This window comes from Phoenix dactylifera, unplaced genomic scaffold (genome assembly GCF_009389715.1).
Source record: "Phoenix dactylifera cultivar Barhee BC4 unplaced genomic scaffold, palm_55x_up_171113_PBpolish2nd_filt_p 000182F, whole genome shotgun sequence".
NCBI classification, from domain to species: Eukaryota; Viridiplantae; Streptophyta; class Magnoliopsida; order Arecales; family Arecaceae; genus Phoenix; species Phoenix dactylifera.
The window spans coordinates 604,062-676,150 of NW_024067712.1; the positions used below are offsets into that span (position 1 = coordinate 604,062).

General features: G+C 37.1%; 1 protein-coding gene, 1 long non-coding RNA gene and 1 other non-coding gene across 3 annotated transcripts; 1 reads left to right on the top strand and 2 right to left on the bottom strand.

Annotated features, from left to right (window-relative positions):
- Positions 1-6,272: 6,272 nt before the first annotated feature.
- On the bottom strand, positions 6,273-6,378 carry LOC120105038. The gene has a single exon (XR_005507419.1). It is a non-coding gene; the product is annotated as a small nucleolar RNA R71 (small nucleolar RNA).
- A 10,956-nt stretch (positions 6,379-17,334) lies between these two features.
- LOC103695799 (ribosomal RNA small subunit methyltransferase I) lies at positions 17,335-43,942 on the top strand. The gene is made up of 10 exons (XM_008777211.3): positions 17,335-17,686; positions 18,479-18,546; positions 25,645-25,741; positions 25,867-25,995; positions 28,202-28,310; positions 28,387-28,531; positions 34,896-34,938; positions 37,925-38,098; positions 40,612-40,719; positions 43,568-43,942. Exons 1-9 carry the CDS (start codon positions 17,429-17,431, stop codon positions 40,717-40,719), a joined length of 1,131 nt encoding a protein of 376 aa, XP_008775433.2. The 5' UTR covers positions 17,335-17,428; the 3' UTR covers positions 43,568-43,942.
- Positions 29,836-43,194, bottom strand: LOC120105036. The gene is made up of 2 exons (XR_005507417.1): positions 42,110-43,194; positions 29,836-30,010 (listed from the first exon to the last, which is right to left on the bottom strand). It is a non-coding gene; the product is annotated as an uncharacterized LOC120105036 (long non-coding RNA).
- Positions 43,943-72,089: the final 28,147 nt, after the last annotated feature.

Sequence of the window (72,089 nt, forward strand, 5' to 3'; positions counted from 1 at the left end):
CCGAGTTATGATTAATTGGATTTTGACTAAGTTAAGTGAAAGAGTAATAGTCATGGAATATTATCGTGCAATGTAAGTATTTTGGAAGTTCAAAAGTGATATCGGATAATGTGATGTTACTTCTAGCTTGAAGTTAATTAATTCGGTGACAAGTTAAGGTTCCCATATGAAATGTTGTTTAAGGTTTGGGCTAAAAATATATTTGATGATATTCATTAAAATATTCTTCGAGGATTGAAAATTGTATGTGGATCATGTATGAAACCCCTGTTTAGATGGAGAAAATATTTGGGATGAAATTTTAGAATTATTCTTTGGCTTTACCGAGAATTTGAAATTTTAGATCTTTTCAAATTACAATGTAGATTGGGATTTTGATTGGAAGTGATTTAGTAAATTATGAAAAGATTGGTTGTTTAAATTATTTTAAGATGGTCAACGATATTAACTCTATGATTGAGAAATATTTTCTGATAGATTTCCTTGTTAAGGAGAATTTCGTTGTCAATGAAAAGAATAGTGTTTTTGATTTTGACTGATATGGATATTATCGTATTATTAGTAGGTTCTTTTGTTTGCTATGGAAAAGAGAGAGAGAGAGAGAGAAATATGGCATCCCAAGTCTAGGATTAATGGTTTCTGTATTTGGAATGTTTTAGCATAGATCTCTTTTCTCTTAAACTTGTCGCTTATGCTTTTGAAAGAATTAAGGAATAATTATCAATCTTGAAGAAATAATTTTATTGGAGATTATAAAGTATTCATCTCGGTGGAATTATTAATAATTGAAATTATCGTCTTCGGATCCAAATAATAGATCTTGTTCATGTCTATCAGAGACTATGTGATGTATATAAAACTTTAATTCAAAGTTTCGATTTAAGACGATCTAGGGTCTTTTGTCAATATTGTTGCGGCTGCTGATAAAATCTAGATTTGTATAAAGAATTTGAATTTTAGAGGCTTACATAGTTATGATGAAGAATTTTTGATAAATGCTAAAGATCTCGATAAAGAAAACTTTAGGAGAGATGGTTGAGTTGGTTTTACTCATTTGTATTGATTTAACGCCTTCTAATTTGGAAGAGCATTGAGAAAATTCTTCTGGTTGATTTTACTTGGAGTTTGACTTAGAATCCTCTAGTCGAACTGATAAGAGAATTAAGATTCAATCAATTTTGAATCATAGTAACTAGCCATATGATGGTTTGAATGCATCAATTGACTCGAGGGTGAAACTAGACGGATGTGCTCGAGGTAAATTTGGGGACGAGAATCAAAGATTTCTTTTTAGGCTTTACGTGGAAATTGAAATTTTGGATCTCTTTAGTTCATAATACAAGGTAGTATTTTGATAAAAAATTATTAGTGAATCCAAAGAATTTTGATGGTTTGAATTAGAGTGTGCAGCAAAAGTGTAGTGGTCTGAATTATTTTTTTTGAAGCTGGTCAGAAGTATTATCTTTTTGATTCGGCAAGTTTAAAAAACAAAAGAAGTGATCTATTTTCTTGTGTAGTAAGATTTTTTTTGATAAACGAAAAGCAAATATTCTGATTCTTGGATATCGCTGCACTATCCTAGGTTCTCCAATTTGATGTCGTGCTAAGAAAATACTTAGCATCTTAAGACTGGAATTAATAGATCATCGATTTTAATCTTGGATCATGTCTTCTCCTAAATCTAAAGCTTGTACCTCTTCAATTAATATCAACCCTCTGTCTGATTGAAAGAAATTGAGATTATCAATCCATTTTGATGAATATTCTACCAAGGGTGGATTAGAATTGTTTATAATCTAATCTTGTCATAGATCGGTTAATCAAGAGCAATTAATCTATTGGAGAAAAGATTTATGGCATTTTAATCCAAGGTTGGAAGGTTAGTCTTATTTTGAAAGAGAAGCAACCCGAAAATTGGAAGATGAGATGAAGCAGAAATACCCTCAATTTTTCGAAACTGTAGATACATAAATTTCGGGGATGAAATTTTTTTTAGGAGGGGGGAATGTGAGACCCTGGAACTGGGCTCGGTCCATTTGACCGTCCTAGTCCCAACTTTCGGCCTCACGTGCGGCGCATGTGAGGCAGCGGGATGGAGGGAATCCATCCTGAAGAAGAAGGATCCCCTATTTTGGGGCTTCTTCTCCTTCTCCTTTGAAGCCACCAAGATAGAGCCGCCACACCTAAGGAAGAGAGGGGGGGTTCTTCTTCATGTTGCTGCTGAAAGAGAGAGAGAGAGAGAGAGGGCCGTTGGGTGGCCTTCTTCTTCCTTTGCCGCTAGAAAGAAGCCGCCGAATCTTCATCAGGGCTGAGGTAAGGATTTCTACCCTTCACTTCTTTGTTATACCATCTGAAAAAAAAAGAGAAGAAGAGAGGGAAGAAGGAGAAGGCCGACTGCCGCGGGCTTTTCTTCTTCTCCCGTGCGCATGCCTCCTTCGCGGGAAGAAGGAGAGGGCCGGCCGCCACAGGCGCCGCCGGCCTCGACTTGGCCTCTCCCGAGCTCGCCGACCTCCCTTCGCGGGAGAAGAAAGAAGAAGAAAGAAAGGTGGGGAAGGAGAGGAAGTCGAGTGAAGAGAAGAGGAGGAGAAAGAAAAAGAAAGAAGAAAGAAAGGGAAGAAGGAAGAGAAGAGTCGGGAGAAGAAGAGAAGAAAAGAAATGAAAAAGAAAGGAAAAGGAAAGAAAAGAAAAGAAAAGAAAAAGAAAAGGAAAGGAAAGAAAAGAAAAAGAAAAGAAAAAAAAAAGAAAAAGATATATATATATATATATATATATATATATAAAGGGAGGGAGGTGATAAGTGCTGAATAATTTATAATTTAGTTATCTTTTCGTAGCACTTATCAATGTTCTTAAACTGATAAATATATACTTTACCATGAAATTGAATAATCATTGAAATAAATTTAAATTATGATAAGAAGTAAATAATTCTTTTCTCAAAACAGACTCTAAATTTGTTCCTCTTCTGGTTGTAATCTTTCATGAAAACATATAAGGAGGAGATTGTGTTGACCCGGTTTAGTAACCTGATGGAGTTGTAATCAAGCTAAGGCTATGATTAAATAGGTTTTGATCCTGATTGGATAATTATTCTTGTATGAGGAAAAATGTTTGATTGACCCTTTTTATTAAGTCACGGTTCTTCTTTTAGCCTTATTGAGTCCGATCTGAAGTAGTTTAGCAAAAATTAAATTTAAACGACATTGGGCTCGAGAGTAAGTTCAAGCAAATCAACGATCATGACCCACCTCAAATCCAAAGTCAATTCCCAACCAATTCCTTACCTGCCTTCATATAAAATTTATAAATTTAAAAACACAAAAAAAAGAAAATAATGAATATAATAAAATAAATAAAAATAATTTCGGGGGATTCACTGTTCATATGAACAGTGTCCCGTGAAAACACTGTTCATATGAACAGTGTTACAAAAAAAAAATAAACAAAACATAAGCCACTGTTCATCTTCTTCCCTGCAGTGCATCACGGCCGAGATTCGCGTCCTCCCTCCCGTTCCAGCCACGAGTCCCACGCGGTGCAGATCCTCCGCCTCTTCTTCCGTCCGTGACACGATCAGAATCCAGCTCCTTCCATCGCGCCTAATTGCAGCACCCTCTTCCGGAAACTCCCACACCCGGACTACAAGCTTGATCCAAGCCATCCGTGATCAAGGCAACGCAGCCATCTTCCTTCCTGCCTCTGCAACCACGGATCCATGTTCTCCACTCTTCCGGATCTCCAGCTCCTTTCAACGTCCCCGTGATCCCAGCGATCCTGCTTCCAAGTTTTAGCACCAGTCCAAGTTCCCAGCGTCCGTCTGCAGTGGTCCTCCAGCACCATTTCTTCCGCCGGTGATGCATCCCACGCTTCAAGCCTCCGCGTCTGCAAGCACTGTGATCCAAGGACCCAGCAGCTCTTCCGTGATTTCCTCCCGTCGATCAAGCTCCCATTTCTTCCGCCCGTTTCAAATGCAGCTGGTGATCCCACGGATTGACGCCCTCCTTCCGTTTCCAAATCCCAGCCCCCAAGCAATCGGATCCCCAGCAATCACGCATCCTCCCCCTCTCGATGCTTCAACGATTGATCTATAAAAGGGGGAGAGGGAAGAAACCAGAGGGGAGCTCGGTTCGAAAGAAAACAGGGGAGAGGCTCTGTTTCGGTGAAGAAGAAGAAGAAGAAAGCCGAGAGAAAGAAATAAAAAAAGAAGAGAGAGGGGAGGAGAGAGAATAGTTTGTGATATATTGGGAATAATGGGAGGTGAAGGCTTTCATTTGAAGATGGAAGGACATCCGGCCACCATGCACGGCTGAACACCTAGTCTAGGGCTGGATGAAGCCCTAGCAATGTATCAGGGCATTGTAGTTCTTACTCTTTTAATTTTTTTTGGAGCTTGTTTAAATTCTTATTATCAATGAAAAATCCTTTTACTATGTTTAAACTTTGAGCATGCTATTTATTATTCATGTTTGCTAAAGTAGTCTAAGATGATCCATGCCTAGGAAGATGAGGTGTACTGCACCCTAGATTAGCATACTTAGGTAGACACTTCATGCTACATCGAAGATGGATCTTCCTAACACTCTTTATATTTTTATTTTAAAAGGCTTGTAGCCAAAATTGCATGCCTCTCCAAAAGACAAAAATTAAGAACACAATCCTTGATGCAATGCTATGTGGTGGATTCCAAACCCTAGATCTATTTACTCTGATAAATTCCAATCCGTACTCATAGTTTAATTTAGTTAAATCAAGTTAGCAAATCCTTCTTCTTGATTTATTTTTAAAAGAAAAATAACTTATTCTCCAATCCCTGTGGACCGACACCCGTAATCACTATCCTACAGGATACGTGCTATTGCGTGGTTTATTTTTGAAATTGAAAAGAACCGATCAATTTTTGGCGTCGTTGCCGGGGATTGCTAGCATAGTTATTTTTCCTATCATTAAAAAAAAATTAATTAATTAAAAAAAAACTTTCAAAAAAATATATATAAATAAAAAAAAATTATTTTCTATTATTGTTACTTTTCTTATCTCTTTTTTTCTCTTCTACTATTTTTTTTAAAAAATTTTCTTTTGATCTTATTTGATCAGGAATCGAAGGAAAAATCTGGGATGATCAAAAAGAGAACTGCTGGAAAAGGAATGCTGTAGAGGTTTGCCTAAAAAAAAAATTAAATTGCTGGGGAAATTCCCTTTGGTAACCTCTAAACCTTTCTTATTTAAATTAAGTATTAGCTTGAAATTTTGTGGTGATTGTTTGATTTTAATTTCAGCAAAAGTGTGAATGCATGCCTGATACACATACACCAATTCATTTGCACTTAGTAAGGGCAATCACCCCAACAAGATAAGAGCCGGATTTCATCACCGGACTCTTGCCCAATTTAGGTGAACTCAATCTCACATAGTGTCACTTTAATTAAAATCAATTAGACATTGGCCCCTAGGGACATTCGAGCTCAATAGGACGAAGATCACCGAAAGTTGCACCAATTTCGCTCTGTGGCTTAGTTGATGTCTAGGCAAGCTTTGTCCCTATAAGGGAGACAGTTCATCTGTTCGAGGCAAGTGGGTTTTAAGTGGGACCTTTGCGAACGCATCGTGACCCCTCCACTTACCTGGGAGCTTACCTGGTCAACTTGGTTCATTAGACCGGATTGGAGGCTTAGGTGCCCTCTTCAAACCAGTTAGGAGCTGTCTAGTGATTTTAGGACAAAAACTAGGATTGATATGCTTTTCTCTTTTATTGCATGCTTGATTGATCGAGTACTAGTGTATGCACGGTAGTCGTTTTAGAGTACGAAACCTATTACCTTTTGACCCTGAAATAGAACGAACCCTTAGGAACATTCGAGCTAAGATCAAAATATTAGGATCATCCCCACCTCTTAAGATGGCTGAAGAACAACCCAAACTCCTGAGGGAGTACTTTACTCCCACTATTTACACTTTCCTATCTTGCATTCGATTACCTGAGGTAGCAGCTGTACAATATGAAATAAAGTCTAGTGTGATCCAAATGCTCCCATCTTTTTATGGGCTCACCAACGAAGACCCATACAAACATTTAGATGAATTTCTTGAGATTTGCACCACTGTCAAGATTCAGAACTTCACTGATGATGCCCTGAAACTTAGGTTATTCCCCTTCTCCCTTAAAGATAGAGCCAAACAATGGCTGAATTCTTTAGAAGCTAACTCGATTCGTTCTTGGGATCAAATGCAACAAGAATTCCTTACAAAATACTTTCCTATAGGAAGAACGAACCAGTTTAGACGTGCCATTACAAGCTTCTCCCAAACCGAGGGAGAAGAATTTCATGAAACTTGGGAGAGATTTCGGGACCTAATCCGTAAATGCCCTCATCATCAAATACCTAAGTGGCAGCTAGTGCAATGTTTTTATGACGGTTTGACTGAACGAAACCGTCAGATGATCGATGCTGCATGCGGGGGGACTTTCATGCTTCGAAATGAGCATGAAGCATGGCAACTATTTGAAAATCTTAATGAAAACTCTCTCCACCATGCTTCATGTTCTCGTCAAGCACCCCCGAATTTTCAAAGAAAAGGGGCCATTTGTGAAATAAGTCATTCTATGGACCTGTCTAGCAAGGTAGATGCATTGTCCCATAAGATTGACCAACTAATGATAGGAGGACATGTCATTAGCTCTTCCCAAGCACAAGTATGTGCTATCTGTTCTAGCCCATCGCATCCTATTCATGAGTGCCCCTCAGCACCCCAATTCTTCGAACTCGTGCAAGAACACATCAATGCTGCCCAAACACAGCCCAGACCGGGTAATGACCCATTTTTCAATACATATAACCCGGGTTGGCGGAATCATCCAAATTTTTCTTGGAGGCAGCAAGCTTCGAATACTACCCAACCCTACTCCCAAAATTTTCAAAACCCTCAGAATTTTCATCTCTACCGTCCCTCAAATCAATTTCAACACCCTCCTCCTCCAACCCAAAGAAATACAGCCTTTGAGGAGAAGGTGTTGACTGCCCTTCAAGGTTTGGAGGCAAACACACAACTATTGCACTCTCACACGCAATCAATTGCTAAGCTAGAATCCCAAATGGGTCAACTAGCTAATGCATTAAACAAGCGAGAGGAAGGTAAGCTTCCAAGTCAACCAATGAGTAATCCTAGGGGACAATACGTGGCTCAAGAAACTCAACTAAATCATGAGCAAGCCAATGCTTTGACTACCCTAAGGAGTGGACGTATAATAGATAATAAGGTTGGGGAGGGTAACAATAAGGAAGGAGAAGAAGAGGAGAGGAATGTATCACATGAAAACCCAAAACCTTCTTCAGTTAGTCCACCATCTGCCACAACCCACATTCCAAAGGCCCCATTCCCTGAAGCACTTAATGCACCCACTCCCTTTGGCAAGAAGGGAACTTCACTAGAAGAGATGATGGAGGTTTTCAAACAAGTTAAAATCAACCTCCCACTCCTTGATGCCATCAAACAAGTTTCCTCCTATGCCAAATTTCTCAAAGACCTTTGCACCCAAAAGCGGAAATCTAGGACACATGTGCCTAAAAAGGTCCTCCTAACTGAGCAGGTGAGTTCCATTCTCCAACACAACACCCCTCCAAAGTTCAAAGATCCTGGTGCCCCCACTATTTCCTGTGTCATAGGAAATAACTCCATCGATCGAGCACTCTTAGATCTAGGGGCAAGTGTGAATCTTCTACCCTATTCAGTCTATGAAAAATTTGGGTTGGGTGAATTGAAATCTACCTCGGTATCTTTACAATTGGCTGATCGATCGGTGAAGATGCCAAGGGGGATGATTGAAGATGTTCTTGTCAAGGTAGACAAATTCTATTTTTCAGTAGACTTTATCGTCCTTGACATGGAACATGTGCCCAACCTTAAAAAACAAATCCCTGTCATTCTTGGTCGTCCCTTTTTAGCGACAGCCAATGCATGTATTAACTGTAGAACTGGGGCAATGGATATATCATTTGGGAACATGAAAATTAAGTTGAATGTGTTTCATGCCGCTGACCAACATGTGAGGGAAGACGAGTGTTGCCTAATTGACGAAATGGATGATCTTGTAGAGAACGCCCTTCCCTATATCTTAGCAAATGATCCCTTAGAGGCATGTTTGGCCCATTTTGACATTGACAACTTTGATATAGATAAGGCCGTAGAAGAAGTTAACATCTTACTCGATAATCAATCCCCTATGAGTTCCCTTCCTTGGAAGATCCAACCTGAACCTCTCCCCCCCATTGCTAGCACACCACTCTGTCCTTCCATTGATTCTCCACCTAAACTTGAGTTGAAGCCACTTCCGACAAATCTTAAGTATGCCTTTCTAGGACCAGAAGATAGCCTCCCTGTAATCATCGCAGCCAACTTATCTACTGAACAGGAGGGTAAACTTTTAAGGGTGCTAGAAGAGAATAAACATGCCATAGGATGGTCTATAGCCGATTTGAAAGGGGTTGACCCCTCTGTTTGCATGCATCGAATTCATCTCGAAGATGATGCAAAGCCCACCCGAGAAATGCAAAGAAGACTCAATCCTAACATGAAGGAGGTAGTCAAGAAAGAAGTGGTGAAGTTATTAGATGCCGGAATCATTTATCCAATTTCTGATAGTAAGTGGGTGAGTCCGACACAAGTGGTACCCAAGAAATCAGGTATCACTGTGGTTGAAAATACGGAAGGAGAATTAATACAAACACGCACAACCACGGGTTGGCGCGTGTGCATTGACTATAGAAAACTTAATTCAATGACTAGGAAGGACCACTTCCCTATACCTTTCATAGATCAAATTTTGGAACAGTTGGCTGGTCAAGGTTTCTACTGCTTCTTAGATGGTTATTCTGGATATAACCAAGTACCTGTCTACCCGGACGACCAAGAGAAAACCACCTTTACTTGCCCATTTGGGACATTTGCATATAGGAGGATGCCTTTTGGGCTATGCAATGCACCCGCAACTTTTCAACGATGCATGATGGCCATTTTTTCAGATATGGTGGAAAACTTTCTAGAAGTATTCATTGATGATTTCTCAGTTTTTGGCCTATCTTTTGACGATTGTCTGGACAATTTGACCTTAGTTTTGAAAAGATGTAAGGAGACCAACCTAGTATTAAGTTGGGAAAAGAGCCATTTCATGGTTCAAGAAGGCATAGTTTTAGGACACGTCGTGTCCAAGAGGGGCATTGAAGTAGATAAAGCCAAAGTCGATCTTATTTCCAATCTCCCCCCACCCAAAACTGTGAAACAAATCCGATCATTCCTTGGCCGTGCTGGTTTCTACCGTCGCTTCATTCAGGATTTCAGTAAGATTTCCAAACCCTTGTGCAATCTTCTGGCCAAGGACACTCCCTTTGTCTTTGATAAAGCATGCGAGGAGGCATTTGAAAATCTTCGCTCGAAATTGACCACTGCACCTATCATACGGCCCCCTAATTGGACCCTTCCATTTGAATTAATGTGTGACGCATCCGACTATGCCATTGGGGCAGTTTTAGGGCAACGGCTAGATAAGGTACCTCATGTCATCTACTACGCTAGTAAAGCACTCTCAGATGCACAATTGAACTACACCACCACTGAGAAAGAATTGCTAGCTGTAGTATTCACGCTAGACAAGTTTCGATCTTACCTATTAGGATCCAAGGTTACCGTATTCACTGATCATGCTGCCCTTCGATACCTTCTTGCAAAGAAGGACACCAAACTCCGTCTGATTCGATGGATTCTTTTACTACAAGAATTTGATCTAGAAATTCGTGACAAGAAAGGAACTGCAAATGTCGTAGCAGACCACTTATCTAGGATTCTTCTTGAGCCCTCTAAGAATACCTCACCCTTACATGATGCTTTCCCAGATGAACAATTATTTGGGGTACAAGGAATGAAAACGCCATGGTTTGCAAATATAGTAAATTACCTTGCCATAGGACGAATTCCTGATGATTGGTCAACTCAAGACAAGAACCGATTCTTCTCACAAGTAAAGTTCTATTATTGGGATGATCCCGATCTATTCAAGTATTGTCCCGATCAAGTAATCCGTCGATGTGTCCCCGAATGCGAATTTTAAAGTATTCTTTCATTCTGCCATTCACAAGCTTGTGGGGGACATTTTGGGGGTAGAAAAACTGCAGCAAAAGTTTTACAGAGTGAATTTTATTGGCCCACTCTTTTCAAAGATGTCCATAACTTTTGCCAAACTTGTGAACGGTGCCAACAGATGGGTACCATCTCCCGTAGAGATATGATGCCTCTCAATCCTATTTTAATTGTAGAAATATTTGATGTCTGGGGTATTGACTTTATGGGCCCTTTCCCACCATCCTTTGGTGTCGAATATATTCTTGTAGGGGTTGATTATGTTTCAAAATGGGTAGAAGCTGTCGCCACCAAAACTAATGACCACAAGGTTGTGATTAAATTTTTACATGAAAACATCTTTTGTCGTTTTGGCACACCCCGAGCCATCATCAGTGATGGGGGATCTCATTTTTGCAACCGGTCTTTCGAGGCTTTGGTTCGCAAATATAACATCACCCACAAAGTTGCTACCCCATACCATCCCCAAACAAGTGGACAAGTCGAGGTGTCCAATAGGGAGTTAAAACACATCTTAGAAAAAACGGTACGTCCCGATAGAAAAGATTGGTCTCAAAGGATAAATGATGCACTCTGGGCCTATTGTACTGCCTACAAAACTCCTATTGGCATGTCTCCCTACCGATTAGTTTTTGGAAAAGCTTGTCACTTACCGGTAGAACTTGAACATAGAGCTTTCTGGGCTATCAAAAAGTTTAACTTAGATATGGCAGTAGCTGGTCCTCACCGAAAACTCCAACTAAGTGAACTTGAAGAATTGCGCAATGAGGCTTATGAAAATGCTAAAATTTATAAAGCAAGGACTAAGGCTTTTCATGATAAAAATATTAACCGTAAGTCCTTCGAACCTGGTCAAAAGGTTTGGCTGTTCAATTCAAAGTTGCGACTCTTCCCGGATAAACTTCGCTCTAGGTGGGATGGACCATTCGTAGTGAAAAAGGTTTTTCCTTATGGTGCAGTAGAGATCCAACACCTCAATGGTGGACATATTTTAAAAGTCAATGGTCAAAGGTTAAAACCTTATGTGGACTGTGTTACCGATGGGCAATTGATCGAATCCCTTAATTTGACGAACCCTATTTATCAAAATAATTAAGGATGCACCATGTCTGGCTGAAGACAATAAACTTAGCGCTTGTTGGGAGGCAACTCAATTCTCTTAGATTTCTTTAAACATTGAGGACAATGTTAGGTTTAGGTTTGGGGGTATTTTTAAGTATTTTTAATCATTTTTTGTTTTGTTTGCATCTCTTGCATTCGTTTTCACTTCATAATACCAGGTTTATCAAAATAAATAAAAAATAAAAAAAAATATCTTTTAAAAAAAATGTGTTCATTTTCATTTTTTATAAAATAATAATAATAATAATAAAAATTTTAAAAAAATTTTTTGTTTTTAAAAAACCTCATTTCTATACATTAATGCGAGAATGCTAAACACACAAGGTATATAAAATCTAAAAAGCCCAATGACTAGTCGGAAGTAATACAAATTTAAGTTCTTTTCATTAAGTCTCTCTTAGGGAGTTGTAAGCTAATTAATACTTCGGAATTTCACTACACACTGGCCGACACTTCTAAGGTCTAGGCTCGACATTATATTGATAGTATAGTAGCAACCTTGGACCCTGATGAATCATACTTATCTAATCCAAAAAAAAAAATCATCAATAATAATGGATTTAGTCAGGAACATCGAAAAGGGCTACCTATTGTCAAAGGTCAGGTGGGCTTGTGATGAGGACTCTGAGCATAAGTCCGTAGGGGAGTCTTGATGCCCGACACCTTATACCAACTGGTGTGAGAGTTGTCGACTGATTGCTCGTTACACGGAGAAATCACAAGAGTAAAAGTGCACAATATATATATAAAAAGAAAAAAAAACTCTGTATTGACCTTGAAAAAGACAATAGTGTGAAAGCCATCGTTGTAAAAATTCGAGTAAACTGGAATATTACAGATAAAGCCTGTGAGGTACTAAAGTAAATATCCACAACTCTTGAAATCCTGCAGATAAAATGATTTTGAATCAGTGAACAGGTCCTTTCGACCAATCCTTGGAAACTACTAGTCTTTGCAATATTTTGTTGATCCGAACCCTTAGCTTGTGTACGGTCCAGATTTCACCAAGCACTCTAGTATAAATAAGTCTTACAACTCCCTAACGGAAACTTAATGACTTCAACTTGAATTGCATCTTGACCTAGGATTTGGGCTGACTTAGTAAATAAAACCATGTGTGCTTTGAAATTCTTATCATTTATGTATCTTAAATTTGATTAAAAAAAAAAAATTAATAATAACAATAATGATAAATGATTTATTGAAGTTTGTGGGTATCTTCACTGAAAATCCTCACGAGACTACAACTCGTCCACTAGGGTAACCTAGGGGTTTAAAGCCTTGTTACATATGGTAAATGTAACCGCGATGCCTGCGAAAGTGAGTTAAAATTCTTCTTTTCTAGTTTTATTTTGCTCGAGGACTAGCAAAACATAGGTTTGGGGGTGTGATAAGTGCTGAATAATTTATAATTTAGTTATCTTTTCATAGCACTTATCAATGTTCTTAAACTGATAAATATATACTTTACCATGAAATTAAATAATCATTGAAATAAATTTAAATTATGATAAGAAGTAAATAATTCTTTTCTCAAAACAGACTCTAAATTTGTTCCTCTTCTGGTTGTAATCTTTCATGAAAACATATAAGGAGGAGATTGTGTTGACCCGGTTTAGTAACCTGATGGAGTTGTAATCAAGCTAAGGCTATGATTAAATAGGTTTTGATCCTGATTGGATAATTATTCTTGTATGAGGAAAAATGTTTGATTGACCCTTTTTATTAAGTCACGGTTCTGCTTTTACCCTTATTGAGTCCGGTCTGAAGTAGTTTAGCAAAAATTAAATTTAAACGACATTGGGCTCGAGAGTAAGTTCAAGCAAATCAACGATCATGACCCACCTCAAATCCAAAGTTAATTCCCAACCAATTCCTTACCTGCCTTCATATAAAATTTATAAATTTAAAAACACAAAAAAAAAGAAAATAATGAATATAATAAAATAAATAAAAATAATTTCGGGGGATTCACTGTTCATATGAACAGTGTCCCGTGAAAACACTGTTCATATGAACAGTGTTACAAAAAAAAAATAAACAAAACATAAGCCACTGTTCATCTTCTTCCCCGCAGTGCATCACGGCCGAGATTCGCGTCCTCCCTCCCGTTCCAGCCACGAGTCCCACGCGGTGCAGATCCTCCGCCTCTTCTTCCGTCCGTGACACGATCAGAATCCAGCTCCTTCCATGGCGCCTAATTGCAGCACCCTCTTCCGGAAACTCCCACACCCGGACTACAAGCTTGATCCAAGCCATCCGTGATCAAGGCAACGCAGCCATCTTCCTTCCTGCCTCTGCAACCACGGATCCATGTTCTCCACTCTTCCGGATCTCCAGCTCCTTTCAACGTCCCCGTGATCCCAGCGATCCTGCTTCCAAGTTTTAGCACCAGTCCAAGTTCCCAGCGTCCGTCTGCAGTGGTCCTCCAGCACCATTTCTTCCGCCGGTGATGCATCCCACGCTTCAAGCCTCCGCGTCTACAAGCACTGTGATCCAAGGACCCAACAGCTCTTCCGTGATTTCCTCCCGTCGATCAAGCTCCCATTTCTTCCGCCCGTTTCAAATGCAGCTGGTGATCCCACGGATTGACGCCCTCCTTCCGTTTCCAAATCCCAACCCCCAAGCAATCAGATCCCCAGCAATCACGCATCCTCCCCCTCTCGATGCTTCAACGATTGATCTATAAAAGGGGGAGAGGGAAGAAACCAGAGGGGAGCTCGGTTCGAAAGAAAACAGGGGAGAGGCTCTATTTCAGTGAAGAAGAAGAAGAAGAAAGCCGAGAGAAAGAAATAAAAAAAGAAGAGAGAGGGGAGGAGAGAGAATAGTTTGTGATATATTGGGAATAATGGGAGGTGAAGGCTTTCATTTGAAGATGGAAGGACATCCGGCCACCATGCGCGGCTGAACACCTAGTCTAGGGCTGGATGAAGCCCTAGCAATGTATCAGGGCATTGTAGTTCTTACTCTTTTAATTTTTTTTGGAGCTTGTTTAAATTCTTATTATCAATGAAAAATTCTTTTACTATGTTAAACTTTGAGCATGCTATTTATTATTCATGTTTGCTAAAGTAGTCTAAGATGATCCATGCCTAGGAAGATGAGGTGTACTGCACCCTAGATTAGCATACTTAGGTAGACACTTCATGCTACACCGAAGATGGATCTTCCTAACACTCTTTATATTTTTATTTTAAAAGGCTTGTAGCCAAAATTGCATGCCTCTCCAAAAGACAAAAATTAAGAACACAATCCTTGATGCAATGCTATGTGGTGGATTCCAAACTCTAGATCTATTTACTCTGATAAATTCCAATCCGTACTCATAGTTTAATTTAGTTAAATCAAGTTAGCAAATCCTTCTTCTTGATTTATTTTTAAAAGAAAAATAACTTATTCTCCAATCCCTGTGGACCGACACCCGTAATCACTATCCTACAGGATACGTGCTATTGCGTGGTTTATTTTTGAAATTGAAAAGAACCGATCAGGAGGTGGTTTACGGGTATGAACCCAAACTCGGGGTGCTAGGCACTTCTGTAGGGTCGGCCATGAAAGGATGTTAAAATTTAAGTTATATATATATGTAGATACACATTGTGATGAATTTTTTTTAAAAAATATGATTTTTAGATATTAGGTTCTGCGAGAAATTTGCATAATTAATTGGATTTGTTGTGGATCGCGCTCGCAAAGTAAGTGATGTAACTTCTTTACTAGATTTATTGGTAAACTATATATGTTTTATGAATCGAATTATTCGTGATTACGAATTTGATGCATGGGTTATATGTATATTTTTAGAATATTGTATGACTCTGATTGAACATATTTGTTTCTGATTTGGATTGTGTTTGATTGCTCTGACATTATACCTTTCGGTTTGAAACACTGAACATAATGTGAGAAAAAATAATAACTTGAAATAGATTTAGACTCGCAGTCGGGCTATGTTGAGGACCCTGCCAATAGGGGCGAATACATTGGTATCGCAAGAAGATTAGTCGGTGATATGACCCTGCCACAGGGAATATGTGGTCGTAGTTCCTGACTATTGAGTTGAATCTGATAAATTGAAAGAAATTAAGATATGAACGATATTTGGTTTTGACACTGCATGTTTTTATGACTGAAAAATGAAATAGAGAACTAATTGAACTTCGATCTGGCTATATTGAGGATCCCGCTAATGGAGGCAGTTACGTTGGCAATTGACTGTCATAAAGGACTCACCACAAGAAGATTAGTCGGTGTTTATGATCCTACCACAGGGAACATGTGGTCATAGTACAGGATCGACAAGATAAATTGAATATGTGAAAGAATTTCAAAACCGTGAAAAGAATCTTAAGAATTTAAGAAATATTTGACTTGTATCTTAGAACTGCATGTATATTTATTTTCTACATATTGTTGCTTTATTTATCTAGCTAGAGTGTTCATTACTTACTGGGCTGTTTAGCTCATTATAAAATTTCTTGATGTTTTATAGATTTCGAAAACTAGTCTATTGGGGTTCCAAAATGGGGGAGGGACTAGAAGGATTATACCGCAAGTTATCTTAGATTAGGGTTATTTAAGTTGAACTGTTATCTTGGACATTCATTATGATTGTTGGACATTGCAAGATTTTGTTATTTTAAGAACTAAGTGTTGTATGCTGGTAAATTATTGTTTCGCTGCGTATTTAGAACTGTGAGACTTTATGACTTGAGTTAGTCAATGGAATAAGATTGCATTTATGTAGTTAAATTATTTTCAGATTTATATAATTGAGATGTTGGTTAAGATGCCTTGCATGCTCGTGGGGAGAGTTTCCTACGGGTGTACGGCGGTTGGCGCGGACCCCCATCTTGCGATCTCGGGCCGGAGGCGTGACAAGAACAAAAATAAGTATAATGAAAAAGAAACATAAGATAATGAAATGATGCAAAGTGAAAAAGGATATATAAGGACAAAACTAGACTGAATTAAGAACTAAGCCACCAAAAACCTTGTATTGTATAGAGTGATTTTAACTTTAGTAAAGCAATATTAAAACTTTGTAAGGGCCAGTCTTTTAGCAGTCCCTTTGCAAATTTTCAGTTTCCATTATTCACATTCATAAATGATTGCTCGTGTTAACTAGTTTGTTGGTAAAGTCTTTTATGTGGATATAAGAGATCTAGGTTCAATCTTGTTCTTTTTTTGATTTCCATACGAGCTTCTATAGTCCTAGGAATGCACTTTGCTCTTTTGAAGACAAGTTATCTAGTTGTTCCAATTTCTATGGAGCAAAAACTCTACAGTTCTTCCATGAATCCCATATATAAAAATATTTCTATTCATTGTAATAATGAGAAAGCCAAAGCATGCTTCGAGATACTTCTAGAAGCAAACAACAATAGAATCCATTGATAAGTATGGTTCAATAAGAATGATGGTGCACCTATTTTGGGGGCCGAGAAGAAGGTGAGGGTAGAGACGGTGGAGGGAATAAGGATGAGGGAGGCAGAATGATTGTGCTCTAGCGAGGAGACTAGGTGAAGCCTCAAAGGGTGATACTGAGCGGCAGATGGGGAGAGTGCGAGGCGAGAGCATGAAAGGATGATTAGGGGCTACTAAGGGCACTAGGGTTGTTGAAGTGAATTGAACTACTGAAGCCTAAACTAGATGATGTGGTGAACTGTATATATATATAGATGGGTTGGTTCAGTTTAAGTTGATTTTTTTTTTAAATTTAAATCGAAATAGAACTGATTTTTCTCATTTCAAAAATTTTTAAACCAAAACTAGATAGAATATCAAACAATTCGGCTTAAATCAAACTGAAATAACTGGTTCAGGACAGTTTCGTGATTTAGCCAGTTTTCTTAAACATCTATATACTGAACCACTTAATTAATTTGGAGGATTACTTTAAAACTTTTTAAATTGAGAAGTCCTAGGTAAAACTTACTCTAAATTTCAGCGACGTCGAAGTAATTTTTTCTAATATTTAAATATTATTTAGATGGTTAGTATTATATTAGTAAAATTCAATAAATAAAATTATATATTAATATAAATTTGTTGACACTTTTATATTTACATATAACATCGTGGAATTTTTAACCCTCAATGGAGACAGCTGACTTCCGAGCTGTTTTTGTGTTTTAGAACTGGGTGCAGCGCAATACACCGATACTTGCCCCCAAACATGTACTACGGCTCAACCCTTACGCCCAGAGCCACCCGTTACTTCCTCCTCCTCCTCCATTCTCCCATGCTCCCACGCCGCTGCTGCTTATTTTGGCCTTCCTCCGCTGTTTCCAACATTGCTGCCGTTCCATCTCTCAGCTGTTCTTCCCTCCTCTTTCGCCTCCGAAAGCCCTCCTTCTTCCCTCGGTTCTCTTCCACCGCCTCCGACGATGATGCCGCGGAGAAGCAGCAACACGATGGAGATTCCTCGAAAATGGTCACGGCTTCCCTCCCCACCCTTTTCTTATTTTCGTTCGGTTTGTTGTTATTGCTATTTCCTGTAGCTTTTACGCTGGTAAGGTATCTGATAAAATGTCTCAAGGGAGGAAGGCCCGTTAACTTGAATTGTCCCTTTTAAAACTAATAAATAACATTAAAGCATTTAACAAGGATTTTTAGGGACCGACCAAACTCCGTCCGTTTTTTCCTTGTAATTAGTTTTCCTTGCCAGATTTACCACTAAGGGGTGAAAAAGTTAATATTAGCAGGCAAAAGAAGGGAAGAAATAAAGAATGAGCACCCGGACGCCTTCACTATTCATTTGAATACCTTAAAAAAAATATAAAAAGGAGTTGATGACCTTGCTTTTGAATGGTGTGAAAGTTGATCAATAAGCAAATGTAGAAAAATGCTCCACTCTCCAGCTAACTTCACCTCTCTAAAAGTTCTTGCAGAATTTTGAAAATTTTTGTTGTATCCCAGTGTCCAACCACCAAGACCTGGATTTGGACCTGTAGCCTCACGTGCAGTCCACAGAGAGTTTTCTATCTCTGTTCTATGATGTTGAGAGTTGTTTGCTGGTGGCCTATGTGGATCTGCTAAGGGTTAGGCTGTTGGTTGTGCATAAGCCATTATTCATGGGTTTTATGTATTGTGAAATCATTTTCTGCATTGAGTGAAAATTCTTGATCATCTTGTCCAAGAGAGTACGTGTTATGAGTATAGGAATGACGTGTACATCCTAGCCTTTGTCATCTGATTGCTGTACCTGTCTTGTTATCTATTTCAGAGCATCTTAAAATCTGGTTTGTACCTTGTAGCGACACCCATTGGAAATCTTGAAGATATCACATTGCGGTACGTGCGGTTGTTTTCAGTATCTGATATGTATCAATGCATGTAATCTATGAACTGTATTCATAAACTTATATTAGTGCATTTCTTGGTATTGATACTCTTTCATCATTTTTGTCTTGTCCTTTATGAGACAGCCTAACGTATATGAGCTTAATTCTATAAAGGATACATAAATCTAAAGGATTGAAATCGAGGAAGCTTATTTTTATGGTGATGATGTGAAGGAAATCTGCTTTGCTAATCAATTGCCATAGAAAACTAGATTGTTGGCTGCGTAACTTTCATTATTCAGCTTTTTTCTAAACATCTAGCAAATGCAGTTGTCAACTTCAGCTTACAACATCAGTTTAGTTTCTTTCAATGACCAAATGATTTGTTTTGCAATGTCTGAAAGTCTAAGTGCTTCTATTTATTTGGTAGAATTGAATTTTGCATACATATCCTTTTATTATTATGTCTCACATGGAATGTCATTTTCCATCGTGACTGCTTAAAGTTTGAGTATTTTGTCAAAATGTATTTGGAGATTGCGAACCTATCTTCTTCTAGTATTACCAACACGTCTAGGCTGACGTAAAACCCAAATTTCTAATATTTGGCTTCCCATAATTTGAAGATAATTTTGTCAAATAAAGATGAATTAATGGTCATAAGGTGTGCCAGTTAGGGGCTGTTCTATTGTTTGCAGCTATTTTGCTGCAAGTGACCTGCAGGCATCTGGGTATCTGCAAGTCACTTCAGTCACAAGAAACTATATTGCAATTTTTGATCCTTTTGCTGCAATTGTTTGTGGCTGAACTTAGTTTCAACTAGTTGCAGCCATTTGTTGCAACTTGTCTTGGAACTGTCTTGCACAATCTTTGCGATCATGATCTCCCCCACCCCTCTTATCCTCTTCAAGCATGCCCCTAATATTAGTATAATATAATATGTTTCTACTATTGTAAAATTATCATTATTTTCTTATGCAATATTATAATGTTATCATATATTTATAGTTTAATATAAAATATAATAATAAATAGTATACTGTTAATATTCTGTTACATTATTACATAATGCAACTCTAGTAGTACCATGCGATTTATGATGTGTTATACTAACATATTATAATAATAATTATAATAGTAGCAATCTAATAAATAATGTTGATGCATTATGTGACCTTAATCTTGAAAGTAATACAACAGTGATGAAAACAATTAAATATATGGTTATATGTTATGATTATATTGGATCAGTAACTTTGGCTCAGTTAGTCTAATAATGATGCAATCCAACTATTAGCGAGAGGGCCAAGCTCAATTCCATTGTTACGGGGTTTTCATGGATCAGGCTTAGCATGGGTTGACTTGATTTGATAATGTCCTATCTTGATTGTATTAACATAATATAATGGGTTAATATTATCATATTATATAATATTAGTAAATAATTACACATAATGTTTAATATGGGTTGCGATTCTTAAAACCCCATTCATTTATAGTTGTAAATTAAAGATGCCATAAAAGATTAAGGACTTGGTTACCTGACTTCTAGGACGATTAGAAGATGCAGAAATGAAATCATCTATTAAGGAAAGCAATAGCCAAACACAAGTCATTATAATGATGTTCTATAAGAGCCATGCTGGCATTAAACTATATTTATGAAACATGAATACATGTATTGGATATGGATATAACAAGATATGGACATGTCCATACAACAAATCTTGAAAAGTTAGGATGTGGTTTGGTAGGATTCTGAATATATTCGTTTTTTTACATTTGTTACTTATATCATAATAATACCATTTTTTATCAAAAGTAAATGGTTTTAGTTCAACTCTGTTTTGGTAGACTCTCCTTTTCTCTTAGTTATGGTGCATATGATGATGAAGGCCTAAGGTGTTTTATTACCTCAAGCAATCATGGATTAGAAAATGGCTTGCTCGACTTGCATCATCCCCTAATGTTATAGCCCCCCCAAAATATTCAAAATATGCTCAAGATGCATTCAGAATGTCTGTTAACTCCAATAGCAATTTCTTTTGTTTTCCAAAATAAGTTGTTGCTTACACGAAGTATGTATATCTATTCATATTTGAGGTGCATTAGTATTTGATATGCATCATACATAGACATAGTTACACTAGTGAATTATTTCCATAACTTTGCTTGTAAGAGTGCTAATTGCATAGGTCAGCTTGCACTATGGGTCAATCCAAACTCAAGTAAACTAATTAACCCATTCCAATCTCAAGGTAGCTAGTTAAGTATCCAGTTACAATCCATAACTCAACCTAAGATATGCATCAACTTGACTGTCCTAGTATAATCCTTCAAACTGATGATACATTAGCTTGGAGTGGTATAGATTATAAGAGCCATGCTTGCATGTGATTTTTAACGCTCACAACTTGAAGTGTTTCATAAAGTGATGTCATAAACATAGCAATATGGTGTATTAGCTTTAGCATACGTGATATATATTGCGATACACGTTGCAATTGTATTTGAACTTGGGTCAGGTTCATGTTTGTTTGGGTATAGAATTGCTTAATTACAATTTGAGTTTGTCATGCCCTTGACATAAGCACGTGCCCAGGAATGCAACAACCTCACCACACACACATGAAGGGCCGGGCCCCATGGGCATGCAAGGTGACAACTTGTCGTAAAACAAATATAACCGAACTAACAATCGTCCAATAATACAGGAAGGATAATAATCATAATTTCAAAAACTCACTATTTTTCCCAAACTTGAATTGGCCATGCGCCTATTCCTGAAACATTCACAAATTACATGTTCAGGTAAAACAACTCAACCAACATTAGCACTTTAGAAAGTTTTAAGGGGCTCATATCATGGTATGCCATACTAGCCCAAACCGGGTGGTACGGGGTGTTCGGTACCAGTATCTGGTATGGATGGCGTATCGACACTCGGTACGTCAAAAAATTTTCGTACCATACCTTACCGACACTGTACTAGCGTGGCACTGGTACGAGTCTGGTACCGAAATGGCAAACCTTGGTTCATATAGTTCTACAAAACAATAGTATCAAAAAGGTTCCAAACAAAACTATAAAGGCTGGTCCGATCCAACTAAATCTAGGGCCTCGCTCTAATCTCACAGTCTAATCTCTACCCAACCCCTCCTACATCTCGTGCTCTATAAAAGAAAAGAAATCAAAAGAACGAGCCGAAAGCTCAGTAAGCAATCAAAAATCATAACTTGAGGGTCAAGTAAGTATTATAAAAACTTATCAATATCTTATATATAATTATTTACAAATATCAATGTATATACAAACTGTTTTCCAAAATATTATTCCACATACAATTTCAAGAGTAATTTACAAACTGGTTTCCACGATCACACGACACTTAAACAACTATTTCTGGTAAAGAATAAATCATTCTCTAAATCGGTATTTCACATATAATTTTAAAGCAATTCATGCATTATTTTCCAAAACTATTATTTAGAACTTATCAATTTGTGAGATTACAGCCACGTTATCCCTATGATAGGGCCAAGTATACCGCATGTAACCCTTGCGGAGTAGGTCCACTTTTTTGCATTAACTTTTGCGGAGTGGGTCCATTTTTCCACATTTAACTCCTACAAAGTAGGTCTACTGTACTGCCTTTAAACCATGCAGAGTAGGTCCACCGTACGGTACTTAAATTCTGCGGAGTAAGTCCACTATAATCAAGCTTTTTAACGATCAATATGACAGCATATAACCTCCATTCATGGGGCCCAATAAGTAGCCGGATTTCTAAAACAAGCATACAAAACCCAATTGTTTTGCAATATCATTCCATTTCCAATTTACAAAGATAGATCGATAGTTTATAAAATCTTCAATTATAAGAGCTTCAAATAACTGACTTACGTGCACAGTTTCCAAAGTATTCAAGCACTTTCAAAAATGCAAGATTCAAAGTTATGTAGGAGTTTGACATGATTCTAATATTTTTTTTGCAATTACGGCAATCCTCCATAAATACATTTGCACATGAGTTTCAAAGATGTCTATGAGTTTCTATAATAGAATCTTGCTTGATCCATTTTATTTGTGAATAAGGAATACAAAGCAAATTACACAATTTCTCAAAAATTATAATAATTATCATAAATTATATATATATGTAACTAAAATACTCTAGTTATGTTAAGGTTAATTAACTTGCGAGTGCAGACTACAGTCAAATCCAACTATTCCAAACCTATCCCTCCAATACCTAATAACCCATAATACAATTATATTAAGATAGGAATAATTTCTAAAATTCTGCAAGTTCTTAATTAACTTTTTCTAATTCATTTTTAAGGACCTAGAGTTATTAACAGAGGTCATTCGTGGCCTTACAAAGCATACAATTATTTATGCTCAAAGCTCTTATTGGCCAAATCCCTAAACTGTCTATTATTAATTCAAATATTTAATTTTAATTCTTTCTCTTATTTTTCCTAAAATGATAATGCCAATCAAAGATGAGGGATTAAGCGGATTGTTGCCTTACTAACCAAGCAGGGGGAGGTTGGTTATTATTTGCTTCCTTCCCCTACAAACATACGGACATTGGGTGAGAAAAAATGAGGGAGATGTAGATAGAGGATGAGTGAAACAAAGTAAGAAGAATTAGGGAGAGAGAGACATGGGGAGGGCAAGGCTCGGTCCCTTCACATACAATTCCTTCACACACATAGGGAGGGGCGGGAGAGAGCGAGAGAGTGTGAGAAAGAGAGAGAGAGAGAGAGAAGAGGGAAGGAGGGAGGAAAGTGGGAGACGGAAGGGGAGGGGCTCGTCCCTTCTCTTGATTCCTTTACAAAAAGAAAGAGAGAGGGGAGAGAGTGTATGAGAGAGACAGAGGATGATGGATGGTAGGGAGAGGGAGCCCTTCTGTCCTTTCCCTTCCTTTGCTTTACTTTCTTCCTTTCTTCCTTTTTTTCCATACATAGAGAGACAAGATTCACGAAAGGGAGAAGGGAGGAAGAGGCCAATGATTGTGGTCCTCGGATTGCAGCAGCACGGCGGAGGTGTCGCCAGCTATGAAAAGGAGAAAGAGAGATAGAGAAGAGAGAGTGAGAAGGAAGGAGGAGACTGCCCAGGATTTGCTTGACAGCATTGGTGTAGTCGGAGGCACCAACGATCGCTTGGCGGTGGAGAAGAGGAGAAGAAGATGAGGGGAGTTAGGGGTTTCATTGAGGAGCGATCGGAAGAAAGGAGAGAGGTCGCATGCAATATGGAGGAGAAAAGAAAAAGGTATAGGGAGAGGCTAAGGTGGTTCGAGGTACGCGGTACTGACTGTACCGATGTACCGGTGGGTATCGGTACCGGTACGGTACCGAACCAAACCGAGCCGAACCGGTACTGTACCGATGGGGCTAAAAGCCAAAAAAAATTGGAGCCGGTACGGACTGGTCGGTTTGGGCCGGTACCGGTACGGTACGGGCCGGTACCGAGTCGGTACGGTCCGGTACCGAATCGGTACGGGCCGGTACCGAATCGGTACGGGCCGGTACCGGTCGGTACGGACCGATACGCATCGGTACCGGTTGGTACGGGCCGGTACAGATCGGTACCGAAATATGTAGCTGTACCGTACCGGTAGGGTCCGGTACTGGTATGTACCGGCCGGTACCGGCCCGTACTAGCCGGAACTGCAGACCATGGCGGTTCCTATGCCAAATTAACTTAGGTTGGCTTATGGGCCAGCCAGGTCATCGCAACCAGGTCGTCACAGAGTTGGGGTATGGCTGGGTCAAGTTTGGATCATATTAGGGTGCTTAAGACGTAGATTGTCAGTCTAGCTTGAAATTGGGGGCTTTTTTGCTAGCCTAGATCCAGACCAGAACTATATAAGTGCCAACTTAATGCCAAGTTCACGTTGGCCCAAGTTTTTACTGCCTTTCTTTCTTTTCCTTTTTTTTGTTGTACCAGCTGGTACCTTGTGTTTGTATGGTATATACTTGCAGTAGGAACCAGTGACTAATATGGGGCTGTACCATGTTAAAACCCTGTCATCTAGTTTTAGTAAAGCCATATCAAGAAAAAAGCCTTCCATGCAACAATTGTTCACTTCAAATAGTGATGAGAACATCCTAAAGGGCATGGTTTTTGCTCAATGATATTAACAAGCATAGGCTAGGAATCTAAATCTTCTAATGAATTGCGGTATTGCTTGCTATGGTATACTGGCTTGGCATTGGCATGTTATGATCTTTGCTGTGCTAGTGCCTAGCAGGCAGTCTCTACTCTCTACTATGCAGTCTTGTGTGCTTGTGAGGCACTAGCATGACACACACTTTGTCATATTGTGCATGACTATTAATGCTCGAATCCATGAATTCTCCCACAAACAAATCCTCTTCCCAGGGCTTAAATTATGAGAAATCCTAGTAGAAATTATGGTTTAGTTCAAGGTCGACGGAACTGTCCCGAACCGGATGGAACACCGAACAATTCCGCTCATTCTGAGTTGTACTAGTGGCTCACCGGTATGGCTCCGGCAACGGAAACGAGACGCGTTGGCGTAGTCGGAGAAGGAAAGAGAGAGCGAGCGGGGGAGGGAGGGAGAAGGAGAGGTGGTGGAGGGCCGGCCGAGGCTGCGGCGAATTTTCCTGTTTTGAATGAAACAGGAGTCCGGTTGCGGGTAAAAACTTTTAAAATATTTAAAAAGTTTCGCTTGCCGATTTTACTTAAAAATTCTGAAATTTTTTAGCCACGGTCGGACTCCTGTTTCATTCGAAACAGGAGAACCGGCTGCAGCCTCCGCTGGCCTCCCGCGGCCCTCCGCTGGCGTCCGCCACTTTCTGCTAGCCTCTTTCCCTCTCTCCTCCTCTCTCTTTTTCTCTCTCCCACGATACTATGCCCTCGTCGGTACCGGCCTGGCACAGCCTGTACTGACTCGAGCTGCGGGGAACCAGTACGATGTTGGGTACTAGTTCCTCCGACCTTGGTTTAGTTTGATCATGGACATTGTCTCCATTTTTTTGTTTTGAATTTTAATGTCTGTTTCTTTTTAGTTTATACTGCAAGCAGAATTCAATTAGTTGTTATCTAATCAACTTCTCCTTAATTTCACCAATTGTAGGGCATTGCGTGTCCTTAAATCTGCAAATGTCATACTTACAGAGGATACAAGACATTCTAGGAAATTGCTTCAATACTACAATATCAAGACACCTCTTGTTAGTTTTTTATATTATAGCCTTTTTTATCACTCTTTTGAGCTAAGTCATATTGTTATATCTTAAGCAACTTAATACAGGTCAACTTTTGTGTTTCTTTCTAATTGCTAAATTTATACTTGCAGCTTAGCTACCACAAATTCAATGAGTCTGAACGTGAAACTACAATTCTAAAGCGGCTTCAACATGGGGATATTGTTGCATTAATTAGTGATGCTGGTACTCCATGTGTCAGTGATCCAGGCTTTGAACTAGTACGTGATTCATCTAATAATTTTCTTGTAACTTCTATATTGGCAAAGAGAAACTGCTTATTGATACGAGATTCCTTGAATGATGCCTTATGCATTTGGTTTTAAGTTATTCTTATCAAGAAGAATTGAACACTTACTGTTCACTGCTTAAGTCAAACTTTCAAGCAATATATATTTTAATATTAGATGGTTATTTCCTCCTATGTCATGTAGCAAATATTTTTGAGTGAAATATATCACTGTTATGAGATGCCTGTAAGGAGGTACGCACTACTATATTTGCCTTTTCCAACTTCCGATGCATATAAGCATTTTAGTCTTCTACATATCTTGCCTTCCATTTAGTGTGAGAGGCGGAGAGCAGATATGTCAAATTAGTGATATTACTGTGCCATATGCTAAATTTCTTAATTTGGTCTCTGTACAATTTGGAGCATGCTAAGCACTTAATTTAAGTTACCCTCTACATCACCCATATAGTTCTACATGGCTGAGTTGATAATACTCATACATGTATTTACCAAAATGGAGTTTGAATTTTTAATGGTTTCTTCCAAATGAAAGTCCTTGATTTAATAGGAAAGTAATTGTAGAATCCATGAACTAAATCTAAAAGAACTGAATAGATTCTTATATTTTTCTTTTGGCTATCTTTAACCCACAAGATTACTAAAGGATAACATTTGATGTATATAAAAGTGTTTAAGTTACCGCTAGACCCCCAAAACTTAAGCTGTTATGGAAAAGGTTGATAATGTATATCAAGCTTTAATGTTCCCCCCCTCATTTGCGATTCAGACCACACATGTGAAGGCGTGAACGTGTTGCGAATGACTCAAGATAAGAATGATTCATTCAACTGGGGATGAGTTAAGAGAAAAAATGACTCAAGAACATAAATGGGTAATATTGGCTTGAATGGGCATTTGAACCTATGGTCTGCTGAACTGGCCCGAACTGGCCGGTTCAACACGAACCGTACTGGTAATGGCGCCAACCGGTATGGTTTGACTGTGGAAAACAGTTTCGGCCCCATAGAGTCCGGAGCCGACCAATTTTTGTTGTGTACCGGTGCTAACTGGACTAGTTCGCACTGGCCCGCACGCGAGCGCCCCGCGCGGGGGAAGAACGCCTGTGCGCGGGGCAGTGCACCCCACACATGGGGAAGAACGCCTGCGTGGGCAATGGGCCGCGTGCCTCCGCACGGGGTTCCGCACCTGTGCGGTTCCCCGCGTTGGAAACCACATCCGTGCGCAGTTCCCCGCGCAGGAACCGCTCTCGCCAGCTAGGACCCGCGGCCGTGCATGCGTGCAGGGAAGCTCGCCCGCGTGGGGCAGCGCGCCCATGCACTGCACGTGCGGGAGATTTAATGCCTTTGTGGCTTTAACATGGGGCATGCGTGGACGCGTCTGCGCGCACAGCGGAAAATGGGCCGGTTTAGTACCAGTTTAAATCGGTACGAACCGAAATCGTACCGGTTCGGTAGGCGACTGGTACGCCTACCGGTATCTGTACAACGTACCTTATTTGAACCATGACCTTTGGACTTTGATACCATATTAACAAAATACTACATTCCAAAAGCTTAAGCTATTAGGGAAGGGGTCAACATGTATATTAGGCTTTAACACTGCCCCCTCCCCCCCTCTTCTCTCTCATGTGTGGCCTGGACCATGCATTTGTGAAGGCATAAATGAAAAGATAAAAAAGTGCAACAACTTAGGACCTCACCCCCGATACATTTGTAACGACCATACATTTGTAATGACTCATCACTTCATCCCAAAAAGCTAGCCAAAAAGTAGTATTTGAGTTCCTTGGCCCTATATAATTACCCAAGATCTCTCCTGTGCACAACTAATGCGGGCCTAAACACACACTTGCACAACTTGTCATGAGACAAGTCAAGAATGACTGAATCGAGAACTTGTCAAGGGAAGAAAAGATGAAAAAATTAATGATTCAAATTGGTCTGAATTGGGATTTGAACACATGACCTTGGGGCTTGGGCTTTTCTACCATGTTAGACATTTAGTGGAAATATGCATGGTAGGCACCTTTTCTATCACATCCTTCCTAGTAGGGTGCCCTTATTCACAGATATTACTAATCAACCACTTTTGATGGAACAAGCGGCAAACTGCAAATTGATATATACATATTGTTGATCAGTGTTGATTAAAACAGACTTACGATCTCAATGCAGGCAAAGTTATGCACGAGGCAGAATATCCCTGTTATTCCTATTCCTGGGCCATCTGCTTTGCTTGCTGCTATATCGGCATCTGGGTTACCTACTAATGAATTCACATTTGGTAAAAACTCTTATAATTCTTTCACTTTTGTGAGCACTCTTTTCATGATACTTATTTCATGTACTGTACCATACAGTTGGCTTTCTACCTAAACGCACTGGATCAAGGAAAGAAAGACTCATGGTATCAGCCAATGAGACAGCCACACAAATATTCTTTGTTCCTCCCCACAAGCTTCATCAATTTCTTGATGAAGCCTCTTCAATCTTTGGCGATTCAAGGTAAAAGATACAAAGAGGACTTTATGCTAAATGGTGCATCTCTATAACCAGATTGCTAAATGTTATCACAAATTATCTATGGATCTTTGGTCAATGGCCACTCGATTAATATATGTTGTTTGTGGCTGGCCAGTTGCAAAATGCTAGATCTATCTGCTTCTAATCTTAAGTCTGAATTGCTTAACAACCTCTTATCTAGGCATTAGTGCAACACTTTTAATGCTTTATAGTTTTTGTTGATTGATGAGCAGCTTCTTTTGTCATTATCCCAATACATCTGTTGATTGATTGTTTGAATTGATTTTTTAGAGACATTTGATCTATTGTTCAAAGATTACTTCTTTCACTTCATATGTTTCTTGGTAGTAGACTTTAATGCAAGGTTGGTTGTATCGATATCGGGACTCGTACTAGTTGCCTAGCGGTACGGTACGGGTACTATGTCATTTCGGTTTATTTTGGACCCTTTTTTTATTTTCAAAATTTCAACTGAAGTTGGCATATGGTTTGCCGACTTCAATTGATAATTCAAAAATAAAAGAGAGAGAGAGAGTGGCAGAGACCGGTTCAGATCAAAGATGTGTCAAGGAGACTACACGGTGAAGAGGGAGGGGTTTAGAGAGGGAGGGAGAGAGAGAGGAGGAAGGAGAGGGAGGGAGAGAGAGGAATCGGTCGGCTGTAATCTGTTACTAGTTGTAATGGATGGCAATGATGGATTATTGGAGCTCGAGCAGCAATGCGTGGGTCTTCTCTCTCAAAGGCGTGGTGGTCTTGGTCGGCATCCTATTGAGGGCCATGATGCTCCACCTCTCAGGATAATCGAGTTCCGTTAGAGTGGGGGTTAGAGAGAGAGGGAGAGGGAGGGAGGGAGGCGGTTGGTGTACTTGAGACGGTCGTCAGTCGGCGAGACGGGGTGGCAAGAGCGTGAGTGAACGGGAGAGGAAAGGAAGAAATGAAGCTCTAAACCTTGAATCGATGCCATCTTGAATTTATAGTGCGAATCGTGCTAGCAACTGATCGGTCTAGTTTGGTATGCTCCGAATTAGTTGGTTCGGCATGGTTCAGATTTTCTTGCTTTAATGTTTTAAACTTGTATGTTGAGTGGTTTTATAACAAATGTTCTTCTAAGAGAACTTCTTGTCATATGATGTCACAACATCTTGAGGCTCAAACTTATTCAAGTCCCTAGATGCGACTTTTATAGTTCATTAAATATGGATGCAAAAGTAATATTGATTGAATCATTCTTAAAACAAACCAAATGATCGAATGCAGCATAGCCAGAAATGCAGGATAAATCATAATTTAAGATAACATCCAGTCATACAATTGAAACATTGCCTGTCATACATAATATCCTTTCAATATTACAAACAATATGCTGCCAAACTACTATATCAGCAGTGTTACCACAATGATGAGTAGATGAAAGTGCACACCAAATGCCAAGTCCAATTTTCTTCTGAAAGTCCATCTCAACTAAAACAGGTTATATTGAAAAGGTTTAACTGTAAGTGGAGTAAGCTACATAGCTCAGTAAGTATAGTTTTACCTAGTCACAAGAATTTTCCACTGAGAAGGAATGATTTTAAAACATAAAATAAGTCAATTTATCACCAGAAAATTCAACTGATGGTTTGATGAGACAGTTTTATGATGATGTACCAAATACTGGAATTTTCTGATAACGATTGAGACAAACTATGAAAGCATTAGAAATATGATTGTAAAGAAGACTTCAAAACTTCAAATAATTATATAAGATCATACTTTCTTACGAAGGTCGCTTATACCCTCAAGGCAACATGTATCTGAATTGTTGATATTGATGAGATCGCATATATTCTAGCTGACATCCTATATGAGACTGTATATGCTCAAAGTTCACATATGCCACTTGGGCAAGGGTTCCCATATATCCTTAATTGATTATTTGAATGAGGCGAAATATGCCACCCAGCTGGAATCCTCATATATGCTCATCTATAATTCAAATGGAGCCAAAATACCTATTAGCTGGTTGTCCTCATATATCTTTAAGTATGATGTCTTGTTTCAAAAAAAATAGAAATTCAAATATGCCAGTATAAATTAGTAATTAGAAAGCTCCAAGCTCCACAGAGAGTAAAAATTCGAGTACCAATAGATGCAGAAGATTCTAATAAGAACAGATCTTCAAGTCTGATTAGTTGACGTGAGTTCAAAAATATTAAATTGGGAATCATATAATTTAGGAATTTTCCAAATAGAAATGAATTGTTTTGGCAACTAATTATAGTTTTCTAGAACTTCTATTGACTCTAATTTAAACTTTGAGGATCAAAATTTAGAAAGAAACAATAAGTTTTTGAAGTGACCATAGGGTTTTTGACATGACTATATCCCATAAACCTGAAGCCAACCACAGTTCAGAATGTTTGATCGAAGTAAAAATCCCTATTTTTCAAATTGACTAATGTTTTTCTAGTTTCAAAGCAGCATAAAGAGTTGCCGTTGACAAGGCTGATAAACATAGGATATATCTTATATAAGATGTAGGGCTCAGATACTTACAAAGGAAATGTAGATTTTCAAACTGACTATGAATTTAGAATTTAAAAACAACTATAAACTTGACAATATAAGACTCAAAAACAAAAAGCAAATTCTAAATTGTACCATTATGGAAGAGATATTGCACAATGCAAATGAAATACACAAAATCCTTGATCTGAACTTCCCTTTCATCATCTTCTTCTATTCCATATAGTTCTATCTTTTGTCTTTATCAGTTTATCTCTCTTGCTCAAAAAGCATATTCCCTCTGCCCTTTCTCTCCCTTGCCCATTGGCCTCTATTTATAGGACATGGCAGGGCACCTTTGATGAGGTGGTTCTAGGTTGACTCAAACAGATCATCAGGAAGGGCTGTTTAGTTCCCAGATAATGTTAACTAGTATATTTGAATAACTTGATCAAAAGAGGTACTTGTTCCACATTAACCAGGTGAAACTATTCAATCCCTCCCCTTTACATAGTTTTAACCTGGTTAAAGCTGAATAAGTACCAAAATGTGGCTTACCACGGTTTCTGAAAGTATGATGGTACCCTTTGTCGGGACTGAGGTGTCAAAAAAGTTGTTTGGCTGAATAAACCTAGATAAATCCGATAAAAAATTGTACTGTACTTGGATTTATTTAGGTTTATATGAGAACCTAACAGGGCCTAAGTTGCTTGGGTGCCCTTATTAGAATAAGATTGACTCAGCAGGTAAACAGATAAACTTCCAATATTTTACAAGACAACCAACTTTGGCTGCCTAGACAGCAAGCATAAACCCTGGCATTAATATTTTGCATAGTATTTGAGCATGGAGGAGATTGATGTATCAATAACTATTGGATGTTGCCAAGTTGATACTTTTCATTGACTCACTACATCTTATTTGGTATATTATGTTTTCTTTATTGGATGACAACTAATTTTTTGTTTTATCTTTATGCTTAGTAGTTTTCTAATTTATTATTTTTTGCCGCCTTGACCTTTCAATGTCCATCCAGGCCTAGGTGCTAGGCAGTCCCCTGGTGCCTGTCTACCACCTAGTCTTTCAGAAAATTCAAACTTTATTTACATGAATATTATTTAAATAAAGGGCCTCTTATTCTTTTTATCGCCATTTACTTAAACCATTATGAATAACTAAAGAACTACCCTCCATTTGAGTTCAATAAAACTAGACTAAAGTGCAAATTTTATAAAAAATAAGAGGGTCAACTTGCTAGACCAAGAACAAATTCAAGATTTTTGGTTTGGGTCAAATAGGGTTTTAAACAACAAGGAATTTTCAATGTTAAAACAACACACTCTTATTGCATCTAAACATTGCTGAACCTGAAGGTCAAGTAGAAAAAAGATAACTCCTACACTTTAACCTCCAAAATAGTTTCATCCAACATGACAACAATAAGCACAAAGCACTTAAATAGAAAAAAATGATTTGCAGAAGTCACAAACGTGTCAATGTTAAAATAACACACTCTTATTGCATCTAAACATTGCTGAACCTGAAGGTCAAGTAGAAAAAAAAATAACTCCTACACTTTAGCCTCCAAAATAGTTTCATCCAACATGACAACAATAAGCACAAAACACTTAAATAGAAAAAAATGATTTGCAGAAGTCACAAACGTGCACATATGTGTGCGCATGTGCATGTGCATGTGCATGTGTAGAGAGAGAGAATATGTATGTAAGCATGCGTTGCATCTCCCTATGTAATCTCACTCTACATACATGCGTACATATGTATTGTTTCATTGGCTATTAGTGAGTAATCTTCCAAAGGAAGGAATTTGGTTAGACATCTTGATTCATCTATGTAGTTAGTTTCTTTGACTTGTACAACTTCTTTTTCCAGGATTAATTTGTAGTTATTCTCCCGATTGCTAATGAAATAAGGATGATGCCAACAAGCTCACCAATCTCCATATATCCCCTTTTGCCTCCTAATCATACTATTGTTACTCTAGCATGGTGTAGCAAGCCTCTTATTAATCATTTAGATTCGGCTATATGAATTCTTTTTTACCATTTACTTTGAGGAAGGGTTCTTCTTAGGGATGTTGATATGTTGTGTCAGAGTTGGGTCAAGGACAACCAGACTTGGCTTGGCGATGAATTGGACTGGGTCAGAGCCCGGCTTGGCCTGGTTGTATCCCAAGATACCGAAACCTAACCCAGTCAGCATAGGTAAGATTCGGGCCTGACCTGGCTCGTCATGAGTTAGTTCTGCCTAAAACAAAAGTTTCCTTTCTTGTATTATTTTATTTTATTTCTTTAGAACTCTTTTCTTGGGCAAACCAGATAGTTCGACCTGGCAAATCACCTCTTAATTAAGTAGTTGTTGTACCAAAAAAGAAAGTAGTTGACCTTTGATCTAATTCAAATTCAAATAAATAATATAGTTAGTATACATGCTTTGTTTATTCATGTATACCATATAAATATATACATACATAAATTTATGGGTTGGGTTTAGGTCAGGTTGGGTACAGATCAACATAGACCTAGATCAAAATTAATTTAGGCGTAAAATCTTGACCTGGCCGAACCCAGTAGATCTTAAACTATAGATTGATCCGGCCTTATTTTCGGGCTAGCCTACTTGCTTGATGGGTTGGCCTGCCCTATTTGTGTTCTTTTTGTCTTCTACCAAGACAAGCTTTTCCAAACCCTATTTCATAAGTATCTTAATTTTGGGTAATCCATTAAGCTTGATCCTTGAGAAACAATTTATATCTTACTCATGCAGGGCTACTGGAGTTTTCTGCATATCCTTATGCCATTGCCCTTGATTCTTCGTTAAGTCATTAATTGATAAGACATACATTAACTCATTGTAATCACAGATCCACCTTAAGCATTCCCATCTTTGTCATGCTCATATTATATGAATGGAACCTCATGATTGCTCAATTATTTTTTCTGATCTATACAACATCTCCTCCATGTTGTCATTAGAAGACATATTTTGAGATCTTCTAATGAATGCGACAATTTCAAGACATTGTGGGAGAACACCCACTCCATCATTCTTTCTTGTAGATTTTATATATATCATCTTCTATCCCTTTATTCATTTATATAGTAGCTCTAAGATGGTGATAATTGTTTGCTCTCATTTAAAACCTTCAAATCCATTATCTTCTCAATGTAGCATCGAACCCTTTACTTCTCACACTTGTGAATCAATAAAATATAAGTGGTAGGAACAAGTCTATATGTTGAATCTAATACTCATGTACCTTGGATTATAATTGGATATGATTTGTCTTTGTTTATGTTCTTTGCTTTATGAATAGGTGATCTTTATCTTTCTCCTTCATGCATAAAAATTTGAGATATCATACTAATGATGGTTTTCATACATGGAGCTTTACCCTTTTGTTAGAAATCCAAACTCAATAAATCAATTTTGTGGCAATTTTTGCTTTCCTATAAATATCATCTGTCTAGTTTCATTAATTAATACTATGGATATTAAGTGTTTTGTAGCTTGTAGACATCTAATGCTAAAATAAAAACACCAAAATATGCACATTAATGCCTCAAATGTGTATCTCATACATCAAATCATGGCCTTGTAAGGCATTAACTTCGTAATCCATCCTTTCTCATGAGTTCTTGATCCTAGTTTCCAAGCAACATTGATTAACAAGTGATATATGACAAAATGTTAAAATATTTATAGGTTTTGATGTAAACAAAAAAATACATTATCTTTAAATGCTTCTTCACATTATTTGCATGAATGCCATTGTGCCTTGACTATAACTTATGATGTAAAATTTTTTGCAAATGATTAATTCATTTTGAATATTGATTAGGTCATGTGCTATAGCACGAGAGATGACGAAACTTCATGAAGAGGTACAATTGTTTTGACAAACAACTTTTATGTCAAATTTTGACAATGGTTTTGGATGCTTTTTGGACCAGAACATCTTATTGTCTTTAACTATTTGATTCTTAAAGTAGCGATATTATGTACTAAATTTTATCTAGTGAGTCAAGACAAGTATCTTTCTATTTGCATGTGTTCTGTGAATGCCTTAAAATCTCTCTAGTGATTCTGTTCACTTGTAATGTTTGTTGCATAAAGACTTCGTAAAGACTGATAGACGTTTGCTTTGATTTCATAGAACTTCAATGAGATAAATGCAAATAATTCATCAATTCATGAACAAGTTCTAGCTCAATGTTCAGGTTATGTTAAGAGTAGGGGTGGCAAAATATGACCCAACCCGCCAACCCGACCCGTGTTCGACCCGCCATAAACAGGTTTGGGTTTGGCCTAAACAGGTTCGGGTCATAAACAGGTTGACCCATTTAACCTGTTTATTAATTGGGTCGGATACAGGTTTAAGATATCTGACCCGTTTAACCTGTATAGCACGTTTAATAACCTGTTTAATATATGGGTCGGGTTGGATAAGGCCCTTATCCACAGTCCACAGCCCACAGCCCACAAGGACCCGTTTAAAATAATCTCCCCACGGGTCATTAGGGTACCAGTGCCCTTTTTTTTTTTTTGGTTCGACGCTTCACGGTTCGACCTCTCCGACTCTCCCTCTAGTCCACCTCCTCCCCCACCCTCGAGCCCGCCGCCTCCGACCCCTCCGACGGCGCCAACGACCCCTCCTGCCTCCCCGACCGCCTCTTCCGCCCCCGCAAGCCGGCCCCCTCCCTCCCCTCCCGCCGATTCGTCGCCGAGCCGGTCGCTGCCCGGTCCTGCTCCTTCGTCGGCACCCACAAGTACATCGCCCACGAGGTCGCCGCCGGCCGCTCTCACAGTCTCATGGCAGCGCCGCGTCCTCCTCTACGAGTTCTCTACGGCCGGATCTGAAGACTGAGAGGTATGAAACCCTAACTCTAGATCTCCTCCAAGGATCCGGAGCTCGTAGCAGAGTGCGGAAGGGGCGAGCGCAGGCAAATCCGATAGTCCAGCGGCGGTCGCGGCGTTGCAACGGCGGCACAGCGGCGGCTCGGTGCGGCGCTGCAACGGCGGCACAGCGGCGGTCGTGGCAGATCTTGAGGTGGTGGTTCGACCGGTGAAGCTTCGGCGGCGACGCGGCAAGGAGGAGGCCGCGGGCAGTGCGGGGTGGCGGCTCTGGCGTAGCCGTGGCGAGGGAGGCCGATCGGGGAAGAAGATGAGCAGGATTTTTTTTTTTTTCTCCTTTGCAGCTTTACCCTCCCGCTTCTCTCTCTCTCTCTCTCTCTCTCTCCTCTTTTCCCCTCCCATCCCCCTAGCCGGCTAGCCCCCACCATTTCCTTTCTTTAAACAGGTCGGGTCAGGTGACCTGTTTATTAAACAGGTCGGGTTCAGGTTGTAATTCCTGACCTGTTTAATAAACAGGTCGGGTTCGGGTTTATAATTTTTTGACCCGACTTGTATCAGACCCGACCTGTTTATGCTTGACCCGACCCGATTGCCACCCCTAGTTAAGAGCTAGTCATTAATGCTCTCAATGTTCAATGGCTGATGAATTTGGATCTAGAGTTGCAAAGAGGAAATTCCTGTTGTTCCTCATCATTTTAGACAGGTCTGTCTTGGAAGGTGGTGAGAACATTTATCATCTTATCTCTACTTATGTGTCATTCCCTTTGGAGGTTATTGTTACAAGAAGATCGTGGGTTGGTCTTTTTTGTCATCAATTGATATCAAAGCTTCTGCATTAACCTTTTAGTTTGGCTGCTTAAATCCTAAATATCAACCCTTTTTATTGCCTTATTTAGACTTGCATTCATTTAAAAGCATGGAGGTCAATTTTGAACATGATGCAATTCCAGGTGATTTATTTTTTTCTTATATGTGCCTAACTTGGACTTCAGCTCTTACAATTAATTGTTATTCAGCTTCAATCCTTATGTGTGAGTTCAATTGGGCTTAGATCAGCCAACACCATTCAATACTTTTTAATGGATAGAAAAAGTGATCAGTATAAACTCTTATTCTTTTTTTTTTCTGTTTATTTCTAGGAGAAAAAACAACCCTAGTAAGTGCATTAGAAAATGGTTTATAAATTGGTTCCCTTTAGGCCATTTTTGCTGGACTAAAGCATTATCCTTTCACCATTATCAAAGGGTTGATTTCAGTTCATTCCATATACATCAAACATTCCATTTTGGCCCTTTTTTCAAAACATGCACAGTGTATGTAGGGATTTTCAAGAGGATTAATTTTTTTTTCTGCTTTTTCCTCGTATTTATCTATTTTAAATGCTTTTTGAGTCCTAGCGGTCTTATTTTTTGGTTGAAATAATTATTTATTTACAATTTCACACTATCTTTATATGTTCTGATGGACTATAATTGTTCTATCCAAATGTACATTGCCATACAAGTCAAAATTTTAATGTCATTTTACCTTTAACTGCTCTTCTAATCAAGAATCGCCGAACCGGTACCGGGAGGCGTACCGGTTGGCCACCGGACCTGTTCGGACCGGTTTGAACCGGTACCAAATCGGTACCCACTGGTTCGGCCTCCAAAAGCCAAAAAAAATTTGACCTGGCCGGTACGGAGGCTGGTACCGATCGGTATAGGCCGGTATGGGGCCTGGTATGGGACGATATGGGCTGGTACCGTTTTCCACCGCTGTATCGGACCGGTCAGGGATCGGACCGATCAGGGATCGGACCGGTCCGGTATGGGCTGAACCGGCCCGTACCATGCTTCTAATCTTTCGAGCATAAGATCCTTTAAGAAGACACTACTTTGTTCCCTATACGTGCATTTAGATGTGCATATAGTAAAATAATGTTGGAATCATTTTCATTTTGTAATACTATCTCTGGATGACAATAGTTGGTCATCTTCTGTTCTCTTGATGTACTAATATGAACTATCATACAAGTTTTGGCGAGGTACTTTGGGGGAAGCAAATAAAATATTTTCTACACAGCAGCCAAGGGGAGAAATCACACTCTTAATAGAAGGAAAAGCGAAGTCAGTTGCTGAAGTTCCAGCTGATGATCAACTTGAGCTTGAGCTGAGAGAACTAATCTCCAATGGCCACAGTATTTCCATGGTATGTTTGAATTCCAGGGAATTCAGCATCTCTAGTTCTACCGGATTTCATTTACTTTTAATTTTGGGTGGGTGTTTCATTTATAAATCTTCTGAGTCATTAAGATAGCTGACTACCACTATTTTTGTAGTAACATTTATTTGTGATGATATAGTAGTGTGCATCAAGGAGCATATTTTAGTAGACATCTAGATCTATATGGTTTTACTGATTTATAGCCTATCAGTAATGAGATAATCAGAGATTTGTAAGCTTGGGAATTTCTGTCAGAAGATGAGTCCTTAAACAAATCAAGTGGTGTCCTGCTAGCAAGCAGATAGGTCCATTCCCTTTTGACATATAAGAGATGAAATTCCTTGATAATAAATCATAGAAATGACAGTTGGCATTGGCTTGTGTATTAAAAACAAAGATTAAAAACAGGGAGTCGTGTGTGAATCTTGGACATTCCCTTTTGACATATAGAATCTTTCTGATTACATTAAAAACAAAGATAATGAGCCAACTTAAAAAGATGAGAAAAATGACACATTTTGGAAAGCCAACTTGGAGTTGATATAAAATGCAATGCCCATCATATACTTGGACAAATTGGCATACATGTGTGTGAATAAGTAGAATGTCTATAATTTTGTATGTGTGCTATGTTATAAATAGCATTATAGTTAATGATGTCCTTAGGACAAATGTATATATTTTTCTACTGGACTTCTGCATGTTAGCAATCTTTGAAAATAATATATTTTTGGAGTTCTTTAAGATTTGAAAAATGCCTTAGCAATTAGAAGTTGTGATTTTGACCCAACCCTGAAAAATTTGGAATTTGTACTGAAACTAGAAAATAAACTTTTTATTCATAAGGAATTCGAATTATGGAGTATTTTCATTGAATGCATATTGGGGACAATTCCTTATTTAAATGTAATGTCTTATTTAATACTTAAATGATATTCATAACTTCATGTAAACAAGTACTGTCTCCTAGGGCCCTGTTGGTGTTCTACCTGTCAAGTCACCAATTTGTTTGACTAGCTTACTTAACTGGCCTAACCAACAAAACCTAGTGAACTGCCATAACATGTCTATAAGAGGGTGGCATAAGAAGGCCCAGCTAGGGTAAGAAAAAGGGAATAGTGGGAGGCTTTTAGAGAGCATGAGACTTGAACAAGAATTTTTCCGATTTCATGGACATTAATAGTAACTTTTCCATGCTTTTGAATATAATAATTACCTTGCCTTTATTGATTCTTGTTGTCATTTTTCTGTTTATATTTGTTTAATTTTGAAAGCTAGGAATTCCTTTCAATTTCTATTGGAAAGTCTTGAAATTATTTAAGTTTTTTTTAGTAAAATTTTGAAACTCATATTCAAGTGTTTTGACTTAAAATTATATTCTTGTCAGAACCTGTTTACATTGGAGCTTTCCAATAAAAATTCTGAATGACAATTATTATTTTTGTAGAATCTAAAAATAATACTAGAATACTTGAATGATATATGTGGACCCCTGCTCAAGTAGAGTGGCCTCATTCAGATTATTGGTGGGGATATATGAATACATTTGGCTAGGTAGTGTGTTTGTCCTTAGTCGATTATTGATAAGGATATATATGGTGCCCTAGCCAATTGTGTAAGTGGACCTCAAAGATACGAACGGCTTGTTCGTGTTAGCGATAAGGATATGAGTATTGTCATCCAAACTTTGTTGCATTAGCAATGAGGATACAAGTGGTCTTGAGGTTGGAAGTGAACCTTGGAAGAAAGAAACTGTGAAACTATGTGAAATATGAAAGCATTTTGGAAATATAAAATGTGCTTTTCATTTTACTCTATCTTCTTTGTTATTAGAAGATTTTGACATTTGGTATTTTCCATATTGAATTGATTACTTTAGCCTAAATTTTCAAACATTTTTTTGACTCGTGACCTCTTATGCCAGTTATTTCAACCCTTCTCTAATTGAACCTCATATAGAACTAATTCCTTACGGAAACTTTGATTTTGAGATTTGACCATAAAATTGTTATATTGAACCTTCACTTTTGGGCCCCATATTGGTTCTTTCTTGGCTTAGTGGAGGGTGAGGATTTTGGGAGTGTGGAAGATGCCCTTGAGGAGAAGCCACCACTTGATGGCTTTGGTGTTGGGCTTGAAAGGCTTCTTCCTTCAGAACGGGGGAGGAGGGTAGGATTAGGGTGGAAGGAGAGGCGAGAGATGCCTCCAGGGCGAGGAGAGAGAGGAGGAAGCACCTTCTGGTTTTATCCTTTGAGCCAGATTGGACAGATGACTGGGTCCTGGTTAAACTGGTCCAACCAGTCTGGTCCGGCTTTAAAAACATTTGATTTATGTTAAGATGATGAAATCTTATGTATTTTTCCTATGCATTTTTTAATAGAAGTATTAGCATTGTTTTTGTTTAGGCAATTTAGTATTCTTGTAATGATTTTAAATTGAGGCTTTGAATATTATAAAGATTTGTTTATTTTTTCCTTCTAACTCAAGTGCATGTTTAGGCAGTGAAATTGGTGGCTGAAGGAACATCGGCAAAAAGAAAACATATATATGCGCTTGCACTTAGGTTATGTGGAAAGCAAATGGAAGCTAAGGAATATCCAGATTAGGTAATTATAAATTGATTTATGTATGGATATTATAGCGATATGCTTGTTTCACCTTTTCTTACTGCTATTTCACACATTCTACCAAGTACCAGTAAAGTCTGTTAGCTGTTATTGGAAGAAACATGAAAACTCCATTCCTATTCATTATATGGTCTCCATTAACTTGGTATATTTTATATGTTTTCTATTTATGTGTTCCTTTCCTTATAAGCTCATCGCTAAACAATATATGACTGCTGAGAGGGTATGTTATGGCTAACTGAATGAATGACATTCAGAATCTATTGACCAAGTTCATCTTATCTGAGATACACGTGAATAACTTCAATCATAAGCTTGGGCATTACAGTATAAGAATGTTGATGGGAAACAATAGAATACTGAATATGGTTACACACTGCAACTAAATTGTCTCGACATAATTTGCAACAACAAATTGAATATACCATCAAAATAATTCAACTTGTGCAGATTTTTTTTTGCACTCGAAATGATTGTTCATGTCTATTGTAGTTTGAGCATCTTTTTTATGACAAGTGCAAGACCTGGAGTTGGAATGTCTAGTAAAACATAGTTAAAGCTAAGAAAAATCCAATGGTCTAATAAGGCCAAATTTGGAAGTTCCATAAAAAAAATAGATGATTCAATTGTATTGAAAAAGAATATGTAAAGTAACTAGGCTAGAGAGAAAAGCAAAAGTAAAGGTATCAAAAGAGTTGGCAAGATTAAGAAAGGTTATGTACTGAAATTATTGGATGAAGGCTTTAATAGAAAATATTGATAAATAAATAAGGTTGCTTTGACTTGAAAAACTGAAGAAGAGACTGCACTAGGAGGATGATAAAGGGTAAACATTCAAGGCCCAAAATGTTCCAATCGACAATCATCCAGTAAGTAAACCTGGTTTGCTATCTAGACAATTAGATCTTGAAAACAAGGAGAATGCCAAATTATTCTAGTATTTTGGTACGAGGAAACAAGAATAAAGATGGAGCAAATTTGCAATATCATAGTAGTGGGAGGCATGCTATGAATTTATAGGAGAGTCATGGAACATGTTCAGGATATATGATAACAATTCTCGAAAGTCAAAAACCAATTCTGCCTACTGTAAAGAAGGTTAACAATGGAGACTGCAATATTGTTTGTGAAACAAATCATAGATTTATAGATAATCTAAACATGGTCTCTATCGAATTGAGGAAAGAATTTGGTAGAGTACCATGAGTGGTAATTTACTGCATGTTAAGGAAGAAAGGTATGCTTAAGGGATGCATTAAATGTATTAAACACATCTATATTGAAGCAAAGATAAGAAATTAAGGTAGGATGGTTAAGTGAATAATCTTTCATGATAATTCTACAATAAGGATCAAAAATAAGCTTGTACCTCTTAAAAAAATATCGCATATCTTTCACATGTTGTAGCATGCTGACCCTTTGCAAGTGATGGCGCAAAAGATAGGCAACTCCATCAGAATGCTTTGGCCTATAAACTAAGATACAGTACATTATTCCCTACTTTCTGTTTTTGAATTGGACTAACAAATTTAACTGTGCTAATTAGCTCATAGACATGTTACAAACACTTTTAGAAAACGTTTTTAACTAATATATAGAAATCTAGCATTATGTTTCATGTTAGAAGGATTTATCGGCTGCTGGCACAAGGAGTGCCAGCTCAGAATTGAGCAATACCAAGTCATGTTGACTTGTGCTAAATTACAACAAGGATTTATTGTCAGTATCCTTCGCTTCTTTGATCTTTCCCAATATAAAGTATACTTCTTTCACTATTTTAGTTGTTCAAGATGTTCCCAATAAATAGACAATGAAGAAGAATAGCATCCTTGGTGATTCTCACCTTACCTGAGGGGGCACTACATTTGTCCTTCTAAATTATATCATTGTTTTGTCTAGGATATTTTATGGAAAGTAGACAAAACAAAGTCTTGCTTGTAGAAGATGCACTCCCCCCACTAGTTTTTGATTAAAACGTGAGAATGAGAAGACGACAAAAAATGCCCATCATTATTGAAAAAGTAGTGTCTTATCTATCAAAAGTTGTTCAAGATGTTCCCAATAAATAGACAATGAAGAAGAATAGCATCCTTGGTGATTCTCACCTTACCTGAGGGGGCACTACATTTGTCCTTCTAAATTATATCATTGTTTTGTCTAGGATATTTTATGGAAAGTAGACAAAACAAAGTCTTGCTTGTAGAAGATGCACTCCCCCCACTAGTTTTTGATTAAAACGTGAGAATGAGAAGACGACAAAAAATGCCCATCATTATTGAAAAAGTAGTGTCTTATCTATCAAAAACAATCTTTACTAATGAACATAAGTTGCACCAAATCTTTCTTAGTGGTCCAACAGCTGTTAACTTGCGTAGCTTTATGAATGGATATGCCTCCAAGATTATATGTTCAATAAATTTACTAAGCAGAATGATTTATATTTTCTGTTTCCATGTGACATAGGAAAACAATATTAACAGTAAAGTTTATAATTTTTGTAATTAGGGATACGCTTCATAAATATTGTAAACACTACCTAAATTAATTGTGTTTCTTCCTTTGCGTATAGAGTTAACATATTCAAATGAAAATATCATGTATAATGCATGTGAATCAACTTTCTTTCCTTGATATCATACATGATACTTCTGTTGTCATATACATGAAAAATTGCAAAAATGCATGGATAGTTAGCCTCTTAATAATATCCAAATCCAACCATTTTATTATTTTATCTCATATGCGTTCCTGTTTTCTATTAGTCTCGCATGCCTTTTCTCAAAAGAAAGAAAAATAAGAGATTGTTACCATCATTCATAAAATGCAGGGCAGGATTATCAGGGATGAGAATGCTCCTTTATGTCAGAATCTGATGCTACGCAAAACCAGAGGATTGTAGATCCAGAGATGGAAATAGAATTGCAGGCCTACAAAGGCTTACAGCTTCTGGCTCCATTTTCAGAGTTTTCAACTCTCTTTCCTTGTATATGTAACTTCCCTAACCAATCTTTGTTCCATTTCATGTAATGAGATGACTGAATAGGTGTATAAGCCCTTTCTATGGGCGGCTAAATAAGCCCTAAAATCTGGCGATCGTCAGCATACGAGGAAGTAATTTATGCAGGTTATGCACAATGATTCTGTTTATTACACAACTAAGTAAATTGATAAAGAAATAAGAAAAGTAAATCTTTGACAAAAATTATGTATTAATAATGCAAAAAATAATGTTGATAGCCCAAAATATTAGTAGGTGGTTCTTTGCATGTTTACCAACAAAATATCACGCCCATAATTGTCAAAACAGAAACCCCACGAATAATCTGATAGATGCCACTCCGTTCCTTCAATCTCAAGTCGCTAACAAAACGGTAATGCATTTCTTTCCTTTTCTTCTATTATGTCCCTGAGAGAGTAAAAAGAAGGAAAAAGGAAAAAAAAAGATTAGTAAGAACCCTTATATTAATGTTAGAAGTATCTAATGATGTTTGTGATTCCCAAATAGTTTCGTAATTAGTTGAGATATAGATTTCCTTATTGTTAGTTTCCTTTTGTCCTTTAATTTGTGGAATCTGTAGAACACATACAATGTGGAGTGAGAAGATGAGCATCATGACTCCAGCATGCCTGACGGACAAATGGAAGTTTAGAACCAGCATAAGATTGGCAATTTGCCATGTACTATGGGCTAACTGGACAATGTCTAGAGTGTGTTTTTTTTTTTCCACCCATAGAAGAAAGGGGAATCCCATGTGATTGTCAAAAGTTCATCATGTCATGTGCCACAAAAATGACTACAGTTAGGAGTATTTGATATATTATTTGTTAAGAAAACATAGGATTTCCCTCCCTTTCACATACAAAAAAGATTTATGGAAAATATTTATATTTTATGTTTGAATAAATTTTCCTAAATACTTTTTAAAAATTTGTGAACTGATTTTTTATATTTTTAGTCAATGATGACTACCAAATGTATTCAATATTGGGATGCAATTTAGGTTACGTTTAACCAGTACATGCCCAACACACTCACTCGGTAAGGTGGGTTGATGTATTATAATTTGGTCTAGGCTTAGGCTCAAAAACCTCACCGGTCTTATTATCAACAAAATCCAACTTCACTAATGTGTTAAAACCCAACACGATCCAACCACAATTTATCTTAAAATGGAATAAGGTTTGGTTGGATTGGGTCAGAAAAATGGAATAAGGTTTGAGAAGAACTAAATATTTGTTCTTGGTTTTTGGAGGATCATCAGAGTTAAAGGTAGAAGGATACACAGATTCAGATTTCATAACTGATATTGATGATAGAAAGTCTACATCTGGATATGTGTTCTTGTGCAATGGTGGTACGGTAAATTGGAAGAGTTCCAAACAACCGATCATTGCTGATTCTACCGTGGAAGCTGAGTATATCGCTACCTCTGAAGCTGTAAAGGAAGCCTTCTGGTTCAAGAAATTTATTGTAGAGCTAGATGTAATGCCATCAGATGCCATCACACTCTACTGCGATAATAATGGCGCCATAGCTTTTGCTAAGGAGCCTAGGTCTCATCAGAAGTCCAAGCACATAGAGCGGCGCTTTCACCTCATACGCGACTACCTCGAAAAGAAATATATCGAGGTGCAGAGAGTAGACTCCACGGACAACGTGGCGGATTCGCTCACTAAGCAGTTAAATCAGCAGAAGACTGAAGCCCACCTTGAGAAGATGAGACTTAGATATATGACTGATTGGCTTTAGTGCAAGTGGGAGATTGTTAGATGTATGCCCTAGAAGCCAATCTGGCGGACACATTATTAATTCTGGGACATAAATTTGTACTTAACTTTATTATTATTGAATAATAAAAGGGCATCTTTTCATTCATATTGTTTATGTGTTTATGAATCGTCCAAGAAATTAATAAGATGATGATACATATTCTCAAGAGTTGAGAATTTGAGCCATGTATCATTGGTGATTAATTTCTAAATACTCCTGATCAATGGATCATCACGAGGACGGCGATCGATCCGATCAGTGCACAGATCGCTTTCCTTATGGATGGACGAGACTCGAGTCCACAGTGTAGGGACACTAAAGTGATAGTGCAAGTGCTTGTTAGAGAACAAGGGTACTGAGCGTGACCAAGACAAGAAGTCACTTGGATGTCTATCCACTCGTCAGTGACTTGCTTGATGTTGCAGTAGTGTGACTGGTCCTTTGACCTGCGGTGCTTCGGCTATTCACAGTGAGGTTATTGTAGTTTGACTGCACATATACATGGTCTCTAGTCATATGTATCCTTGTTGTGGAGATTGGCTGCAGTAGGTTCACTGTAGGAGTAGGGTATGCACTTACATGGAATCTATTGACCTTGATAGATGAGAAGAGATCCTATGTGATTTATAAGACTGAGTTCTAAGACCTTGGCCAGGGCAGAATATATAGTGGAAAAGAGTTTTCTACTCTCGAACTCAAGTCGAATAAATCTAGACATATGATAGACGACGGGGTTTGACGAGTTATCCATGACCTCCGATCTGTAGGGATCCACGATAGAAGGACTGTATCATACGATAACTGCACCTAGAGGTTCATTATTTTATTTTGCTGGGTGGCCACTACATACTGCTAGGTGTCACTGGTGGATGGTAAGACTCATAGGGATCATCTTGATGGTCGATAATCCCTGGTGAGTTGAGTTGAAATTGTTTCAACCCATTGAAAGGAGTTTTCAATGATATTGTGATAGAGATCGCAATATATCTCACTACCAGTCAGAATAGAACCTATGGGGTCACACAATTAGAGGTATTGACCGATCCAATGGTTGAATGTGATTAGGAATCACAAATAATCAATTAGATTGATAAATGGATAACCCGCTAAGAGTTAGTGGTTGGAAGAAGGAACAATTGCAATCGGATTGCAATTTAATTTAATTAATTGGATTTAATTAATTGGACTTGATCATGAGTTCTACTTGGAGTAGGATCCTTGGAGTCCTAATTGGATTAGGATTTCAAATTAAATTAGAGTCCTACTAGGAGTAGGATTTCTTAAGTCCTAATTGTCTTAGGGCTGAAATTCGAACAAGTCCTGATTAGATTAGAATTTTCTTAAGTCCTAATTAATTTTAAATTTAATTAATTTCATGACTCCTAATTGGATTAGGATTGAAGAGTTCAATAGAGTCATGGTTCAATTAAATCCTAATTAGATTAGGATAAGGAGGAAATTGAAATGGGTTCATAAAAATCCTATTTTGAATAGGATTGGACTTATGAAATGAACCCAAATTAAATCACCCTTTAATTTGATTAAATGGTGGATTTAATTGGACTTGAGGGAGGGGCCCACACCCCTCCCCTTGGTGCTTGCGTGAGAAGAAAAGGAGGGGGCTACGCCCCTCCTTGCTTGCCACATAAGGGATAAGAATGAGTTCCTAAAAAATATGAACTCATCTTTATCCCTTAGCACATTAAAAAGGGCATGGGATTTCGGCCAGCATTCATGGTTTTTCTTTGTCATTCACGGCAGCAAGCACTCTCCTCTCATTCCTCTCTTCAGCCACAAGAACAAGGGAAGAAACCAAGAGCGATGTGATCTCCTTCTTCCTCTTCTTTTGGTTCTAGCGCAAGGAAAAGTAAAAGGCTGCGAAGAGCCTTCGTTTCTTCTTCCTTGGCACTTCCTTCTTCTTCTTCCTCTCAAGCCAATCAAAGGTTGATTTAAAGGAGAGGACTTCAGCCATCCATAGCCTTCTCTGCAAGGGAGCTAGCACCCCGGGAAGATCCAAAGGCTTCGATCGACTCACTACTTCGTGTGGATACCTGTAGAGGCCGGACGCGTGTGCGGCTTCCACTGAGCCTTGATCAAATACCACGTAAATCAGATTTACGGAGACCATCTACCCGCACAAGGTGAAGATCTGATCTTCTTAATGATTTTAAAATGGTTTAAAATAATTTAATTCTAATCTATCTACAAACGAAAGATTTTAAAATACGTTCATGCGATGAACGGATCCTGCATATGTTTTTTTGCTGTAATTTGAAAATTATTTCGAAATTTTCATGGTATATGAGGGATGCTAACATAAAGAGCCGACCCTTTGAAGTGATCACAGCAAGAGCCGTCTCAACATCTTGAAGTGCCGACCTAGGATAAACATGAGTCGAAGATGAGTCGACCCTTGTGTTTAAAGAGGCGACTCCTGAAGAAGATGAGTCAACCCTTAAGGTTAAATAGTCGACCTTTTGAAGTTATCACAGCAAGAGCCGTCTCAATATCTTGAAGTGCCGACCCAGGATAAACATGAGTCGACCCCTGAGTTACATGAGTCGAAGATGAGTCGATCCTTGTGTTTAAAGAGTCGACTCCTGAAGAAGATGAGTCAACCCTTAAGGTTAAAGAGCCTACCCTTTGAAGTTATCACAGCAAGAGCCGTCTCAACATCTTGAAGTGCCGACCCAGGATAAACATGAGTCGACCCCTGAGTTACATGAGTCGACCCCTGTACTGCTGGGACCACAATGGGAAGTTAGCAACAACTTTTATCTTCTTCTGTAACAGAAAAGATTCCCATCAGAATGGAAAGAAAGTAATTCAAATCCCACCGAAGAACTCGTCTATAAATTCAAGGGAACCTTAGAAGGAAAACAACAAGAAAAAGAGAGAAATATTCTGTCAAAGAAAGAAAAGTTTCTACAAAAGAAAGGAGAAGAAAAAGCTAAATAGTTCATCATCCTCACCGGCATTCATCTGAAACTTTCTCCTGTGAGAAAATCAATCGAAGCTTCTCATCACATCAAGAAGAGCTTGTGTTCGAACATCGGGACATTCTTCCACAGCCAACCTCTTCATCGGCTTCAACTTTCATTTTTATTGAAATATTCTATATACTCTGAAGCTTTAAGTTTTCTGGTTACAACATTCATTTATTTGGATTAACTGTTGCTGTAACAGTTTCATTCATTTGAAACTTATAAAGGCTCTTTCAAGTATTGATTGGAAGTTGCTGAATCGGTAGTATTCAGCAAAGGAAAAAGTTTTTGGTTGGTTTGTCTGAAAACCAATTAGGTTGTTTGTGAGCCCGGAAAAACAAACGGTGTAAAGTTTTTGGTTAGTTTGTCTGAAAACCAACTGGGTTGTTTGTGAGCCCGGAAAACAAACGGTGATAGATTTTCGGTTGGTTGCCTGGAAAAACTAATTGGATTTTTGATTGTGAGCCCGGAAAACAATCAGTCTGTAATCTGCTGGATTATAGTGAAATCTCAAGGTAGGTTTGGGAAGTGGATGTAGGTGCTGGGAGTGCACCAAAACGGTGTTTGTGTGCGTGGTTTATCTCTTTTTTGCCACTTGTTGACCACCTAATGGATTTTGATGAATACAAAACACGAGAGTATAATTTCATTTATCTTAACAATTTAATTGAGGATTTTATGTGTTTAATTAAGAATATTGTTAAGAAATGTCTAGGCAAGTTCCCATAATTTTTATGAATTTATTGAAGAATTTTTGAGTTGAAGAAAACAGATTAGGGACAGCCGAGACGTCTCCTGATAGTTTCAGAGACGTCTCTGGCACAAACAGGAAGAACTAGCACAAGCCGAGACGTCCCTGGCACCTGCCGAGTCGTCCCCGCGTTAGCGGAGTCGACTCTCTCAGTAGCGGAGTCGACTCTCTCAGTGGCGGCAGAAAGGCGTTTTTCAAGGGATATGCGCGAGACGTCCCCGCTGTACGCGGAGTCGTCCCCGCAAGTAAAAAGGTGACTTCCCGAGTCGTCCCCAAGATGGCGGAGTCGACTCTCTCAGGGAATTCCAGAGGACATGATTTTCGGAGATAAAGAAGCGGAGTCGTCCCCAAAGCAGCGGAGTCGTCCCCACTCAAAAAGCGCTAACACGCCGAGACGTCCCCGTAAAGTGCCGAGTCGACCCCAGATAAAGTAAAAAGTAAAATCCTGTAGGCGAGACGTCTCTCGTTGTAGCGGAGACGTCCCCGGAGCGCCTGGGACGTGACTGACAACTTTTTCAGGTTTGATTTGAATTTCAAACGTCTCTTTTTTTGTGTCTAACGGCTATATTTGCTTTTTGGGCTATAAAAGGGACCTCTTAAGTGCTTCTCAATATCTTCTCACCAACCCAACACAAGATCATTCAAGAGAGAAGAAAGAAAAAGAGGTTCAAGGGAGTTAGTGCATTCAAGTGAAGAAATCAAGTGCCTTCAAGCTTCTCAAGTGATTTTCAAGCTCAACTACTCTCTTCCCCTCGGGATACAAAGCTCACATTCAAGCCAACGCGATCCACATCGGAAGAACCATCATCTCCCACGCTTCCAACGGCTAAAAGGGTTCTTCCGGGTTCTATTTGTTTATCTTGTTATATTTGCTTGTTTAAGAAGCTTTGATTTATTTTAAACCTTTGTTTTAATATCTTGTAACTTGATTCAATCAAGGGATTGAATCAAGGGGTTAAGGTTTGTTGGTGAGCCAAAGGAAAAACCAACGGTGAGAGGTTGGTTGGTGAGCCGAGGGTAAAACCAACGTGTAAGGGTTCGATTGTGATCCCGGGAAAACAATCGGGGTGGTTCTAGTCGGTGAGCCAGGAAAAACCGACCGAGTTCGTTGTAAGCTCGTAAAACAACAAGTTGGGTTGTGAGCTTGTAAAACAACCGGCTGTAATCTGTAGGATTATAGTGAAATTTCCAAGAGGTCTTGGGGAGTGGATGTAGGTGCTGGGGTGCACCGAACCACTATATGTTTGTTGAGTTTGTAATGCTCCTTGTTATTATCTAACTAACACACTTACTTACTTAGATAAATTGCTTGCTTAACTGTTATCCGCGCATCCTTTAGTTGCAAGCATATTTAATCAAGTCACATTCTTTACATCAAACTGTTGCTAAGTTTTAGCTTACACTGTGCATCTGAACAACTTAGCATAATTAATCAAAAACTTTTAGAAGTAGGTTAAAAGTTTTAAAAGACCCAATTCACCCCCCCTCTTGGCTTGTATCTACTGGGCAACAAGTGGTATCAGAGCAGGTGCTCAAATATTATTTGTAGTCTTAACCGACTAGAGCCAAAGATTATGACAACTCAAATAGTTAGTTTTCTAGGAGAAGGACAATCAATTGATACACCACCACTATTTAATGGCATAAACTATACACATTGGAAAATACGCATGCGCATCTTTATTCAATCACAAAACTATTATTTATGGAAAATCATAATAAATGATCTTCACACACTCTCTCAAACTTTTAATGAAAAGGACTTAGCACAATTGAATGCTGATGCCATGAACCTTTTATATTGTGCATTAGATAGGAATGAGTTTAATTGCATATCTTCTTGCATGACTGCTAAAGAAATATGGAATATGCTTAAAGACAAATATGAATGCACTAACAAATCTGAAACATCATGTGTAGAAGGAGAGCAGTATCATATTGAAAATCCATGCTTGGTGGCACAAGAGGTACATGCTGAAACTGAAAGCAATTTTACATTTGATGAACTCCATGATGCCTTTTCTGATTTGTATTTAGAATATAAGAAACTTATTTGTAAGAACAAGAACTTGAAGAATGAAAATCAAATTCTAATAGATGAAAAACTGAAACTAACTAGTAAAACTGAAATCTTAATGAAAGAGAATCAAGAACTAAATCAAAGAGATCAATCTCTCACTAAAAGTCATGATAAACTTAAGAAAAACAATGAATTACTTTCAGAAGATAACAGAAGATTAACTAAAGAAGTTGACAAATTAAAACCTGTTGTTGAAAAATTTACCCTCAGCTCTGAAAAATTGAACCTAATGATAAATAATCAAAGAGCTGAATTTGATAAAGCTACATTAGGATATCAACCTTGGTACACCCAAAAATCTTTTAAGAATATATTTGTTAAAACAGTTTTTAATTATTCTAAAACAGATTCTTATAATACTGATAAACAAAAACTAAGTAAAATCTCTTCTGTTGTTCCTAAATCTATACATTACAAATTTGATGAACCTAAAAGGGAAAAACAGAAAACTGAAAGTTTTTCTACTACTCATGTTCGATCTAAGTTTGTTAAATTCAACAAGAGGATACAGAAATACATCCCTTGTAATCCTAAAATCTGTAAATTCATGGACAAAATAGCTATTAAGAAAATATGGGTTACAAAAGGAACAATTATAGCTAACCTACAAGGACCCAAAAGAGCTTGGGTTCCTAAGTTGAAAATATGATTATTCTTCAGCAAATATGTCTAGCTATCCAAGGTTCTAATAAAAGATGTTATCTAAACAATGGATGCTCTAGACATGTGCTAAGGAATTGAATTTAAAATGTAATTAAAAAGAATGAGTTAAATGAAAGAAATAATGATATAAGTTATTATTGCATCCTCTCATATTGAAATTACTTTAGTATTTGATTAAAATATGAATTGCATGTATTGATCAATTTTATGATATAGAGAATACTTTTGGAAATATAATCAAATCACTTCATTTTATAGTATACTTTACTCACTATTGGATAAGTTGCAAAATGATTAATTTATTAAGAATAATTCTATGAATTCTCTATATGCTTGATTGAGAGTTTTTATCCATGGCATTATTGTTTATTGATCATAGATGTGATAATGTGTACTTGGTATGCTTTTGAATATATGCACTATGAATACCAAGATTAAAGAAACCATCTTTAGCATACAAAATCAACTCATGCTAGTATGTACTTAATCTCAAAAGACCTTGCCATTGGCTTACTTAAATTATCTTCTTAAAGGTCAAAGTTTTGCTATGCATGCTAACTAAGGAAACAAACAAAAATCATTTCTAAATCTAAAGATGTTGTTTCCATCTCTAAATTTTTCAAAAGCTTGCATTGGATTTGTTCTTGGCAAATAAAACTGAAGTATTTTTCTGTATTTACTAAATCTTGTAAAAGTGTTTCAAATGAAAAAGATTTCCAAACTGTGAAGATAAAGAGTATCATGGCACAATGTCGAAAACCAAAATCCTGATAAAGGTTATACAGAAAATAATATTAAATTCGATTATTTCAGCACCAAGGACACCTTAAATAAAATAGGATTAATAGAATTCTTGAAGAAATGAAAAAAGACAATTGTGTATGATAGTCATCTACTTAAATGATTTTTGAAAGCTATCATCACTGCGTGTCATACATATGATTTCTACTAGATCCATTTTTGATGAAAACTCCTTTTGATCTTCTGAAAAATGGAAAATGAACCATTGCATATCTTTCATAGTTTTCAGTCGTTCATACTATGCTTGATATGTTCTTATGAAAATAATGCCATCCTTGGATATCACTCATCAAGCAATGCATATAGAATATTCAATGAAAAGATTTTAGTTGCAGAAATATCAATTCATCTTACTCTTTATGAGACTAATAATCTTTCATGAAGACACTAAAATCAGATTATTTGACATGTTTATGATTAATCTTTTTGCATACATTTAATAATCTGAAACTAAAACACTTAAGAATGTATAAGATTATAATTGGTTAAGTTAAACTAAATCATTTTTTTTTAATCTGAAATCTTGCCGATGAAATTTGAAAATTTATTAGAACCAAATTGAGTTTTTCAGAAATGCACTTAATGAAGAAAAATTGATGACTATTAAAAGACTAAATCAAGAAAAGATGAAATAGATCTTGATAAGATTCTTACATGATTAGAAGTAAAGATCACCATCATCATTTGCTTACTTTATGAGCTTTATATTCTGTCAAATGAATGTGTAGAATGCACTCCTATGTGGTTATTTCATTAAAAAGGACATCTAAGTAAAATAACCCCCTTATTTATAAATACATATTACATATCTGATAAAGCATTACGTGATTTGGAACAAGCATCAAAAGCATGATATAAAAGCTTAAGTAACCTTTTTGATAGAGAATGATAGTGATAAATCTATGCATCAAAAAGAAGAATTTGTGATATCTTATTTGCTCAAAGTATGCAGTAATGACATCATTTTTGGTTCTACTAATGAAGAGATATATTGCAAGGTGAGTTTGAAATATGATGAATGAACATCTTCTTTCAAACTCCAAATTAAGACAAACAGGAAAGGGGATCTTCATTGACCAACGTTAGTCCACAAGATAACTCTTATAGAAGATTGGCATGAAGAAGGTATATCTATGACCCCATCTTGTAGAAATTGAAAAGGATGAGCAAAGTAGATTTATTGTTTAAAGCTGTATTGAAGCATGATAGAATAATTATTTTATCATACAGCTAGTAGACCAGATTGTATGCTCATTATGTGACCTTGTGCAAGACTTCAATCTAACGTTAATGAATCATATTTCATTGATAACAAATAAATCATAATCTAAATCTTGATAGAAACAAACGTTTAAGATAAGTTGATTAAAACTTAGCTAACATATCCTATTGATAATTATCTTAAGAAAATAGAATCTATACTAAACTAAGTTGACCTTGATAAATCTTTCTATTGCCTCACATGCTTGTCCTTGAACTATCTTGGATCTATCTCTTTAGTTCAAGTGATATGTGCTTGCTTATATTTAGGCAATCTCTTGAGTAAAGTGACTCAACATACAACTATTGTCATATCTTATATTGAGTCATCTAATTAATAAAATATATATGTTGGATGAATGCTTTGTATTTTAACGAAACTAATGACCTTCCTTCAAGAAAGAAAAATGAGAGATTTCAACTTGAAGGATATCTTCATGTAAGATACACTAAAACATTCACATGCAAACAAGAGAGAAAACCTTCTTCAGCCAAAAGTTCACACATAAGAAATCTAGTTTGGCTTGAAGAATATATAATGAATAAGTAATTCTAGATATCTCTCTCACAAATTAGCTGAGCAAAGTCAATAACTTTAAATCTTATTATGACATGATTAAAATCATTAATTGTTAATCTTTTGATATCATGTCCATATATGTATTGATTGACTTATACTTTTAGAAATTGTTTCATGGTTTGCCCAAACTAAAATATATCTTTGCCTATGTAATAACCATGAAATACACAAGTTTATGCTTAAAATTTTGATTTAAAATAACTTGTGAGAAATTGTGAATCCTTGAGCACAATAAAAATGTTGTTTGCATGATATACATCTATATGATACATAAGATTATTTCTTTATTCCGCTCTTTCATGTAAATTACTTGAGAATAACAAAAAGAGAGAGAGATAAAGAAAAGGAAGTGGACATTATTCAAGAGGTGAAAAATCTAAGCAAGGCAAGTACTCCAATCTTAAGGAAAAGTAAAACAAGCATAATATATTCGACACATATGGAAGGGATAAAATCCATAATTGATTACACTCAAACAGGGAGAGTTTGAAGTAAACATCTTAACCTTTCTATATTGCTCATCATAGGGATGGTGCCAATGGAGAGGCTAGTGGTAGTACCCGGCACTATTTGACCCAACTATTCGGTGTAGGGCATATTAGGGACGGCACAAGAGGGAGGCTAGTGGTAGTACCTCGTGCCCCTTCCCAACTCCACCGGATAGGGAGCAAATAGAGTATAGAGCACAAGAAAGTAAAAATGAAAGACAAAGTTAATGAAAGTATATAAGAAGAATCAAGTCAAATTTTTAATCACTTGAAAACACACTTTAAGGATGAAATCATTGCAAGATTATATTTAATAGGGGGAGTTTATTTGAAAAGAATTGAGTTTGATTCTTGACATGCTTGTTCTTAATATTTTAATACATGACTTAACACATAATATATTTTGCATGTGACATAATGTCTTGAATTATGGGTTCTCAATATTTTGTAATGCTTCATACTTGGACAATTTGATTGAATGTTTGAAATGATACATAACATCTTTTGTTTGGTTCTATTGGGAAGAAATTTCAGATTTGTCATTAACAATCATCCCTAAAATCTGAAAATTGAATAAAATTGTAGAAAAGGATATCTCTATTTAGGAAAAATGAATTGATTCTGTTTTTATCCATCAACTTGCCTAAATTTGGTATATAATGTTCTAAGTTGTACCAAAACTCAACATTAAATACAAAGAATCTGAATATGCTCTTATATGTTTGAAATATGAGTTTTCAATCGTAATGGTTTAAGATGAGCTACAATGAGGAAGATACATATCTCAAATTATGACTTTGAAAGCTTCTATTGAAAATCTTTATGAAATTCAGAATCTGATTTTGTATAAAAGCTTAAACTTAATATGATTTCTAAATAAAGTCTTAATTTAAGAAAAACAGAATTAATTTTGATGCCTTGGTTGATTGCTCCGATACGCATCCGAAACATATCATTTCTTATCTTCAAAGTATACTAATATTGGTCTAAATGATGTGTCTTTCAATGATCTTGATTGCAAGCAAAGATTTTTAAATATATGACTTTATTTTGATATTAAAAAAATATTTATTGTGCTTCATGTATACATTGCTGAAAAACTATGATTAAGAAATTGAGTTCTATAAATATATGAATATTTCAATGATCATCTATATGTTCTTCTCTCCTATATTATTAAAGACTTTCATCAATAGAGTGAATGATCTTAAGGCTAGAAATATTTCAGCTCACTCAAATGATTCTAAAAGAAAGAAAATGTAAATGCTTTTGAAAGAAACTGAGCTTCAAATGAATCATTTTCTGATTAATATTTCTATACATTTTCTCTAAGATTAGGAGAAAGCATAACTTGTTCTTAAAGGATTAGAAAGAGTGATTTCTATAAATTTTGAATAATTCTAGATCACTCTACATTCTCGATAACATAGAATTTCAGTTTTATTCACATTTATCATTAAAATCTGAAATTCAACCAAAGGAAAGAATGATTAAAGAGGAATGCATCTTTTGAGGGGGAGCTTTAGATATCTTATCCTAAAGTTACTTTAATTTGATGCATACCTTGATTTTCATGGATTGATTTTGATGAACCTCCTTATATTGCAATACTTGCTTTAATCATAAGTTTATACCTTGAGATGAGTTCTATAGAGGTTGTCTTATCTCAAACCTTGAGTCTTATGAAAATAAGCTGATAATTATAGAAAATATATTTTTGAGATTGACAATTTTATTGAACATTATCTTCAAATTCTAAACTCTTAAATGGAATGATCAATTAAGGGGGAGAAAGAAAATTTCAGAAGGAGAGATCTTATGGAACTTAATCGCATAAATCTATAACTAAAGAAGAGGGAAAGAATACTAAAAGAAAAGTGATCCTAATACTCTCCAATATGTATCATCTGAAATTTAAATCTGAAAATCTTTATGATACACCTTGAGTCTTGTTATTTGGTTAGTATATCTTATGCATCACTCATGAACCAAATTGCAATTCAAATAGTTGATCTTAAGAGCCTCTAACTTAATGGAAAAAGGGGGAGAATAATATGTTGAATTTTCTTGAGTATCTCATAGAAAATCTATTTTGAAATTCACTAATGAGTCCTAATTGGGTTGATCTTTAGAACTTCAATTTTGTGCCAATTCATATTTCTCTTTAACAAATTGTGCTTATTTTCTAAAGAAATAAAAGAAAGTCTTTAAAAGAGCTCTAAGATATATCAAAAATTGCATGAATTCATATTTTGGTATTTGTGCCCCAATGCTCTTATTATCATAAAAAGAACTTTGAAATAATGATCCAACATGATGATATGTCTTTCAAATATATAAGTTTTGATCTTTTACTCTGAAAATCAATTAAATTGCTCTCATGTTGATAAAATACTCAATAGATTGGGCAAAAGGTCTTAAATGAACAAGCTTTCATACTTATTGATGAGAGGTTAGATTTCCACTCATATTTTTTTTTCCTTGAATATCATTTGTGGTACTTCTTGAATTAACCTAAGGAAGATTTCACCTACACTTGATTAGAAAACTATCTGTGTTCTGCTCTGAAATTATCTTAATTGGCTCTGATCTATGCTCATTAATCTGATTCTAATATTATTGCCTTGAGTTATATGATTCATATCCTTGCAATAATTTGACATGCAAATCAGAGTAAATAAGAAATATTTGAGTATTCTTATCTTTGTGCTTAATGTTTCACTATCTTTTTGATGTTGTCAAAAAGGGGGAGAAATATTTAAGTATATGCTCATAATGCTTTGTGTTTTTGAATTGAATACAAATCAGCTGAAATTAAAATGTGTTAAGCTGATTAAATCTAAAGCATTATCATGAAGTATGTTTTAAATATATATGTTTTCTACTTCATGCAACTTAGCTATGCATTAGTTCTAGAACACAATATATTTTATATTGCACATACTCAAATACTGTGTATATGTTTAAATCTTAAATTTTGCATATACTCAGTGTTTTGTCATCATCAAAAAGGGGGAGATTGTTGACCACCTAATGGATTTTGATGAATACAAAACACGAGAGTATAATTTCATTTATCTTAACAATTTAATTGAGGATTTCATGTGTTTAATTAAGAATATTGTTAAGAAATGTCTAGGCAAGTTCCCATAATTTTTATGAATTTATTGAAGAATTTTTGAGTTGAAGAAAACAGATTAGGGACAGCCGAGACGTCTCCTGATAGTTTCAGAGACGTCTCTGGCACAAACAGGAAGAACTAGCACAAGCCGAGACGTCCCCGGCACCTGCCGAGTCGTCCCCGCGTTAGCGGAGTCGACTCTCTCAGTAGCGGAGTCGACTCTCTCAGTGGCGGCAGAAAGGCGTTTTTCAAGGGATATGCGCGAGACGTCCCCGCTGTACGCGGAGTCGTCCCCGCAAGTAAAAAGGTGACTTCCCGAGTCGTCCCCAAGATGGCGGAGTCGACTCTCTCAGGGAATTCCAGAGGACATGATTTTCGGAGATAAAGAAGCGGAGTCGTCCCCAAAGCAGCGGAGTCGTCCCCACTCAAAAAGCGCTAACACGCCGAGACGTCCCCGTAAAGTGCCGAGTCGACCCCAGATAAAGTAAAAAGTAAAATCCTGTAGGCGAGACGTCTCTCGTTGTAGCGGAGACGTCCCCGGAGCGCCTGGGACGCGACTGACAACTTTTTCAGGTTTGATTTGAATTTCAAACGTCTCTTTTTTTGTGTCTAACGGCTATATTTGCTTTTTGGGCTATAAAAGGGACCTCTTAAGTGCTTCTCAATATCTTCTCACCAACCCAACACAAGATCATTCAAGAGAGAAGAAAGAAAAAGAGGTTCAAGGGAGTTAGTGCATTCAAGTGAAGAAATCAAGTGCCTTCAAGCTTCTCAAGTGATTTTCAAGCTCAACTACTCTCTTCCCCTCGGGATACAAAGCTCACATTCAAGCCAACGCGATCCACATCGGAAGAACCATCATCTCCCACGCTTCCAACGGCTAAAAGGGTTCTTCCGGGTTCTATTTGTTTATCTTGTTATATTTGCTTGTTTAAGAAGCTTTGATTTATTTTAAACCTTTGTTTTAATATCTTGTAACTTGATTCAATCAAGGGATTGAATCAAGGGGTTAAGGTTTGTTGGTGAGCCAAAGAAAAAACCAACGGTGAGAGGTTGGTTGGTGAGCCGAGGGTAAAACCAACGTGTAAGGGTTCGATTGTGATCCCGGGAAAACAATCGGGGTGGTTCTAGTCGGTGAGCCAGGGAAAACCGACCGAGTTCGTTGTAAGCTCGTAAAACAACAAGTTGGGTTGTGAGCTTGTAAAACAACCGGCTGTAATCTGTAGGATTATAGTGAAATTTTCAAGAGGTCTTGGGGAGTGGATGTAGGTGCTGGGGTGCACCGAACCACTATATGTTTGTTGAGTTTGTAATGCTCCTTGTTATTATCTAACTAACACACTTACTTACTTAGATAAATTGCTTGCTTAACTGTTATCCGCGCATCCTTTAGTTGCAAGCATATTTAATCAAGTCACATTCTTTACATCAAACTGTTGCTAAGTTTTAGCTTACACTGTGCATCTGAACAACTTAGCATAATTAATCAAAAACTTTTAGAAGTAGGTTAAAAGTTTTAAAAGACCCAATTCACCCCCCCTCTTGGCTTGTATCTACTGGGCAACACCACTGCATATTTCTAACTGCTTTTCCCATCTCATCACCGCTTTAATTGTGCAACCTTATTTTCGTTGCTGAATCTACAAGTTACTAGAGGATAACTGTAACTCATTCACTTCATGCTATTATTTTTTAAAAGACCCAATTCATCCTTCCTCTTGGGCTGCACCTCTGGGCAACAAGTGGTATCAGAGCCTGGTACTCACAGTAACTTTTTGATCTAACAATCAAGAGTTAAAGGTCATGGTAGCCACCATGGGATCCTCTATTGCCAAAGGGCAATCTACCAACAGACCACCTCTTTTCAATGGCACACACTTTACTTATTGAAAAACACGTATGTGTATTTTTATTCAAGCACTTGACTATGATTTATGGACTGTTATTGTCAATGGACCTCACATACCAACTAAGATTATTGATGGCATCACCTTATTCAAACCTGAAATTGAATGAGATGACCATGATAAAAGAATTGCTTAGCTGAATGCAAAAGCCATGAATGCTCTTTACTGTTCTTTAGATGCAAATGAGTTTAATCGTATATCTATTTGCATGACTGCTAAAGAAATTTAGGATAGGCTGGAAGTTACACATGAAGGCACTAACTAGGTCAAAGAATCTAAAATCAGTATGCTACTGCATAAATATGAATTATTTAAAATGGAAAATAGTGAGTCTATAACTAAAATGTTTACTAGATTCACTGATATTATAAATGGCTTGAAAAGCCTTGGTAGATCTTACTCTAACAGTGATCTTGTTCGGAAATTCTTAGGTCTCTTCCTAGAGCATGGGAAGCAAAGGTCACTGCCATTTAAGAAGCCAAAGATCTCAACTCTCTTCCACTAGAAGAACTGCTAGGTTCCTTAATGACTCATGAGCTTTCAATAAAACAGAACCTTGAGGAGGACGAACCCAAGAAGCGCAGAACCATTGCTCTTAAGTCCACTCTACATGAAGATGAGAGCAAGGATTCTAAATCCGACAATAAGAAAATGGCCCTGATTACAAGAAGGTTCAAAAAATTTTTCAGAAGAAATAGAGAAAACTTCAAGAAAAGGCCTGTAATCAAAGGGGAGCAAAGCAAAGAAAACAATCATAAGGAGCAATATGTTTGTTATAAGTGCAAAAAGCCTAAACACTTCAGAACTGATTGTCCTCTATTGAAAAAGGCTCCAAAAAGGTTAAGAAAGAAAGCTATGCTGGCTACTTGGAGTGACAGTGATGAATCCAGCTCTAGAGAAGAAGAACAGCAACAAGAAGCTGCAAATCTGTATCTAATGGCATACGAAAATAAGGTATATTTGAATACTGAATATGATTTCACTTTTGATGAACTTCAAGATACTTTTTCTGAGCTAATGATTGAATATAAAAAACTTAGCCTAAAGAATAAGAAATTGAAAATTAAGAACCAATCATTGGAAAAAAAATGTTCTGCTTCTGAAAAATGAAAAGGAACTGCATGAAGAAAATCAGAAGTTAGCTAAAGAAGTTAGAAAACTGAAACCTATAGTAGACAAATTCACCCTAAGTTCTAAGAAATTAAATCTAATTCTTGAAAGTCAGAAAGCTATCTATGATAAAGCTGGTTTAGGATATAATCCTTGGAGAAAATAGAAATCATTGAAAAATATATTTGAGAAACCAACTTATGTTCAACCAAAATCTGCACTATTCAAATTAGATAAACTGAAAAAGAAATACACTGCATGTAATCCTATAAGCCAGAATCTTAGGAGCAATGTTTCAATTAAGAAGATATGGGTTCCAAAGGGAACCATCATTGCTAACATTCAAGGACCCAAGAAAGCTTGGGTACCAAAGATAAAGAATTAAATTTCTGTTTTGCATGTGTGTCTAGCATCTCAAGCATCAAACAGAAAATGGTATTTGGACAATGGGTGCTCTAGACACATGACAGGGGATGAATCCCAATTCATGTCCCTCAAAAAGAAAAATGGAGGAATGGTTACCTTTGGTGATAATGGAAAAGGCAAAATCATTGGTATTGGTAACATTAGGATAACTCCAACAACTTTTATTGAAAATGTTTTATTGGTAGATGGATTAAAACATAATTTACTAAGCATTAGTCAATTCTGTGATAAAAGATATGTTGTGACTTTTGAATCATCTATGTGCTTAGTTTCTAGTACTAATGACAGTGGTGTAATATTTACTGGACATAGATATGGAAATATGTATTTGGTTGATTTAGATTAAATACTCATGAAAAACATGGATTGTTTGGTAGCTATGAAAACCAAAAATAGTGAAGCTAGCTGGTTATGGCATCGAAAATTAGCTCATGCAAGCATGGACTTAATTTCAAAGCTTATTCAAAAAGAACTTGTTTTCGGCTTGCCTAAATTATCATTTGAAAAAGATAAAATTTGCTCTGCATGTCAACTAGAAAAATAAACCAGAGCTTCTTTTAAATCTAAAAATGTTGTCTCCACAACTAGACCTTTAGAGCTTCTGCATATGGACTTATTTGGACCAACTAGGACTGCAAGCCTGGGTGGAAAACTTTATAGCTTTTTTATTGTGGATGATTTTTCTAGATACACATGGGTTTCATTTTTGATGCACAAAAATGAAGCATTTTCAGCTTTCACTAAACTGTATAAAAAGATTTTAAATGAACATGGATTGCAAATCATCAAGATTAGAAGTGATCATGGAACTGAATTTGAAAATCATGACTTTAAAATTTCTGCACTGAAAATGATATTGATCATAACTTTTCTGCACCAAGAACTTTACAATAAAATGGAGTTGTAGAGAGAAAGAATAGAACTCTTACTGAAATGGCTAGGACAATGTTATGTGAAAATCACTTACCTAAATACTTTTGGGCTGAAGCTATAAACACAACCTGTCATGTTCTTAACAGAGTTACTATTAAGTCTATTCTAAAGAAAACTCCTTATAAACTTTTGAAAAATAAGAAACCAAATCTTTCATACTTTCATATTTTTGGTTGCAATTGTTTTATTCTAAATAATGGTAAGGACAACTTGGAAAAGTTTGATTCCAAATCAGATGAAGCTATTTTTCTTGGATATTCTTCATCAAGCAAAGTATATAGAATATTCAACAAGAAAACTTTAGTTGTAGAAGAATCAATACATGTTATTTTTGATGAATCTAATGATCCTTCTTCAAGAAAGAATGTAGATCTTGATGATGATGCAGGAGAACTCAACAAGCAAATCCAAGAGTTAACCCTAAAGGATGTTTTTGCATCTGAAAATTCAGAAGATCATGAAAATCAAGATGAAGAAGATCAAATGGTTAAAGGTAAAACTAGTCTACCAAAAGAATGGAGGTATACACATAGTCATCCTAGAGATTTAATAATTGGTGATCCTTCACATGGCATTAGGACTAGATCTTCTATTAGAGATGTTTGTAATCATCTTGCATTTGTTTCTCAAATAGAACCAAAATCTTTTGAAGAAGCTGAAAAAGATAACAATTGGTTAATGGCTATATAAGAAGAACTAAACTAATTTGAAAGAAACAATGTTTGGAGTTTGGTTAGAAGACCTGAAAATACTTCTGTAATTGGGACAAAATGGGTTTTCAGAAATAAATTAAATGAAGATGGAATGGTAATTAGAAATAAGGCTAGATTAGTTGCTAAATGATACAATCAAGAAGAAGAAATTGATTTTGATGAAACTTTTGCACATATAGCTAGACTTGAAGCTATTAGGCTATTACTTGCATTTGCATGCTTTATGAATTTTAAATTATTTCAGATGGATGTCAAAAGTGCATTTTTAAATGGTTTCATAATTGAAAAAGTTTATGCAGAACAGCCATCTGGATTTGAAAATCATAAACTTGCAGATCATGTTTTTAAATTGAACAAAGCACTTTATGGCTTGAAGCAAGCTCCTAAAGCTTGGTATGATAGATTAAGCAACTTTTTAATAGAGAGTAATTTTTCAAGAGAAAATGTTGATAAAACTCTGTTTATTAAAAAGAAAAATGCTGATATTCTGATTGTTCAAATATATATTGATGATATTATATTTGGTGCTACTAATGAAAGTTTATGTGAAGAATTTGCTAAGCTCATGCAAAGTGAGTTCGAGATGAGTTTGATGGGTGAACTCAACTTCTTCCTTGGACTCCAAATCAAGCAAACAAGAGATGGAATCTTCATCTGCCAAAGCAAATATACAAAGAAAATCTTAAAGAAGTTTGGTATGGAAGATTCAAAATTATTAGGTACTCCTATGAGCCTCTCTTGTAAATTAAAAAAAGATGAGCATAGTAAATCCTTTGATTCAAAGCTGTATAGAGGAATGATTGGATCTCTACTTTATCTCATAGCAAGTAGACCTAATATAATGCATAGTGTTTGTATGTGTGCAAGATATTAAGTAAATCCTAAAGAATCACACTTAATTGCTGTTAAAAGGATATTAAGATACTTAAAAGAAACTCAACATTTAGGTTTATGGTATTCTAAGACATCTACAATTGACTTAATTGGATATTCAAATGCTGATTTTGCTGGTTGTAGATTAGACAGAAAAAGTACAAGTGGAACTTGTCATTGGAACTATCTTAATCTCTTGGTTTAGAAAAAAGTAAAATTCTGTAGCATTATCTACAGCTGAGGCTGAATATATTGCTGCAGAAAGTTGCTGTGCCCAAATTCGATAAATTAAGCAACAACTCGAGGACTATGGCATAAAACAAAATAAGATTCCTATAAGGTGTGACAATACTAGTGCTATAAATCTAACTAAAAATCTCATACAACACTCAAGATCTAAACATATAGAAACCAGACATCATTTCATAAGAGATCATGCTCAAAATGGAGATATAAAAATAGAATTTATAAATACTGATAAACAAATTGCAGATATTTTTACTAAACCTCTTAATAGAGAAGTCTTTTATAAATTTAGAGGTGAATTATGCATTTGTGATCCATTTTGATGACTGATTATGAATGTTAAAATTGCATATTTTGATTGACTATTATTGGTTAAATTTTAGTTGATTTGATATGTGGTTGGCAATCAATTTTTAAATCTTATTTAAAAACATTTTGTCTCTTGAACTATTTGGAGAGACGACTCATGTGAATGAGGAGTCGACTCATGTAGTAAGGAACGACTCTTAAGTTAAAAGAGTCGACCCCTAATTTACAGGAGATGACTCTTAAGTTAAAAGAGTCCACCCCTAATCTACAGGAGATGACTCATAAGTTGAATGAGTCAACTAAAGAGAAACTATTTGAAACAGATTCTAAGGACACTCTCTCCCTAAAATGTTGAACCTGAAATGTTTCATACCCCTTAGAGCGTTTTCAGTCTTCAAACACTCTTTCAAACAAAAAAAAAATCCTCCAAAATCCTAGAAAACCTTTTCGAGATCCCGATTGATCTTCTAATGGTGAGAAGAAAGCAACTTACATCCGGACCAAAGAGAAAGAATACCACTCTACAAACTGAGAGGAGAACGAAGGCTAGGGCAGAGCAAGCCATTAATCCACAAAGACAAGAAACGCCGCCACCTCAACCCGTTTCGGCCCCTCTGTCACCTCCGTCCTTGGTTTCAAAGCAAGGTCCCCTCTCCATACAAAATGTCTCCACCGGAAAAAGAGTGGATTTCGAGTTTTTGGAGAAGAAGAATTTCCCATTAGGGCAAAATCTAAAGGAGATGGGTTGGAAATATCTGTGTTCACTGAATGTGCCAACCTATCCAGACTTGGTATGCGAGTTCTACAACAATACCAGATTTGGACAAAGTCAGATCTCGTCCAAGGTTAAAGATATTCTTATCTTGATTACAGAAGAGATTCTCAGAGATGCTCTTCGGATTCCAAATGATGGAGAGAATGGAGATCATTTAGAGAATAGGAACGAAGGGATAAGCACCATTCTGAATAGAAAAGTCACAGAAGATTGGACTGAAGTCAGTGCCAATCAACTGAATGCCGAGATGCGTCTGCTGCATCATATGATTAACAAGATGCTATTCCCAAAGATAGGAAAATTTGATCATGTCTCAGAGAGAGACATACTAGTAATGCATCATGTTATTCAAGGACTACCACTGAACCTACCCTGCTTGATGATTAGATACATGGAAGCTCAAGGACAGAGAAAATAAGCTTCACTTCTCTATGGTATGGTTCTGACATTAGTCTTCACTTACTTCAATTTGAATCTAGAAGGAAAGACCAAGAAGGAATTACTGTACTCAGATGTCTACAATGACAAATTACTGAAGAGAATGGGATTTATCAAAACTGAGGGCAAATGGATTCATGAAGGGAAAGAAAATCAGGATGAAAGTGGTCAAGACACTCCAACACCACTTAAAGGCAAAAGAATCCCTACTCAAGCACCTCCAAAAGAGCCTCCAGTCAGTCAACCTTCGCCAATTCAAAGACCATCAGATCCTCCACTAAGACTTGAGAAGTGGCAGTTAAAATTTATTGGAGATAACATCATTAAAGCACTGTTCAATTCTGGAGTCTGCTGGAAAGTTATTGATCTCACTGACTTGGTAAAAGAAGTAAAAACTGAACTACAAGGATTGAGGCAACTGGCAGCTAGTCAACAGAGGAGAATTACTAAAATTGAAAAACACTTGAAAGAACAAGAAAATTTTATTCAAGGCTCTATACAAGAACTGAAAGAAGAACACACACAGCTTACTGGCTCTATCTCTGCACTAAATAGCAAGATTGATAAGCTGATGGAGGAGCAAAAGGAAGATCAATCTGGACCTTCATCTTCAAAATCTTAAACCTAGACTGAACCTAGATTGAACTTAGAATGAACCCCATGTTTTCAAAACATAACTTTGTACTGAGCTATGTTTCATATCTTTTTGGCACACTTGTATGCTGACTGATACCAATTGATACCAATTGTATCTTTTTGATTTATTAAGTGTACTTCATTTATCAATTGCAATGAATACTTACCTTTTTTGAATTATATGTTTTCTTAAATATATGTTGCTCTGATACATTAAAAAACATATTGAGTCTGATACCCTCTCTTCTTAACACAACTAATAATTAATCCTTAATGATTAAGCTCAAAAAAGAGGAAAATTAAAATTATTATTCTTTTCCTTCCTTTTGTTGATGATAAAAAGGGAGAGAAATGAGAAAAGAATTCCAATCTAAGAAATGTGAAGAATTCCAATCTCTACACTAATGGTAATATATAGGGAGAGATTTAAATGGTAATGTATATATGATAATGGTACTGCACTACCAAGAAAAATTCTTAAGAAAAGAAGAAGAAAAAGAACTCAGCATAATTGCATAATTTAAATGTTTGTAACTGATAGAGAAATTTTTTTTCCTCTACTTGTTGAAATTATGCATAGATCTCTGAATGTTATATTTGCTCTGAACTTCATTACAAAATTCTTATAATTGCTCTGAAATTTATTACAAAATTCTTTTAGACTCAATGGTTTTATCATCATCAAAAAAGGAGAGATTGTCAACCCTAAAGGATGAATTTTGATGATTACAAAATACTTGAGATAATGTTGTGTACTAATGATGTTGGCTTAATTGTGAAGTTTTATAAGTCAAGAAAAATCAAAAGAAATGAAGCACTGCAAAATCATAAGTTCTTCACAAACACTTCGTTGGATATGTTCTAAAAGAAAAATGATCCTAATCTGATCCATGGAGATCAAAGATGGAGTCTAAAATTTTCTGTTTTAAAAACTTGAGGCGATCCCTAAGAAAAAAGAACAAGTTTGAGTTGTCTCTAGCATGTTTTCTTTAAGTGGCATAGTCAATGAGTCGACCCCCGCAAAACATGAGTCGACCCATGTGTAGTTAAAATTAAACATAGAGCTTTTACCGCCTGAGACAAAGTTTGAAGAGTCGATCCTTGTTCCAAATGAGTAAATCCCCAAAATTGAAGAGTCGACCCTTGTGTTTGAAGAGTCGATCCCAGTTCAGTCTCAGCGTCATACAGAAAAATTATTGGATGAGTCGACCCTTGCATTTAGAGAGGCGACTCTTGAAGAAGATGAGTCGACCCTTGTATTTAAAAGAGGCGACTTCTGAAGAAGATGAGTCGACCGTTAAGGTTAAAGAGTCGACCCTTTAAAGTTATCACAGCAAGAGCCGTCTCAACATCTTGAAGTGCCGACCCAGGATAAAATGAGTCGATCCTTGAGTTACATGAGTCGACCCCTGTACTGCTGGGACCACAATGGAAAGCTTGCAACAACTTTTGTCTTCTTCTGTAACATAAAAGATTTCCATTAGAACGGAAAGAAAGTAATTGAAACCCGCTGAAAAACTCGTCTATAAATTCAAGGGAACCTTAGAAGGGAAACAACAAGAAAAAGAGAGAAATATTCTGTCAAAGAAGGAAAAGTTTTCACAAAAGAAAGAAGAAGAAAAAGCTAAACAGTTCATCATCCTCACCGGTATTCATCTGAAACTTTCTCCTGTGAGAAAATCAGTCGAAGCTTCTCATCACATTAAGAAGAGCTGGTGTTCGAACATTGGGACACTCTTCCACAGCCAACCTCTTCATCGGCTTCAGCTTTTATTTTTATTGAAACATCTATATACTCTGAAGCTTTAAGTTTTCTGATTACAACATTCATTTATTTGGATTAACTGTTGCTGTAATAGTTTCATTCATTTGAAACTTGTAAAGGCTTTTCCAAGCCTTGATTGTAAGTTATTGAATCGGGAGTATTCAGCAAGAGAAAAAGTTTTTGGTTGGTTTGTCGGAAAACCAACTGGGTTGTTTGTGAGCCCGGAAAAACAAACGGTATAAAATTTTTGGTTGGTTTGTCTGAAAACCAACTGGGTTGTTTGTGAGCCTGAAAAACAAACGGTGATAGGTTTTTGGTTGGTTTCCTGGGAAAACCAACTGGATTTTTGATTGTGAGCCCGGAAAACAATCAGGCTGTAATCTGTTGGGTTATAGTGAAATCTCAAGCTAGACTTAGGGAGTGGATGTAGGTGCTGGGAGTGCACCGAACCACTATAAATTCTGATGTTTGTGTGTGTGGTTTATCTCTTTTCTTCCACTGCATATTTCTGACTGCTTTCCTCATCTTATTCACCACTTTAATTGTGCAACCTTATTTCCGCTGCTGAATTTACAAGTTACTAGAGGATAACTGTAACTCATTCACTTCACGCTATTATTTTTTAAAAGACCTATTTCACCCCCCCTCTTGGGCTGCACCTCTGGGCAACAACAGAGAAAATAGGGCATCGCCCGTCTCCCACCAAAAATTCGGGGATCACCGGCCGGAATCCTTTATCCATGAACTCAAAAAGAAGCGGAGGAGGGATCAATCAAGGGATTTGGCTCTCACCTGGCTTCCTGCAGCGCTTGGCCACAAAAATGGTGTCGATAACGATCGACGATCGTGGAAGGAAACGGAGAAAAAGCCGAAGGTTAACCTCCATTTGGGGCTGGTTCTTCAGTGGGAGAGGATGGGGAGGGTGGGGAAGAGCACTTATAGAGCTTGGCCGCGTTCGGAATTCAACTTGGAGTCAGATTCCGTCCAACCAACTCAGGGAGGAAGAAGACTCAATCGGGAGTCTTCTTCTTCCAGGCCCGTGCACAGCACGTGCCAATTTCTTCTTTTTTTTCTTGTTTGGGCTGAAGCAGACTGGGCCAAAGCAGACATCTAGACCAGTCAATGGACCTAACCCAGTTCGGATTCAGGCTTTAAAAGGCCTGGGTATTACATTCTCCCCCGTAAAAGTAAATTTCGTCCACAAAATTTTTCTTTCTTGGGCATAGTTCTAATCTCACCCTCAAGTTTCCGATAATTCTACTTATTAATACAACTTCATCTTTAGTTCTTATAGGAAGAATAAGGTCCAACATCTCCAAACATAATTTGTAGATGTTGTAAATCAAACTTCTCTCTCTCATAAATGAAATTCAAAGTCTTAATTTTTGAATAAGAATATCTAGTTTTCCTATCAATGGCTCTTGATTAACCAATCTATTACAATATTAGATCATAAACGACTCTAATCCACTCTTGGTAGAATATTTATCAAAGTCGATTGATAACATCAATTTCTTTCAATCAGATAGAGGGTTGATATTATTTGAAGAAGTGTAAGCTTCAAATTTAGGAGGAAAAAGGTCTACACCAAAATATTCCAGATCCAAGATCAAAATTGATGATCTATTAATTCTAGTCTCAAGATGTTAAGAATTTTCTTAGCACGACATAAAAGTAGGAAATCTAAGATAGTGCAGTGATATCCAAAAATTCAGAATCAAATCAAATCTTTTGTTATTGAAACTTGCCAAATCAAAGGGATTATCATACTTCTGACCAAATGGTATCAAAGCAAAAAATTCAGTGAACTAGGAGATAATACTTCTGACCTTCCGACTAGTCTTTTTGGATGAGATTCTGAGTTGTTACAAATGGTATCAGAGTGGACCTGGCCCATAACCTATGTGGACTAAGGGACACTGCAGCACGGATCTATTGGGATTGACCACAAGCCGATTGTTGTGTTTGTAATTAGATTTGAATGGATTTGAACTCTTAGCCCGATGAGGACATCAGGGCTTGAACGAGGGGAGTATGTGAGGACCCGTATGGGCGTATGTTTAGTCCCACATCGGTTATTCGTGGGTAGATCTTGGGTACTTATATAGGATCCAGGAACCTAAATAATACCTTCTGGCTAGCCATTTTTGGTGAGGTCCTAGGTTGTTACAGTTAAACTTACAAGAATGAATTTTGGAAGGAAGGAGCTAGTACATAACATTAGTTGGAATTATGGGCTCATATTTTTGGGTCAGCATCATTGGAGGTACAAGTGGTGCATTATAGAGTTCAATGAGGAAGAGGTGATCAAGCTGAAATAGCATCTAGTTGATAGCTATCCCGATGTGTCTGCCTTTCAGAAATACCTGCAGGAAGTTTGCTAATTAATGAAGAAGCACTTTACTGATTTCAAGGCAACCAAGCAAAGAAGTGTTGAGAAACTGGCAGAGGTCGAACACTAAGTAGCAGAGCCACTGTCATTCCACTCAAGATATCTAGAGGACTATGAGGCATTCAATCTGGATGATGAGGAGGTGCAGACTCATGCCACTATCTAGAATAGTCTAAATGACTAGTGGTAAAGGATGAGATTGCCAAGCACATGGCTCAATTTAGGCCTTCATAGAACAAGTTAGGCTTCGATTCATCTGGCCAAGTAGATCTAGGCTACAAGAGGACCTCGTTGCCAGTGCTACCAGCGATAGTAGTCAAATAGCCTCTATGTTTGGACCTTTGGTAGTAAGAAAGACAACAAGTCCAGAGAAATACTACTAGGGGCCACCATTCGATGTAGATCTGTATGCCTTTTTCAATAAAGATTCCAAGCAACAGATAATAATACCATGCTGCTGAAGGATAAGACAAAGGATAAATGGATAGCTATTGCATCTTGATCTCATTTCAGCCATATCTCTACAAATGCAACAAACAACAGATACTATCGATCTTCTATCATCTCCATCTAGAAAGCGGGTCAGGGTGTAGATCCTCTTAGGTTGAAGGACATATTATTGGAAACCCGCCCATGCCGCAGAAAATTAAAAGAATTTCAGATGGCAGTGGAAGAGGCATAAGCGGGATCGACGTTCATCACATGAACGTTATTTAAAAACCGTTCGTAGATAGATTAGAATTAAAAACTTTTAAAACAATTATGAAGATTAGATCTTTACCTTGTGCGGGTAGATGATCACCGCAAACTGATGATCGTGGTTTTGGAAGAAGGCTCGCTTGAAGCCGCACAAGTGTCCGGCCTCTACCGGTATCCACACGAAGTAGAGATCCGATCAAAGCTTTCTTGTCTCCTCGGGGTGCTAGCTCCCTTGCAGAGACTACTTTAGATAGCTGATGTCCTCCCTTTGAATCAACCCTTGATTGTACTTGGGAGAAGGAAGAAGATGGAACAACCAAGGAAGAAGATCACCAAGCTTTGCAGCCTTTTTCTTTTCCCTGCGTTGGAAGAAGGAAGGGTGGAGGAAGGAGGCCGCCAAGGCCTTCTTTTCTTTCTCCTTGCTTTCGGCTGAAACAAAAGGAGGAGAGGGGGCTCACGGCTGGAGAAGGAAGAGGGCTTCAATGCCCTAGTGTGCCGCCCCTTACCCCTGTGGAGTGATTGATTAAAATCCTATTTGATTTTGATGAGCTCAAAGCATTTGAGTATATCTTTTGTTTACTAATGAATTCAATCGAGTGTTTCAGTGAAAATCTTGTCTAAGTGTTTT

Excerpts from the sequence above, each read along its gene's own strand:
- LOC103695799 (XM_008777211.3), top strand. The coding sequence starts at position 17,429 with ATGTACTACGGCTCAACCCTTACGCCCAGAGCCACCCGTTACTTCCTC. Across the intron at positions 25,742-25,866 it reads ACAATATCAAGACACCTCTT|CTTAGCTACCACAAATTCAA; the intron begins GTTAGTTTTTTA and ends TTATACTTGCAG. Across the intron at positions 34,939-37,924 it reads TGACGAAACTTCATGAAGAG|TTTTGGCGAGGTACTTTGGG; the intron begins GTACAATTGTTT and ends CTATCATACAAG.